At 39.3% G+C, this 72089-nt stretch overlaps 4 protein-coding genes across 4 annotated transcripts; all 4 read right to left on the reverse strand.

The window, feature by feature from the left end:
• Window positions 1-12066: 12066 nt before the first annotated feature.
• Window positions 12067-23565, reverse strand: dera (deoxyribose-phosphate aldolase (putative)). Its single transcript, XM_066669515.1, has 9 exons — window positions 23411-23565; window positions 22211-22308; window positions 21966-22113; window positions 20987-21082; window positions 20739-20873; window positions 18740-18868; window positions 15518-15630; window positions 14116-14265; window positions 12067-12371 (listed from the first exon to the last, which is right to left on the reverse strand). Exons 1-9 carry the CDS (start codon window positions 23439-23441, stop codon window positions 12315-12317), a joined length of 957 nt encoding a protein of 318 aa, XP_066525612.1. The 5' UTR covers window positions 23442-23565; the 3' UTR covers window positions 12067-12314.
• A 650-nt stretch (window positions 23566-24215) lies between these two features.
• On the reverse strand, window positions 24216-36837 carry helb (helicase (DNA) B). The gene is made up of 13 exons (XM_066668647.1): window positions 36550-36837; window positions 35138-35488; window positions 33223-33461; window positions 31689-32510; window positions 31173-31341; window positions 29634-29775; window positions 28465-28601; window positions 27755-27842; window positions 27407-27466; window positions 27140-27326; window positions 26597-26755; window positions 26065-26478; window positions 24216-24966 (listed from the first exon to the last, which is right to left on the reverse strand). The coding sequence occupies exons 1-13, from the start codon at window positions 36755-36757 to the stop codon at window positions 24826-24828; spliced, it is 3117 nt and encodes a 1038-aa protein (XP_066524744.1). The 5' UTR covers window positions 36758-36837; the 3' UTR covers window positions 24216-24825.
• A 1865-nt stretch (window positions 36838-38702) lies between these two features.
• irak3 (interleukin-1 receptor-associated kinase 3) lies at window positions 38703-51796 on the reverse strand. The gene is made up of 13 exons (XM_066668012.1): window positions 51637-51796; window positions 51355-51540; window positions 48056-48093; window positions 47446-47512; window positions 46840-46997; window positions 46219-46283; window positions 45538-45652; window positions 45299-45417; window positions 44691-44889; window positions 43365-43427; window positions 43064-43231; window positions 42167-42596; window positions 38703-39426 (listed from the first exon to the last, which is right to left on the reverse strand). The coding sequence occupies exons 1-13, from the start codon at window positions 51749-51751 to the stop codon at window positions 39299-39301; spliced, it is 1851 nt and encodes a 616-aa protein (XP_066524109.1). The 5' UTR covers window positions 51752-51796; the 3' UTR covers window positions 38703-39298.
• A 990-nt stretch (window positions 51797-52786) lies between these two features.
• b2m (beta-2-microglobulin) lies at window positions 52787-56663 on the reverse strand. The gene is made up of 3 exons (XM_066668578.1): window positions 56528-56663; window positions 54721-54993; window positions 52787-54603 (listed from the first exon to the last, which is right to left on the reverse strand). The coding sequence occupies exons 1-3, from the start codon at window positions 56586-56588 to the stop codon at window positions 54590-54592; spliced, it is 348 nt and encodes a 115-aa protein (XP_066524675.1). The 5' UTR covers window positions 56589-56663; the 3' UTR covers window positions 52787-54589.
• Between the last annotated feature and the right edge of the window lie 15426 nt (window positions 56664-72089).

A 72089-nucleotide genomic window follows, 5' to 3' on the forward strand; every position in this document is an offset into this window, starting at 1 on the left:
TATCCACCATTTCAAGTACTGTCAAACAAACACTGTTCTTTCATCCTGTGGATCTACTGCATCTAATATAGATTAAAGTATGGTGCTTACTCAGTACACAGAGAAATTCTACTGAAACTGCCCACAGCAGTCAACTGGCCTTCACAAACACAGTCCCACAAAGGGAGACTCGAACATCAGGTGTTTGTCAGAAAGGTCAAGGACAGCCAATAACTTCATAGTCTGGTTGTCTGTGTCCTGGTTGACTGTCTGCTAGTTCTCAGCAAAACTTCTCAGGCGTAGAATCGTACTGTGATATCATTCTCATCACCTTAATCTCCTTAGTAAGTTCACCAAAGTTTGTTGTTGTGATCTATGGTATTTAAACTTCCCAGATTGTCCTCATCGCCCCATAGGAGATGGAGGCCAAAGCTATAATTATGCTCACTCTGACTGCAAAAGGAGGATCAATAAGGATCACTGCTGCGTTTTCTGAGCATCTATCATACGTCGTAATCTGGGAGTGTGGCTCTTAGTACTTCACCGCCTCCACCTCCACCCTTACACCCACAGTCCTCTGGCTGCATTTCATTTATTGGAAGCACAGAAGGATATTTCCATATTGATTGCTCTATGATTGTGGCCTTTTGTGCTTGGTAAACCCAATTGTGGCATAAAGCACAACCTTGCAAATGCAAGCCAGATTGGTAATATCAGAAATGCCGGTTTCGCTATTGCAGGAAATTCAAGATAACAGGCTCAAGGTGTTTATTTATTTATTTATTTATTTTTAGCTAGCTTACCCTTCTGATTATCAAATTTAGGAATTGCATTCTGCCTCTATCTTATTGTTTTATACCATGCTATAAATTTTGTGTGCAGCATAAGGTCAAGTGAGAGAAAGTGAGTCCTTGAAATGCTAACAGGTTTCAGGTAGAACCGAAGACTTCAGTTAGGTCAGTAGTTCTCAAACTTTTTAGCCATTAAGTACCAGTCATTATCAAATCAAAATCTTCAAGTACCATCACTACGTCATATCCCAGAGGCACACACACACACACGCACCAAAAAAAACACCTGAGTACGGTAGGTCTACAAATATATTGACCACTTACCAATTTAGTGAAAGGGCTGAGCCTAGCCATGCAGTGAAAGGAACTAGATCAGTGAGCCTTAAACGCAGGTCTAGTTTATCAGCAATTATTGTTGGTACTTGGTCTTTGGCTTGTCATCTCTTTAGCAAGTGGTAGACCACTTTTTCACTAAATTCACCAATTTTGTATGACTTACCTGCTTTTCCAAGCCACAGGCTAGCATTGTAAGATGTTTTTTTGGGATTTGGAAACATTGTTGGTGGTAATATTCTTTATTGTGGATGTGTAGTGCTTTTTTCTTCTTTTTAAAAGAGTTTTATATGTTTTGTGTGTGCCTTCTTTCTTTGCTTTTTTATTTTACTTTTTATATATATGAAATCCTTTGTTTTTGATTGTTTGTCTTTTGTTTTTTATTTTGTACAGCACTTTGTCAGGCTTGACTTTACTAGAGTACAGATCTTTAAAATGATTAGCCCACATGATATATTTTTTAATGCAGAACACAAATTAATTTTGTTTAATCAGATTTATGAAAACTCTGAAAGAAAACTAGATTTTCCGATTTTTAATTATGTCCCTTTTCAGTGAAGGTTGTACATTTTTCAGATGTCATCTGGCATACCACCTTAGGAAGCTTCACTTGCCACCATTAGTACATGTAGCACAGTTTGAGAACCACATTTTCTTGAAAGTAAACGTTTGTTACCACCCCAGAGGAAAAATTCTAATAAAGGCAGCCATTATTTTCACAATAAGTGTTGAATATGCCTTTGGTAAACATCAGTATCTAAATGTGTTTCAGATTCTTTAATACACCCACCGTTCTACTATTAACCATCGAGCCAGGGCCTAATGGATAATAAATACTCCACCGATCTGTCAATGACAAATAATTTATCCACTACAGATTTGAGAGGAACTAAAGCTAATTAGCTTTTATCCTTAATTTGCAGCCATGGAGCTTGACGAGGGCAGCTATATTGCGGGGTGTTGGAAGGAAGAGAGACTTCAGAGCCAGGTGAGCTCCCGAGCAGGGGGTTTGATCTCAAATACATGTATTCCATCTTTACTCTGTCACTGGGGAACTCCGCACCAAGGTCAACACTCAAAGACATGCAAAAGCTGCGGGAGACACACGAGCCATCGTGCGCACCCACTCTGGCCCTATTCTTTAGCTTATCATGCCGGCATCAGAAGGCCAAGACTGACACTAGTGAAGTCCCTAGGTAGCAGCCATCACTACCTGTTTCTCCATCTTGCAGAGAAGCAAGCACTTGTTTTAATTGCATCATTAATACCATTACAGCTGGAGAGCCAATTATATCCTCTACTCTTCAGCTGCTTCCTGGATTGTGTTGGTTAGACAAGGGAAGGCTGTGTGTGACCTTACTGCCAAGGTACAATCCACAAGGACTGAGGCTAAGGTCACGATTCCATTGACAGGCCTTCTACTGATAGGTTTTCTGCTGGGGAAAAAATGGACAAAAGTAAAGATTTCTAGGCAACTGTTACTGCTTGCTTTCCTTCTAAATGTCCAGGATGCCTCAATCCACCTCCCCCATGTTTTTATTGTTGTTGAGCCTAGCAGCTCCACATCTTAGAAGAGTTGGCCACAAGGCCCGTCTGGTTTCCTCAATACTCTTGGCTCCAGTCATGAGCTTAGCTCCTGTGCTTGAGCCAAAATGTCAGCTAGCACAGACCTCAAACAGCTCCCACAAAGCAAAGGCTTTCAGCCGGATTTTTCTAGAAGCCTAAACTCAGTGGGATTTATTATGCCTCATGCATAAGTGAGGTAACTTGTATTGATTTTATGCCAGTTAATAAGAATAAACATTAAGCAAATTGATAAAACCTTCAGCAGTACATTGCAAGGTACTGCTTTCTGGTCCAATGCTTAAACACACGTCTTGCTTTGGCTGTCTTTGCCAGTTCTCTCATGTTTGGTCCAATCAAGGCCACCTGTTTAGTCTGCAAACTAGCATGTGTCAAAACAAATGTGTCAGAGTCTGACAGCTACTGTCAGGATGTACCGTCAAATACGTCATAGAGGCTGTGTCAAACCGTGTAACCGATTATGCATAGTTTCCGAATCTGACATCATTTTGAAGTGCACTCATGACATTTTCAGTTCATTTTGTTTCACGCATTTGTCATTTTGCACTATTTATCAAAGTCTTTTGGTATTTTAATAACTTGGCCCCAACCAAGCTGGCCTGCCAGCAGAGAAGAATGACATCCTCCCAAGAATATGCCAGTACAACTAGTCCTACATTTTTTACACCACTTCCCGAGTCTCAAATATTACTTTATCTTTTTTTAAAGCAGCTCACTGCTTTTGGATTTTCAAACATATGTGTTAAATATAAGATTTGTGTAGCCTATCAGTCAAATAAAGGGCTACAGTAGATCAGTAGGAGAAAGAACAAAGTAGCTCCTGGGCTGGATAATTGATGAACAGTCTACACCTCACATACCACCTCCCACCCACCCACGACTCCTAACCCAACAAATGACAAATCTAGACCCAGGCCTGTAATGAGTGTAGTTGACATGTGACTAGCGTATCATTACAAAGAGCTTCTCGGTGCGCAAACACCTCCCGGACCATGCCATTTTTCACATCCGCTCCCTGGATAAAAAACATTGATGAATAAAACAACAGAAAAGCAATCAGTCTGAGCAAAGGGATGTGTCAGGGAGTGAGTGAGAGCAACTCTGGCCAGTTGACAGATTCAGACGCTCTGTTAAGAGGACCATGACGCTGCCCCATTCTTTGTCATAATGTGCTACAAACCCATGTGTATAGCAGTCTTTTCAGAAAGTGGATAAAAACAGTAATGCTCGACTGTGTCACAGACACTCTTTTGATAGATTTTTTTTGTCTCAAATGATACTCATCCAACATCTTGTCCAACTCTTGTGGAACCATAATCTAAATTCTATACAAAATAGTTGGGTGCAAGTTTTCAGATTTTTCAGATTATGTGTCAAAAGAAATGAGTTATGTCAAATGCAAAATTTGTGCCCCAAGCATCTGAGCTCCATATTCTAATGAATAATTCAACTGTAATTCAGCTATTCCCCATGGCATCTGTTTCCTAGAAGCTTAATTAATTTACATTTCATTTACTGTGTGACCCCATAATCAAATCAGACTTATGTGACAAATGAATATATACATGAAAGTAACAATCTTGTGTCTTTCTGTGGGGGAAAGAAAGTATCATTGGGTTTTAGGCTTTAGATCTCTTCTGGGCCACCAAAGAGCAAAATTATTCCAACCTATAGGCTGATTTGTTTTAATCTTGTATTTGGCTATTAATAATGCTGTACCTTACACGGTGTGATGTGCGAGTTTTACAACCAGCAGTCACTATTTAACTACATCTGCAGGCAGTAAATAAATATGGATGACGGGTATTTGCCCAATAAATCCAAAGCCAGACTCAGAAAAATTAGTAATATAAGGGAAGGCTTTAAAGAGATTTTTGTTATGTTGTTAGTGTAGGTAAACTCATTCAGAGTGTCTCATATTAATTGCTCTTTTCAAGAGAAACTTGTAGAGTCGGAATATTTACAGAGGTAGTGATAGGAAACAAACATCTGAAATCATTAATATCTCTAAAAACGGCCTCACAATGTTATTGCACAATATGGTTACAGATATACTGCCTAATGCCTTGCATGATGCTTTAGAATTTTAAGCTATGGTCTTAACAGAAATGTGTTATTGCTATCTAATGTATGAAATTAAATTTTTTGTATATTCACTTAACACCTTTCCAATAAAAAAATCTTTTTCTCCAGATTTACCACTGATTTATCAGCATTAACATTACATACAAAACAAAACACAAGATATGTTCTTTACCTGGACATTTTGGATCATCAATTAAATGATTTAATTTGGACTCATTGTCATTGTGGAGAACTTTTGAATTGGCAAATTTCTCTACAAATAATTATTTTATTAAAAAAAATTAAATTTATTTTTAAAAAATAAGCATTTCAGTGACTGAAATACATAGTTGTATTTCTTTTTTAAGTCTGAAATTCTCTTTTATGGAGAGGCAGGGGTTGGGGGTAGGCAGAGGGAAAGTGTAGAAAGAAAGAGTACTCTCTGTGGACGGTGGAATCAATCTGGAGGCCAACTCAATCCTTCAGTCTTATCTAGTGCAGTGGTGGAGGCCGGGGGTCCAGATTGCAGATGATCTACATGCCTTTATGTAAGTGGACCTAATCTGTCACAGCCTCAGGGAAGTGCAGAGAGCTGCACAGAGCCTTGATATTTCATCACTCAGCCCTTCCGCTAAAAGCTTATATACTCTACCACAGCTACTCTTAATCAAACACATCCACATAGCTGCCAGAGTAACATGAATCACTAATCAACAATGTGAAATAGAAACATTATTTTTAAAAAAAGTACCCAATTAAGGCCAAGAAACCAAGTTTTAAATCCAAGTGTAGGGTTTTGCTTGAAAACGAGAGATTTTATAGGAATTGTGGGCTGGTGATTATATCTGAAACACATCTCAAACTGACCTAAACATTATCTATGATGGACTGAATCAGTTCATACCGAAGTGGGAGATTTTTAGTACTATCTGTGGCATTATAACTTAAGTATGGTTTATTTTATTCATTTTTGTGGTGTTTAAACAACAGCAGCAAAATTAATTAATTCTGAAGTTTTAGTGCAACATTCCAGCATTGCTGCAATTATCTGCTTCTCCCAGATTGCAATATGTATCAAAATTCTATAATTAAATGTCATTAAATAACGTTTGTCCTATGGTGGTGTTGTGTAATGAAATTACCTGTCAGTACAGCTATGATTCACATATAATCATGTGTCCTTAATAAAACCATCATATATGATTACAGTTAATTTACATATCAACAACGTACGTTTTGCATGATCTGAATTTACAGAAATGTCAAAGTCAAAAAAATAATAAAAATTATTGTTTTTGTGAATATTGAAATATTTAAACAGTGTAAAGATGTAAAGAACAGCTGGCATTTTTAGAAGATGAAAAAAAGACAGTTTTGGATATGATACAAAATGAATACATAGAAAAACAAACAAGAAATTTATGTTAAAAAAAAAACATGCATTTATAAAAATGGCTCTTTAAAGAACCCTCCATGGAAAGGACTTTAAAGGAATCTGAATGGGTTCTTCAAACAACTTTTTAAGTCCAGTGCCCTAAGACTTTTGTAGAGTGTTGTGTGTGCTTATTTCATTGAGTCCACTAGCCCTTCATAATGCCAGTAAATCTAACCTATCAGTCAGGACCCCTCAAAGTAAGTACATACCAGTGAAAGTCTTTTTAAGCTGTCATTTATCCATCTTTAGCATTTAATTACATTAATTTTTGGATGCTCTGTGCTTTCAGAAACCACCTCATGGCCTTTTGAGAGACTAATGCCAGAGTTTGAATAGTGCCTATTAGACAGCGTTTCAGTGGGAATTCAGCCCTTATTATTTCTCTGGTTTCTCGGATCCCGCTGGCCTGAATCTGCTTCCATTTTCCTGAAGATTCGCCTCAGTTCAACCCTTTTCCCAGCTCATTCTCCATTCTACAATTAATTCACTCATTTATCCTCTGTTCCAGTCAAGGGCAAGGCCTGAGATCTCTTAATTAAAGAAAAAAGGAGGAAGAGAAGAAGAAAGTTCCTCTGTCTTCAAATGAAGCTCAAATTGGCGCACGACTCGATCTGATCATTTAAACTCACTTAACCCCCCTTAATTAATCCCCAACACACACTTCACACGTTCAGTGCAGAGTTAATGAAATTAGTGCAGCTGAAGTCAAATTATATATGCCTCTGACAGTGACGCCATGACCCCAAGTGCAGCTTAAAAGATGCTTAAAGAGTTAGCTTTAGCTGGGTTTGGACACGAGAGCAGGGTGATGCCATAAAGTGAAAAAACTGAGAGAAAAGGGATCTGGAGAAAGGAAATTTGAAGAATAAATCAGAATAAAAGCACAAAAAGGTGGGAAATCTTTCTGTGTTTTCCCAGTGTCTGTGGGGGTTTCCTCTGACAGTCCAATGCACACTTCGGTAGGTGGATTGGCTGTGTAAAACTGCCTGTAGGTTTGACTGAATGAGTGACTATGAGAAGCCACTTTCAGACATGCTTGGTAAGACTAACCTGGGAAGAGTTGTATGAGTGAATGAAAATGTCTGAATCTTTTGTACTGGACATTGCCCAGATCTATGCTCCCAGTCCCGTAGTACAAAGTCAGAGTAATGTCTGAGTAAGCCCATGTGGGAATAGAGCATGTAATATTCACAGATGCCATGCTCCTTGCACATGTTTTACAGGTGCTACCACTCACCTAAACCACTATAGTAAGAGTGTTTGAAATGTATTGAGGAAGAAATGTGCAGTCTTTTCTGTACTGTGCTCGAATTTAACACTAATCCAATAACGTAAAAGTTGTAATAATTCTGGCAAATGATTATTAGTGTATTAACGGTCCAGCAACATGTCGACATATTGCTGCTTTTAAAGCCTGTCTCTGTTACAAATGCCTTCATTTTACAACGCTGCCTTCTAAGGCACTGACTTAGACAAGCAAGACAGCAAGGCATTGAGGCTGCTGTCTACTGTTTTAGGCACAGCCACTACGTGTCGAAAAGGAGGCTCCAGAAAATGCACAAACCTGATTCTCCAGACATTTTCCAGAGTTCACATGTGAAAACAGCTAGTGTGTGATGTCTTGTGATGGACTGACAATCATCAGATAAATCTGCTTTAGGAAATGGAACACAGCACAACCCAAGGTTTATGTTCTTCTGCACAGTTTGTGCAATTATATATTTACAGCAAAAATGTGTCCGATTCCCTAAATATGCCAAACTAAAATGGTGAATCTAAAAACTCAGTATCAAAACATTACAGTTGTTTCCTGAGGATGTGTTTATGTATTTAAAAAAAAAAAAAAATCATGTATTGTCAGGAATCACGGAGCGGACTGACTGAGGCGGACGCATTCGCTAAAGCACAGTATATTTAATAAAGAAGAATAATAACAAAACAAAGAGACTTTAACATAACGAAAACAAACAGGGAGCCTAACAGGTTAAACGGGACACGAGGAGCAAATCAGGGCAAACGGGACAGACAGACTAAAGAACGAAACGACAAAGGAAATATAGCGACAACGTGAAAACTAACAACGGAGAGACTAACGAACACGACAGACTTGACTGGATACACGGAACAATAGAACAATGACCAACAAACAGGAAGTGTAGGAAGGGGACTTAAATACAAGACACTGACGAGACGCACCTGAGACAGATAACGAGAAGGACGGGTTAACAGATGACAGACGAGGAGGCGGGACAAAGGCGGAGACAAGAACATAAACAAAACAGAGCCATGTGCAAATAAAGCACATGGCGGGGACAACAGACTGACAGGACGAAGGCGTGACAGATGCCCCCCCCAAGAACGCGCAACTCCCGGGCGCATACTCCTAAACCCCCCAGGAGCTGGCACAGGAGAGGGCACGGAAAACAAGACAGACTAAGACAAGACAAGGAACCAAGTGAGACAGGACTCAGGACAGGACGGGAACAGACACAGGAGCTGGGGACACGACAGGACCGAATATATGAGACGGGACATGGGACATGACAGGAGACTGACAAAGGGGAGCCACAAGAGACGAGAACGGACTGGACAGGACAGGAGTGGACACATGAGACTTGACAGGGTTTTTGACCTTGGACATGACACTGGATGGAAACAGGGACTGGACGGAAGACGGGACAGGTGACAGGACTCGGTGCTGGGACTGGACGGGAGCAGAGACTGGTGACAAGACACTGGACTGGACAGGGGTACGTGACTGGACAGAAGACAGGACAGGTGACATGACACTAGACTGAAACGGAGACGGGACTGGAGACTGGACAGGGGATTGAAAGGGAAACTGGACCGGAGACAAGACAGGTGACTGGACATTGGACCGATACGGGAACTGGACGTGAGACAAGACAGAGGGTTGAAACGGGGACTGGACAGGAGACGGGACAGCGGTTTGAGACAGAGACTGGACTGGAGACAAGACGGGTGACTGGACGTTGGACAAATACGGAGACTGGACATGACTAACAGGGGACTGGACATGAGACAAGACAGAAGGTTGGAACGGGGACTGGACAGGACTAAAAGAGGACTGGACATGTGACGAGACTGAGGGTTGAAACGGGGACTGAACAGGACTAACAGGGGACTGGACTGGACTTGGTAGGGGAACAGGGACCAAGATGTTTACGGGGACTGACACAAACACAGTGACCGGGACAGGGACAGAGACAAAGGCAGACACGGGTACAGGGACAAGGACAGAGACGGGAACCAGGACAGGGACTGACAAGGGAACCAATACAACAGGGGAGTGCCCAGGACTGGCTAATGTCTGTTGGGCAGTCTGAGGAACCAGCCTGGGCAAAGTTCTGGGAATCGGCCCTGAAGTCCTTCGGGCCGACCTACGGACATGGACAGGAGAGGCCGTAGCCACAGTCACGGGGACAGGAGCGGCCGTAGCCACAGTCACGGGGACAGGAGCGGCCGTAGCCACAGTCACGGGGACAGGAGCGGCGGGTGCCGCCATCACGGACACTGGAGCGGCGGGTGCCGCCATCACGGACACTGGAGCGGCGGGTGCCGCCATCACGGACACTGGAGCGGCGGGTGCCGCCATCACCGAGACAGGAGCGGCGGGTGCCGCCATCACGGACACTGGAGCGGCGGGTGCCGCCATCACGGACACTGGAGCGGCGGGTGCCGCCATCACGGACACTGGAGCGGCGGGTGCCGCCATCACGGACACTGGAGCGGCGGGTGCCGCCATCACGGACACTGGAGCGGCGGGTGCCGCCATCACGGACACTGGAGCGGCGGGTGCCGCCATCACGGACACTGGAGCGGCGGGTGCCGCCATCACGGACACTGGAGCGGCGGGTGCCGCCATCACCGAGACAGGAGCGGCGGGTGCCGCCATCACCGAGACAGGAGCGGCGGGTGCCGCCATCACCGAGACAGGAGCGGCGGGTGCCGCCATCACCGAGACAGGAGCGGCGGGTGCCGCCATCACCGAGACAGGAGCGGCGGGTGCCGCCATCACCGAGACAGGAGAACCTGCAACGTCCTCCTCGGAGGCAGGGGAACCTGCAGCGACGTCGTCCTCGGCGGCAGGGGAACCTGCAGCGACGTCGTCCTCGGAGGCAGGGGAGCCTGCAGCGACGTCGTCCTCGGAGGCAGGGGAGCCTGCAGCGACGTCGTCCTCGGAGGCAGGGGAGCCTGCAGCGACGTCGACCTCGGAGGCAGGGGAGCCTGCAGCGACGTCGTCCTCGGAGGCAGGGGAGCCTGCAGCGACGTCGTCCTCGGAGGCAGGGGAACCTGCAGCGACGTCGTCCTCGGAGGCAGGGGAACCTGCAGCGACGTCGTCCTCGGAGGCAGGGGAACCTGCAGCGACGTCGTCCTCGGAGGCAGGGGAACCTGCAGCGACGTCGTCCTCGGAGGCAGGGGAGCCTGCAGCGACGTCGTCCTCGGAGGCAGGGGAGCCTGCAGCGACGTCGTCCTCGGAGGCAGGGGAACCTGCAGCGACGTCGTCCTCGGAGGCAGGGGAACCTGCAGCGACGTCGTCCTCGGAGGCAGGGGAACCTGCGACGTCGTCCACGGAGGCAGGGGAACCTGCGACGTCGTCCACGGAGGCAGGGGAACCTGCGACGTCGTCCACGGAGGCAGGGGAACCTGCGACGTCGTCCACGGAGGCAGGGGAACCTGCGACGTCGTCCACGGAGGCAGGGGAACCTGCGACGTCGTCCACGGAGGCAGGGGAACCTGCGACGACGTCCAAGGAGGCAGGGGGACCTGCGACGACGTCCAAGGAGGCAGGAGAGGCGCGCGTCGCGCTCACGAAGACAGGAGAGCCGCGCGCCGCGCTCTCGAGGACAGGGGTTTGTGCTGCTCGCCGGGCTCGCGCTGGAGCTGTAAAGGGTTTAGGGGGTTTCACAGGCGCACCCATTAGATCACCTCGAGGTGCGCCCCTGTTAGCCTCAGGCCTCAGAGGTACGGAGGTGAGGCTAACAGCCCCTACCCTTAACGCCCCCCCAAAAATTTCCCCGGACCTGGGGGGGTAATCCTCCAGCGAGGGGGGAACTCCAGCACGGTTCTTCCGCCGACTCTTTCGACTCCCGCTGGCGCAACTACTCGATTCCCGAGTCGACTCCTCCGCTATAGGATCCGGAGCAGCGCCAGGCAGGAGCTGGAGCCGGCGACTCCATTCCGAGGCCGCTTTCAAAGCCTCCCCCACAGGATCTTTGGGGCCTGTGCGGAATGGAGTCCGGCGAACGGCACATCCCTTGAGATAATAGTCTGCGCTAGCTGCGTCCTGGGGGTTGGTCATTCTGTCAGGAATCACGGAGCGGACTGACTGAGGCGGACGCATTCGCTAAAGCACAGTATATTTAATAAAGAAGAATAATAACAAAACAAAGAGACTTTAACATAACGAAAACAAACAGGGAGCCTAACAGGTTAAACGGGACACGAGGAGCAAATCAGGGCAAACGGGACAGACAGACTAAAGAACGAAACGACAAAGGAAATACAGCGACAACGTGAAAACTAACAACGGAGAGACTAACGAACACGACAGACTTGACTGGATACACGGAACAATAGAACAATGACCAACAAACAGGAAGTGTAGGAAGGGGACTTAAATACAAGACACTGACGAGACGCACCTGAGACAGATAACGAGAAGGACGGGTTAACAGATGACAGACGAGGAGGCGGGACAAAGGCGGAGACAAGAACATAAACAAAACAGAGCCATGTGCAAATAAAGCACATGGCGGGGACAACAGACTGACAGGACGAAGGCGTGACATGTATCCTAAAATTTATTTTGTCACTCCATGTACATACATCAAGAAGGACATTCGACAGTATTAGGACAATTATTTAAACTTCTTAAAATACCCTTCATTTATAATACTTATTTCTTACATTGAAATAGCTGAACAATGACCGTCATTTACAAAATCAAGGCAAGGTCATCATGAGTTTCAGACCTATGAGCTGCATGTTTGCATTGTATACTTGGAGTAACAGTACAGGTAAAGTTCAGCTTAAGAAAATCATGATCTTTGTTGTGTGATTGTCTGATCTGAGCACATGAAGACACATGAAGAGGTCTTGGACAATTAGGCCATAGGGAGCTCATGATAGGCTGCATAGCGTCCAGTCACATAATGGTAAATCTAAAAAAAAAAACAAAAAAAAAACACATTTTTCGATCAGAGTTTAACAACAACAACAACAAACTGTTCCTTCCTGTGAGTAATCTTTATTAAATAATGCTACTGTCCAAAAAAATAAACATGTACACACATGTAACTCTATACGGAAAAACAAAAAATTCTTATATATTGGCCATTTTTGGATTTCTATTTGTCCATCTGTTGTGAAATGTTTACAATAGGTAAAAAGCAGCTGATGTGTTCAAATAATGTAGTTCTCTTTGCAATAACTCAACTTGACTGTCACTTTTTCCCCATATTAAACAGTACTCCAAAATCAAGTTTTTCTTTTACATTCAAAGTAGTAAATGTAACATATAAAATCCAGTTCCTTACTGTGTTGTTAATGCGCCTAAGCGCTGAGAGAAAACGCATTAAAAGCTCAGCTCTGCTGAGCACTGAAAGCCTGCGTCTAAACCAAATACCTCACTGCGCAGATGAGCCCAGGAGCACTGGAGCCATTCAGACACAGCACAGCTCCTCTGCTTCTATTCTAAGCTGTAATGGCCACTTATTATCAGCCTTGCTATACATAGGTCGTAATGGAGTGGTATGCATTGGTACTAGAGCTGTGTGTGATGGTATTGGAATGGTCTGTGGTAGAATTGTAGTGGTGTGCAGTGGTATTGCGGTTTTGCGCCAAGGTTGTGCAGTGGTACTGGAAAAGTATGCAGTGGTCCCGAATTGATGTGATGTAAAGCGGCATGTGGTTGTAATACAGCAGTGTGTGGTGGTAATGGAGTAGTGTGCAACATGAAGTTGTGTATGGTGATGTTGGGATGGTGTACAGTGTAATATGTGATGGTTCTGGAGCTGAGTTGTACACTTGTCTAGTGTGCGGTGGTACTGGAACAGATTATGGTGATGCTGGAGCAGTTTATTATGATGTAGGAAGTAGTTCAGTGTACAGGAAAGGTTTGCAGTGTATTAGAACACTGTGCAGTGTTAACGGAGCACTCTGCTGTAGTATTGAAACATTGGGATGCAGTAGGACAAATGTGCTGTGTTACAGGACAAGTGTGGTGGTACTACACCAGGCAGTTGTGTAGGAACAGGGCTCCTACAGCACTTCAGAGTGTGCAGAGGTGTAGGAGCAGTATGAATGGCGTAGGAGCAGTGTGAAGAGGTGTAGCAGCCGTAAGAAGTGGTGTAGGTTGTGTAGCAGCAATTTGAAATGGTGTATGTGGTTGTGTAATAGCAGTATGAAGTGGTGTAGATTGTGTAGAAGCAGTGTGAAGTGATGTAGGAGCAGTGAATTGTGGTGTATGAGCAGTGTATTGTGTAGAAGTAGTGTGAAATGCTGTACGAGCAGTATGTGGTTGTGTAGGAACCGTTTAAAGTGATGCAGGAGCAGTATGAAGAGGTGTAGCAGTAGTAAGAAGTGGTGTAGGTTGTGTAACAGCAGTGTGAAGTGGTTTAGGAGCAGTATGTGGTTGTGTAATAGCAGTGTATTGTGGTGTAGAAGTAGTGTGAAATGCTGTATAAGCAGTACATGGTTGTGTAGGAACAGTGTGAAGTGATGTAGGAGCAGTGTGAAATGGTGTCGGAGCAGTATGTGGTTGTGTAGCAGCAGTATGAAATGGTGTACAAGCAGTATGTGGTTGTGTAGCAGCAGTATGAAATGGTGTACAAGCAGTATGTGGTTGTTTACGAGCAGTGTGAAGTATAATGATGCAGTGTACCATGGAAGTGGAGCAGCACTCACCTGCCGTTCAATGTCTGCGAGCAGGCTGCTGGCTCCCAGACGAAATAGTTGAGGACTCAGCCAGTCATTTCCCAGTTCTTCTTTTATCAAAGCCAGCCACACCACAGACTCCTGAGCTGTACGAATCCCCCCAGCTGGCTTAAAACCGACCTGCAAAACACACACAAGTTAACTTTATTCAATAGTCATTTTTAACATTGTTGTTTTGTAGACGAGATAGTAACATTTTACCATTTTTTTCCTTTATATTTCAAGTTGCTAATAAAAACTTAAATATTGTTATAAAATTCACATTCTGAATAACTTCATATAAATTCTCAATATTGTAATTTTCTCAATTATACAATCATCTAGAGCCCATTCTCAACACACTGAAATTACTTTATGCAAATACATTTTTACAGCAGCTTACAAATTATTTGAAACCTAATAAGAATAAAACCCACATATTTCTTCATTCAGGCTACAGAACAGTTACATGGATGTTACATAAAAAAAATACTGTATCTAAGGTTATTCATAGCCATTTAAACTGTTGCAAACTTGACAAAAAGCATCTATAATATTCTAAGTGATCCTGGTAATTTCTAAGGATAAATACATTTAAAAACAGTGATTCAGTAATTCTATAGTCAATAGCAGGTTATGGCTAAAACCAAAGAGTTTAGCGAGGGCTGCTTCTTGTGCATTCTGAACTCCTAATATCAAAGATCCAATGGCAATAACGCAAAGCATAATTAAAAATGTATGAGGAGGTTCACACAAAAAAACCCTTTACTCTTAAAAAAAAAGGTAGGGACCACTACTGTAAAGTGAGTTTTACTGGTGTAAAAGTATGCAATAACATGTTATCTCAGCTTGTACCTACCTTTATTTGGTAGTCTAAAAACTAAAATAATTGAAAACATGTTGTATGGCTTTTCTCAGATATTAACCCATCAAAATGGACTGTTCAACTACATTAATTGCAGCACACATCATCCGAATATGTTCTTATCTGTTAACTTAATGTTACTTTACTCTGTCCTTGGATAACAAAAATGTACATTCATTGCTTTGTCAAAGTATCTCTAAAGGTTTTTGTAGTGTAGCTTTGCAGAAGCAAAGAGCTATAGCTTGTTTCCACCAGTAGTTAGGTGTGTTATAACAGCAGAAATGAACTATTACAAATAAGAAAACTGCATTTAGATTTGTGATTCATTGCAAATTAACTGTTCACTGTGATGTATTTGATAATGACATCTATATTCTGACTTTAGCAACCCCCTGCTGTTCTGTGTGGAGTTACACTGAAAAGGATGAGTTAGAGATTTCTGAAGCCTGCATTGTTTGTGGTGTAAATGTTTTATAGAAGAGTTGAAAGTGCTGGTTTAAGAAGCTCAGGAGCTTTCTCAGTTTCTACCTTGTGGCCTGTTCTCAAGTAGTAGTCGCGAATTGCCCGCACCATCACTATGGCAACAGGATAGGTGGCATTGACAGACTCCTTGCCGGTGGAAGTTTTGATGAAGTCGGATCCTGGTTGTCAATAAAGAGACAGGAGTGATGTAAAAAATATTTAAATAGTGAATCCTTAGTTATGTGTTAGTTTATAACCACTCCCATTGAAAAGTGCATAATCACTTATTATTTGAATACTTATGTATAACTTTAACTTTAAAAACAAAGACGACAAAAATAACAATCACATTGCCAAATATTATAAACCAGACCTCAGAATGACAAGATAATGACAAGCAATTATCTATGGACATAAATGTCTTACAAAAGGCCTTTACCTCAATATGTGAGTACTTCCTCAAATTATTTTATAGACAGAAGTTTATGGACATTTGCTCATCTAATATTTGATCTGATAACAAAAGTATCAACAGGGAGTTTGTAAACATTCAAGTCATGAGAACATGATTTCAGTGAGTTCAGTGGCTGTTTCAAACACGTTACAGTTTGTTAATTTTACAGCAAAAAGCTGCTCATATTTCTTTTTTGCTTTTCTCTAAGTTTTAAACTTTAATAATAATAAAAAAAATAATAATCATCATCATATTTGGGCTTTGGGCAACCGTGGTCAAAATTTTGGGTTAAGTGCTCATCTTCAGAGAATAGTTTTTTATTGGACAAAGAAAAGTCTGCACATAGATGGGTTTTCTTTTTTTTCCAAATAAATATAAGCCACACAGCTAACATTATTTTATCATATTTAACTTCGTTTCCTGTAGCTTTTTCCGTGTATTCTCATTTAGAAAATCATTCATTCGTTCATTGTCTGTAACTGCTTATCCAGGTCAGGGTCGAGGTGGGTCCAGAGCCCATTCGGAATCGCCGGGCGCAAGAAAGGAACACACCCTGGAGGGGGCGCCAGTCCTTAACAGGGTGACACGTACACTCACACACAAACACATACGGACACTTTTGAGTCGTCAATCCACCTAACCAATGTGTGTTTTTGGACCGTAAGCGGAAACCGGAGCACCCAGAGGAAACCCACACAGACACAGGGAGAACACACCGAACTCCTCACAGACAGTCACCCGGAGGAAACCCACACAGACACAGGGAGAACACGCCGAACTCCTCACAGACAGTCACCCGGAGGAAACCCACACAGACACAGGGAGAACACGCCGAACTCCTCACAGACAGTCACCCGGAGGAAACCCACACAGACACAGGGAGAACACGCCGAACTCCTCACAGACAGTCACCCGGAGGAAACCCACACAGACACAGGGAGAACACGCCGAACTCCTCACAGACAGCTTAGAAAATCGACAAAATGATATTTGACCAGTGGCTGTCCAAACTTTTCCACACTATTGAACATGTAGGATCAGTTTGTGTTTAATGGTAACTGGGTGAGACAGATCCAGAAACAACGATTCTATTCCAAGACACCCGGTGAGTCTGAGTGCAGAAATCAAATGAGTTACAGAAATAGAAGATCCTCATCTGAAGATGCACATTTTTAGCACACACTTCCAGTGGGGCGTTTTTTCGCAGGGCCGTCGGGTGTCTGTACCCGGACAGGGCATTAGTCCTGAGAGCACACCAGGCCAGACAAGAACATATGCTCCCGTCGGCGCAGTGCAGAGGGGTGTGAGCGCCTTCATCAATAAGAACGCTCATTTTTCCCCTTCCTCTCTTTCGCAGCCTATTATGGTTTATCAGCGTTCTGATAAAAATAGAAGATAAAATGACATTTTTAATGGATGAACCACAAACTGTGGACCGCTTTCAAATTCCTTGGACCACCCCTCCCTCCCTCAGAGCATCCATCCCCCCACCCTCCTGCCCTGCCTTATGTCTAATGACTGTTCATTACTGAAACAGGACAAGATGAACATTTTCCAGTTCATTAAAGATATGTTCTATGTGTTTTTCCAATTTTTTTTTTCCTTTTTCACCCCCTCCCGTTTCTTCCCCCATTTCCTCTCACTCTAACTCTTCCTCTCTCCACTCTTTCCTTCTCTCGCTTCCCCCTCTCCTTCAAACTGGCATAATCCTTGAGATTCGTTCTGGGGAGTCTTAATTACACCATAATGGATAACGGTTATTAAACGCGGCCGACAGTAATGAAGCTCTATTCATTTGCGGTGGTGCAGGGGTACACTGCCGGCGAGCGAGGGGAGTAAAATAGCCTCGGCGTCGCAGATTAATAGGTGAAATTATCATTCAATTTCAGAAACCTCATACGCAATTCATAGGAACAAGGGGAGATTAAGGAGTGAGCGTAGCGACAAAAGCAATGCATTTTAATAATGATCCCTATCGGCGCCGCTGACAATTGGCTACAGTAATCGGCTTAACATGCGATGGCTATTTAAGCACACAGTTACTGGCTCACTGCATGAATGCTGGCCATTATGGCTGGCCATCTGCTTAAAAGAAGCAACAGTTGAACAACAGCACCATGCAGTGGGCAGTGTAACTCATTGCTCAGACAATTAGAGATGCTCACTAAATATAATGTATTTTGACAATGGCGTACAATATTTATTAGAGCTGAAAGATCCCTTTAAAAATGGATCCTTTTCATATTACAATCACAATTTACAGGAGTGCAGTTTTCAAATCTCAAGAATAACACACATCCATTTGCTATGATCACAATCACCTATATTTAAAGCTGGTTTACACTTTAGCAAAAATCCTATTAAAAGAGTCACTAGATAAGTATGGCATACTCCCAGACAAGCACACCTCTGAAATCACAACTACACGTAATGCAGATCTGTGGAGCTGTGTATCAAGTAAATACGTGTTGGCTTTCTGATAGTTTTGGTAGCTGGTCAAAAGACCCCAAATAAAAAAAATCAAACATGAAGAAAAACGAAATCATGCCGTTGGAGGATCAGTTGTCAGAAGAGATGCACACAGCCTTATAACCTGTCCTCAGACTATTGCAAGAAATATGAAGTTAGCATTAAAGGAACTCTAGGTACGAGTTTTACCTTAAAAATACAGCTTAAAAATCATTGTGATGCTTAACTCGCCTGTTAAAGTATGTTGGCTAGCACCTATTTGAACGCACTTTTACAGATACGCAAATGAAGAAGCATGAACCAGGCTTTAAAGTCAGCAGGTATGAATAAGGCACTATGAAGAATATATGGATCTTTACATTTACCTGCCATCATGGACACCAGACTAGCCTTGTAGACATTAGTAAATGTCCCCAGCTCTCCTACTGCCAGGATGGTCTTCATGTGGGCTTCTCCACATGCCTCTCGAAACTGACGAACCTCATCGTACAAGGCTGAGTGGAAGAGAACAAAAAAGTCCAGTTTGATGCATTTTTCAGCTTAGATTCACTCCAGTAGTGATTCTCTTGACAAAGGATACAAATAAATTAAATTATGCCTAAAATTTGGGAAATTTCATCTTTTGTCTATTCTTTATTTGAACAGCTCCCCACGGATTGTTCTACACATGCTCTAATTATTACCCAGCTGTTTGTGAAAGAAAGTCTATGACTCTGAACAATGTTGAGGTGAAGGTTAGGCTCACAGTAAAGATAGGGTTTAACGCAAGGGTACTCAAACATGAATTTTAGAGGTCTATTTACCAAACTTCCACAGAAAATGGTTCCAATATGTTGAATGAGTGAGCAAAATGAAAGCATAATTTTCAGTCCATTCACCTTAAATGACTGTGGAGCGATTCTGAAGGTGTAACTTTGTTATTTGAACCTACCTTTGTGATTTTACTTTTGAATAGCACAAGTTGACAAACCAACTGCCTGCTGAGTGATATCACCACTGTCAATTTAACAGTTTACAACCTCTGACTGGATGGCAAGATAGAAAAAGAAATATTTAAAAATTTTTTATGGGATTGAGATATTTTTTATTTCTTGTGTCGCATATAAATGTCTGCACACTGATTACCACTGGATTTGTAGTTAGCATTTAAAGGCTAAGCACTAGCTCCATGAAAGTGTCAAACAAATAAATACAGTGGAATTTGAGTTCCTAACTTGTGTTTATTGATAGTCAGAAAACATGTTATTTCTTACTAATTCAAGGAATAAGGTTTAAAAGACCCCCCCCCACAACGGTGTTGGGAAACTCTAATAGGCGTCTTGCCTGTGACGTAGATGGTGGACAACAACTCTAGAAGTTGCATTTAATTTAATGCAAAATGAGCAAAAGGTGTGTTGTTTTTGGCTGCAATCATTCAATGTACAGTGGGACATCGGTGCACAAATGGCCCAAAGATCCCAAAATATCCAGAAAATGGACTAAATTTGTCAACTTTAAACGGGCACTTTGGAAAGGACCATCTGCTCACTCCGTTATCTGTAGCTCATTTCACTGGCGCTTTTCCAACAATATGGGCATGTAAGGAAACCAACGAAAGGTGTTCAAGAGCCTCTGTAACATGGAGGTAAACAGGGTAAGGACACTCACTTCGCCTGTTTTAGTTGGTGTTAGTTAACGTTAGCTTGACTTGCTAAACTCGGTGGCTCAGATTATACTCGGCTACGTAGCTACGGAGGTTTATAGTGTCGGATGAATTCGAGTTTGACTTCGATCACATTTACAAGAATAACGGTACCTCTACATTTGAGTTTAGCTTATTGCTAGGCTATTGTCATGAATAATGTTGGTTATTTAGCTAGATACTGTCATAACAGTGTTTTACCTCGGTGTTGTTCAGCTGTTGTCCACCAGTGACGTCACAGTCGCGTTCAAGAATTTCCGTAGCGAGCTCGGGTTTTTCCGTCAATTTAATAAAATTGTCAGTTTTAAAGCAAATTAAGCTGCTATTTTCATTTTAATTCATACTTATATATGTCAGTAACTACAATAATGTGAAATGTAGTATTATGTGTCTGTGCGCCTTGACAGTTATTATAGTTACAAACTAAAACGATGATAAATAAAATTGTTTTATTAATAAACTTATTTTTATATTTTTTACTTTTTTTTCAATGATTTGCATATAAAATATCCTTTGTGAAATCAAAGCTACATATAGAAAAAGAGCAAAAGATACCCCCCATGTCAGACCATCTCATAGCTTTAAGATGAATGCAAGTTATATACAAGACAAATGTACAGATAATCTGCAGAGGACAAGACAAATAATATAGCAATGTTTAATTATGAAACAGAAGTACACACCTGTCCACTGTCCAGTAAGGGCCAGTGTCCGATTAATAACAATGTCAATTTCCATGGCCCCATCCGCTACAGCCATGTGGACCTCCTCAAGACGCGTCTTCAGTGGAGTCTGACCAGCAGGGAATCCAGTAGCAACTGAAGCCAGATATAGAAAGTGTATCAGGACTGTTATATACCTGGGTAAAAATCTACGAAAGACACTTTATTGAGATATTTTCACTGATAAACACTGTGTGTTAAGATCTCACCTGAGGCTACAGGTAAACTAGAGTTGGCTGCTTTCAAAGATTTCACTGCATCAGCAACTCGAGATGGATAGACACATACTGCAGCATTTGTGATGCCTTTAAACAGGAACATAAAATGTAAGGTATATGCTGCATGAATTCTTTATTGTGTTGATACAATACACAATGCTGTTGAGATATTTAATTATACAGATATTATGGCAGTATGAGACATGTAATTCAAACAATGAACTTTGTCTCCCTCTTGTGGACAACAATATACAGTTGCACAGAAAATATCACTCATTGGTGTCCTACCTGAAATTTGCCACATGGTCACTTTAAATTAGAATAGCTTTTATAAACTTTTAAAATGTGATATATCCAACAGTCTGCCACTAGATGTCATGCTACAGCACCTACATCTTAAACCATAACAAATGCCTTGTATTCAGCCGTGCTTTTCCTTTCGTATTCACTCTGTACTCTACACCTCCCTCCTGCTGCTGCTCTTGGTCAGAGGTGGGTTTTTTCAGCAGAGGAATATTTGGACATTCTCTTTCACCTTTATGTTTTGTACTGAACTCTACCAACTTGCATTTTAAGTTTGTGGCCACTCTCGTCTGTTGGGGCAGGCAAAACAAAACAGTTGGGGAAAAAACGTCCACAAGATGGGACTAACATGCACTCATGACCAGCCTGACTATGAAAACAGAGGGTGTTTGATTGCATTCTCTGCTCATGACACTTCTACTCCACTTCTTGTTGTTTGCTGCTTTAATAATATTTAAAATGTCAGATCAATCACCTTTAACTAATTTGGACTACATCCCTCGCTACTTCGCGGTTCATCTTTCGCAGAATGCCTGCCTGTGTGTGTATATTTAATACAAGCCAGCCATTTTTACACACCTTATTCTTTGTGCTACCATGTGATTACCAAATGCAGATCCACTGTTGAACTGTCTGGTTTTTTTTAAGGTTGCTGTGATTTACTTACCTTTACCGTGCATGTCCATGCTCTTCAGCAGGTCGTGCCGGACGGGCTGAATGGCCTTCATGCAGAGCCGGTGGACGTTAGATGGTGTATCGTCACCAGAGAGGGTGGTGAGGTCAATGCATGTCACGGCCTTCAAGAGCCAGGCTGCCTTTAACGTGGATTGTTACAATTTATGAGCATTTTGAGACAAAAATAACTGATTAAACATAACCACTGCTTAGTATTAACATTAGCCTTTAACTTACCTGCCACTGCTTTTTAGCCACCTTGCATCCCTGAACTTGCTGTGCTCTTTTCAATACAGCCTGGGTGTTCACTCTGACCTTTGACACCCACTCCAGGTCTGTTGAAGAGGAAAACATTCATTGGCTTAACAGGACTGTATCGGGCTGCATAACATACACCGTAAATAAACAGAGGTATGTGACCATCTCATCATTCACCATTTGTTGTTAATTAAAATTCTTAGGAATAGTTGGTCTTTCATTTCTGCAGTAGAGAGCTTCTACTTTTCTGAGAAGGTTTTAGACTAAATATTGAAACCTTTCTGTGAGGATTTTATGATAGTCAGCCATTAGTTGTGGTTCCCAGGGATTGTGGCTGGATAACATTAATTACAGACAAGAAATTATGTACCGTAAAAAATACTGTGTGAAGGTTTAAGGAAGCTTTTTAACATTCATTCATGATCTGTAACCCTTATCCAATTCAGGGTCACGGTGGGTCCAGAGCCTACCTGGAATCACTGGGCGCAAGGCGGGAATACACCCTGGAGGGGGCGCCAGTCCTTCACAGGGCAACACAGACACACACACACACTTACTCACTCACTCACACCTACGGACACTTTTGAGTCGCCAATCCACCTGCATCGTGTGTTTTTGGACCATGGGAGGAAACCGGAGCACCCGGAGGAAACCCACGCAGACACAGGAAGAACACACCAACTCCTCACAGACAGTCACCCGGAGCGGGAATCGAACCCACAACCTCCAGGTCCCTGGAGCTGTGTGACTGCAACAGCTTTTTAACTGACAGTCTTAATTTTCTTAAAAAGTAAATACTGTGTTAATACAGATTATGAATTTGTAACTGCATTAAAACCACTACTCAGTGAAGCCAAGTATTAACCCTTTAATGAAGGCTTGGTTCAGGGTTGCAGTGGGTCCAGAACCCACGCTGAATCAATGGGCTTAATGCAGGAACACAGTTTGGACAGGGTGCCAGTCCATCCCAGACATCACACACTCACAGCTACACTGTAAGAAATACTGCTATATAAATAAATATAAAGCGTAAGTCTCGTAAAAATGCTGCAGTGATTATGAACGGTAATGAGAAGCTCGTGCTGTGCTGAGTGGCACGTGCCGAACGTGTGTACCTCATTGACAGTGATACTGTAAGAAGAGCTTAGCGACTACTGTGGGAGAATATACAGCTCTTACCTAGATCCACACCTGGATTTCTGACACCCATTATGATTTTCCGATAACAATTTGACGTGTCTGATCAGTGTGTCCGAGACACCGTACCATTTCCTGTTGGACACTCGTCACTCATGCCGCTCGGTCTCCAACCAATCACAAGACAGCATTGCAGTTGCGTAGTACGTCACGTGTTTCGAGAATAGCCTAATAACGGGCAATTTCTTTTTTTTATAATTTGAGATGAAAACTATGTATAATAGATAAAAGCTGCCTCTTTCAAAACCAAATGATCTCATAAGCTCTAACATTAATTAGTGCATTCTGTAATTGTAGAACTATAAATCAAATCAAACTTTATTTGTCAGTTATACACGGTACAACTTGCAGTGACCGCTTTGACGGCTGTCCACACACGTTAACAAAAATAGTAGTTAAGGAAATAGAAGATAGAATAAAATATATAGACATTAAATAATACCAAACTAAAAAGAATTAAAACTAAAACTGTCCAACTATAAAAATGTATAAAAAGTATATTAAAAAAGTGAGCCGCTCTTATGGCGTAGAGATGACGATTAAAATGCAACTTAATGCAGTGCAAAAAATGCGGTAAGAGCAGTATAACGCTATAACATTTATAAGTAGAGCTGGTAAACACAATGGGTGTAAAAACCAGGTTACAATGTATTGGCTGAGTAGTGTATGTACTACACGTTAAAAATATGCATATTGAAAATCCTTAACCAGAAAACTGATGTTTTTTATTTGTAAAACACAATGAAACAATATTTTTTATTCAATAAAATTTAAGTGACAACATTATGAAGATCCAGTAGCGATGCTGTGTACATCGCTAAATAAAAAGTTAATACTAGGCTCTGTAAAGAGTGGATTGTCTGAAGAAGTTGTGGCCAAATTTGGTAAATAATTAATTCGCAGTTTTTAAAAAATAACCTCATTGTTCGTTAATGTGTACATTTAGACAGAACTAGTCTACCGTATATACATATTGACATTACAAGGGTCTGTGTGGGAGTACAGTATAGATGTTTAATGCCAGTATGCCATCGGTTACGCAAAATGCTTAAATGTATATAAGCATAATAAGATAAAACAGATCAGAAATGTCAGTAAGAATCAAATATTACACGATTCGTAAAGGAAAGCTGGGCAAACATCAATAGTTCCAATATTTGCTCAACAGCAATATCCTGGGTGCAAAGAAAAGTAGAAAGTCCAGTGTTGTAAAAACTGGTAGAAACAATTGTCATACATTACTTGATCTTAGAATCAAATGAAGTGAATGAAATTGAGAATTTTCTTTGGAAGAAACAGGGCATATGTCTAAGGTAAGCATGATACATTCAGTAAAGGAAAGATCACTTGTATTGATAGACTGAAACACTGAGCATATCTCAGTTCTGAGGCCAGTCTTAATGCTGGGAAGGTTTGTGGAGCTGAGGATCCTGAGGTGGTGGGTCTGTTGGGAAAAGATTTCTGCCATGAGGTTTGGGAGCATCCAGACAGAGCGAGTCCAACCGAGTACAGCCCAGCGGTGATTCCATTGCTTCAGTCTGCAACAACACCTTAAAGGTTAATGTGGCAAAAGCAGTACTAGAAGTAGACCTCAATATCATGTTTTACTGAGCACAAAAAAGTAGGACAAAAAAAATAATTAATATGAAATTATTTTCAGTTAGCACTGTAGATACAACTATAGATACAAGGATGGCTGATATCTGTTCTTGTAATATAGCTTTTAAAAGAGCAATCATTAATTTCCTCCAATGATTCCAAGCAGTGATTGGTCTGCGTAGCTCCAGGTTGAGTCGAACCAGTATTATGCTTCAAGTTATTAACAGCCATTATTCACATCACTATAACATCTAGTGGCCTGACTGTATCAAGAGATACTACACTAAATATTCTGGGAACTTGTTTTTCCTCTAATTTTCCTCTCATTTCACTTGCACTTATAAAAATGTAAAATAATAAAAATGTTAATAATTACTCCGGGTAATTTTTTTATTTATATAGCACTTTTTGCATAGCATTCTAAAGTACTAACAGTACACAGCACAGCACAAATTGAGCACGATAAAAACACGAGTTAAAATAAATAATTAAAGCAACACTGAAGTAAATGTTTAAAAAAAGAGAAAGCTGTACTTCCCATGATAAGACACGGGTTAAAAGTTGGCTGATGCTCTCTGTGCAGTTGGTTTCGAAAACAATTCAGTGGCTGAGTTATATATCTGAGTTGAATATATTTAAGAATATTTAAAGATAAATATAGAGAAACCTGGCAATATTCAGTATTAAAATTAACTATTGTTTACATAATAATAACAATAAAAATGGTAATTGTATAGTAAGACATTTTCAACTGATAAATAAAGCTGATTAAGGCAAAACCTAAACTAATGAAGAACACATGGTGTCACTGAAGCAAAGAACTTTACAGTGACCCTTGCGCAGCATATCGTTGTGTCTGTTCCTGAAAGCCTTGGCAGCTTAGAAGACTGCATTGATGACGGATCCTACAGAGGAGTCCTCAAAGTACTGTCTTACTGACAACCAGTCATTCTGAAACTTCATTGATAAATACCACCAAGGATATACCCTACCCAACAGATATTAACTTTAGCTGTGAATGCATTAAGCATCCTTACCTTTAGCTGTTTGTTTGGTGTAGCACATTTGTCATCGCTGTTCTGACGCTTATACAGACCTGGATGACCTGAAAGAGACCCGTTCTTTCCACCAAAGTCCGGAGAAGCACTGCCGGGACTCTGGGACACAAAGGCCTGAAAGTTACCTCGCCTCGGAGTTCCAAACTGAAACTGGCTGGGCTGCGTCTGCATATCATCGCGTTCTTCCCGTAACTTGCTGACCATATCTGTTACAAGGCCAGCTAGTCGCGTATTACGATTGATAACACGCCTTTGAATAGCATTTTGTAACCCATTCTGCTTGGCAATGACATAAACACGCTGCTGACCCCTTGTGACTGCAGTGTAGACATGTTTCCAGTTTTGAAACTTTCCATCTCCAACAACATAGACTATTGTCTTTGTCTCTGAGCCCTGAAAAGAAATGGCTCAAATTAGTGATTTATTGTTGGTGGTGTGGGATTGCAATATGCATGTTGGTCCTATCATTGATAAATATATATATATCCTATGTAGTATGTAGGACATGTACTTGGAAGGTGTGGATGGTTCGTGCCCAGGCATGACGCAATTTGCACTCCCTCTGCAGCTCCCTATATTCAGCGGTTATTACCACATTGCCAGATTCGTCAATGAGCTGCAGTTCCCGCTTCTTACTGCCTCTCTTACCAACTTCTACTGTCGTCCGATCCTGCCATGAACAAAACACAATTTCTAACTCAAGTCAGTGAGTCACATTCACATTTATGACATTTGTCAGACTCTATTTTCTAGTGCTACTTAAAATTTTAATCAGTGGTTGGCAAATGTAGCACTAGGAACAGTTCCCCAAAGTCTTCTCGGTGTAGTGTGGTTGGATAGATAGCATATGTCGGGAATCAAACCCAGCTGTCACATTCAGAGCATCGATATTACTCACTACGCTACAACAACAGAAGTTTCAAACATGTTAATTGATTCTACAATGCTAATCATATACAGTTTATTATAGAAATACAAATAATGAACCAAATAAAAGGCACTGAAGCAAAGTTTAATGGCACTATATATGAAAGAAAAACTTTGTTTTCCCTACCTCTTTAATAAAGAAAATTTCTCCATTACACAGTCGGTTCTTTGGCAGCTTCTTTTGTGTGCCATCAATATTGTCCTCCGTATGACTGGCATTGCACAACTCTTTTTTGTCTTGGTCACACACATAGCCATTCTTTGTGCAACAAACTTTATCTCCAATTTGAAAGTTAAGTTTTTTGTTATGAGTTCTGAGAGGGCAAAGTCTGCAATTAGGCAAAGTTTCACTCTTTGGACAATAAAAATAGAGTATGGCCAAAAATTAACTTACTTTGTTGTGTGGCGTGAGTAATGCTGACAGCAAAGTTCATTGATCAAGGCACAATCCCTTCTGTTGAAAAAAATGAACATGGGGTTTTATGTCTGAGCATAAAACACTGTATATTTTACTAATGCACTGAAATACATATTGATAAATTTTGTGCGTTTTATCTGTAATAAGTAGTAAATAACCCATATGACAAAGCACTTCCATGATATTATAGGCACAGATGCAAACCAATTCTAGACTTAAAATGAACTGTTCTTTTAGAATCATGACTGATTTTATCCTATGAGTAGAAAAACATTCATAAATTTGTACTAATTTCTCAGCAGTATTTCTTTTTTTTTTTTTTACCTCATGAAGGCAATAAATTGTGAAGCTCGATCGTCTTTTAACCCAGGGGCACAGCCTTCCAGCAACATTTTGATGGACCACTGGAGATCTACAATGGTAATGAATAATTTGAATAGCACAGTGGTAGCGCAAATTATTTATTACATGTACTTACTAGTTGTGAACCATCAGTTTTGGCATGATTGACATGTAAATATTAGGATACATTACAGTTAAATTGACACTTATGATAAAAGTATCAGCATATCTGGACGAGAAAAATGTGATCACAATCAATAAAAACATTATATTATATTTTTTTATAGCTACACAAATGTAGGCAAAAATGCGATGACATAAATTATAGAAAGACTTAGTCTTTTTTTAATTTTCTGAAGGTTTTATATTCATGATTATACAACATTCAGGTTTTGTGTAAATAACAGAAATGGTTTTTCTCTAAACAATTTTGGCAGAAAGTTTTAATGTTTGAGTGTCCACATATCAATAAACCTATACAATGTGTGGGTTTTGGCATAATTCCAAGAATTTTTTAAGATGTTCTTCCAAAAAAAGTTAGTTTTTATACAGCTCTCTATTTAATATGTAAGCTAACTGCATCCATTCAAGCACATTTTTTTATTTGTTTTTATTAAACCATCTTTGGAAACTTGCTGTCCCCCAAAAAATTGTGCTTTTGTCTTTTAAAATGTTTCTTATTTTATACATACCATCATCTCGTTCCTCTGTTGGAAGAAGGATGAGAATGAACTTTTTTTCAGGAGGTGGCATTGTGAATGGTTCACTTAAGTTAACAACCGCATCAAATTCTAGAGGATGAAACTTTTTCTTATCCATTTCTGCGATTCTGAGACAACAAAAAAGTTACTCTATGATTTGGACAATGAAGATAATATGCTTGGGCTGATGAAGAACATTATTGAACATCACAATCATTTCAATCAGTGACAATATTAAATAAATTATTGTGTACCGCTGTTGCATGATGTGTTTATTTTTCCTAAAGCTGAAAAAGTTTGTGTACCCCTGACAAAAACGAAATAACTGTTCACCTCCAGCTGACATCCCCAGATCAAGTCCCCAAAATTTAAGTAGGGGGTTTCTTTCCTGCCATGGAACATGTAGGGCATCTTTGCCCAAAACATTGGAGGGAATATAGGACGTAAAATCGGATATATATAAATGGATGCTCATATTTTATAAAATGCTGGAATACACAATTAAATACAAACATTAATTAATTAATTGAAGAGAAGGCATTTATATGAAATAACTCCTAATGTCCTTTGGGATGGCTGTAGATAAACGAATGAGCTAGATTTTACATTCAGCAGGAGTACTGAATTCTGCACTGCTTCTGCATAGAAATTGGTAGAATGCAGCATGATGATTAACACACAAGCCTCCTGTTTGAGGCATGTGCCACTGTGACCTTGTCTTGTGTGCAGATCATTTACGCTGCAATAAAATGCTCAATTGACAGAAAGAGATAAAAGCCCCGGTGAAGTACTTTGTGAGTTACTTCGTAAATTAATTATTAACACAATAATTGTTTATTGCGATAATTCTGGAGACAATAATCATTTGTTTATATTTACGTTATCGCCCAAGCCTGTACAATAACAATAACAAAGATCCCAATATATAAAATCCAGGTTAAGGCATGATAATGTAACATAAGTGAAATCTCTTGGACAGTCTAACAATATATAACTTGTTTCATTCATTCATTCATTCATTCATTATCTGTAACCGCTTATCCAATTCAGGGTCGCGGTGGGTCCAGAGCCTACCTGGAATCATTAGGCGCAAGGCTATATAACTTGCTTAATTAATTTAATGTTTGAATTTAAAAAGAATAAAAGAGTATAAAGCTTACAATCCAGCATTGTGGACAATGAGCTGGGATTCAGCACGGTGATTGTTTTGCATTTCAATGGCCCAGCTCACCCTGTAGAGACTATTGAAGAGGTCATTCAGAATGTTCCCTGGTTCAATGCTGGGCAACTGCCTTATATCTCCTTTAGGGGGAAAAAAATTGTTATTCCATGAGTGATCGAAGATAAATTTCCACATTGTGGACAATACATTTATTCTATTCTATAGTGCATTTTTTCTCCACATAAGATAATTAATACAGGTCTATATGTCACTACTGCACTAGAAGTGAATGACTGAAAAGACAGGGGGAAAAAAAAAGGAGTATCAAACATGCTCTCTCCTGATGGAAGTCAATGTTGTGCAAGCACCATGGCAAATTGGTACATTGACTGCAGAAGTATTTAAAGGCATAACATTTATTTTGATTATAAAAACACTCAGGTATGAGGCAAATAAGAGGTTGCTGAATAACAGTGATTGCAGATTCCCCGCAAATGGCCAACAAACATCTTGCAAGTTTAATATTTGGACTTTTCAATGATTTCGGTAGTATTGAGACTGGCATTGAGTGCTGTGACAAGCCAATGAGAACTGCTGAGCTGCTGAAATCTTGTATCCAACAATAGCTGGCAAGAATCCACATGCAAAACTTCAATAATTTGTATCCTCTGTTCCCAAATAATTAAAAAGGGTAATTCAAAGGGAAGGTGAAGTAACATAGTGGACAACATGCCTCTGTCAACTTTTCTGTGTGTTGTAGGCATCAATTTCTAGATTTATTTATATTTACAATAAATTAATAAACCAGTTGAACAGTGACTTTTTTATTTATCAAATAAGCAAAGTATTAAGAAAATAATTTGAATTGTGTGTTACAAAATCCTAACTTATCAAAAATGGGGTTTGTAGTATAAGACAATGTTATTACATAGACATTTCACATACATAGTTTTATCCTTACATGTGCATTCCCTGCTAGTCTTTGCACAAACAACTTTTATTTCGGAAAAACAAACACCTCACACTGCATCAATTCTGGCATATTTTCATGACAAAACATATTTTTTTAGACCCAGCCTGGATAACTATTGTGTTTGTCAGCACTATAGTGATCTGTCTAGGTTTAGCGCACAAGCTAATTTAGCGGTTAGAACTATTTTTAAAAAATGACATCTGAAAATATGCAAAGCATTAACTATTCAGGAAACATCACATTATTTTTATGGAAAGGGAATTATATTACAAATTTCTGAGTGTCCATTTTTCATTGTATGCTAAGGATAATAAAAATTTAAATTTACATATATACTGGAATAATTTTTACTTTTGTTCTGTAAAATATTCGACTGTTTTATATTAATATATATAATATAACATCTGGTGTATTAACGCTACAATATTTACATTTCCTTTTAAAATATATTTATTCATTTATATCATGATAATTATCCATATTAATCTAACAGGAAAAAAAGTATTATGATCACATATTTTATCCATATTGCCCAGGCCTACTGTGCAGATAGTGTAGCCTTACCCAGAAGGATGAATTTCTGAAGCTTTGCATGTTTGGTGAGTATTGTGAGGAGAGAGTGTAGGATCTGCACACACACCAGACTGCCTTCATCCACAACCAGCACACGTACATTGGCAAACATCCAGTTTGCTAGCTGCTCTTTCTTTACTTTCATAAAATTCAACAATACCTAAAAATAATATAAAAAGGAAAGAAATAATTTCAATGTAAGCACTTCGTCTTTGATAAGGCATGGTATTTATTTGACGAATTCAATTTAAGGCTTTTTAATATCAGGTTTAATGCAATTTAATACTGCCAGTGCCAGAGCAATGATGGAACAGCTACTGAGAACACTACCTAACCTTTGGACTATGGGAGGCATAGACTATGGGGGGCTTTGACCCACAACCCCAGGACCCTGGTACAACATGCTTCGCAGCTATGCCACCCTCATTCATGTTATGAAACACAAAATGTTCAAGGGTTGTATAAAATTACTCCTGCTTTTTAAATAGCAACTTGGGCTTTACCAACCTGATGCATGGTGTAAGCAGTGAAACTGGTTCTCTTGGTCAGCAGGGATGCAGTAGGAGCGGTGAGAAGAACCTCTATGGAAGATTTTTGGTTGTTCTCTTTAATCTCCTTACCCTCCTCTTGACTGCTCTTAGCCTCTAAGTGTTTATCCTGTTGCTTCATGGCAGCTTTAAAGACCAAACTCACCACAGTGGTTTTCCCACAGCCTCCTTTTCCACTGATTATTGTCACTGGGTTGGCGCACATCATCTCAGCTGCTCGCACCTGATATGGATCCAGTTCCATAGGGGTGGGGTCAGGTTCCAAGTCAACAGGATCATTCAAATTTGGAGAGGAACCAAATAAAGGCTCATGGCTTAAAGTTGTCTCATGCTCTTCTCCATTTTGTGCTAAGTTAGAAAACTCTTCATCTTCAGTCGAATCAGCTTTGGCTCTCTGTGCAGAGCTAAGCACCTCCCTCACGTCTAGGTGGATTTTCCAGGGTTCCCCTGTTGCAACTTTCTCCAGGCACTCCATAATTTCTGTCTCATAATTGTAAAGGTTCCTCAGGGAAATCTTTTGTTTCTCAACCTTCAGCACACCTTCTTGCCGAAGGAACCCCACTGCACTCCATATTCTAATTTCGTTCATGTTAGACATTGTCTCCTGCAGATACTGACGCATGATGTAGGTATGCCCATTCTTCATGCAATATGACTTAAGGTAATCATATACAAGCAGGGCATCCTGCTGCAGAGGAGGAATATCCGAAAACAACCCACTGTCTTTAAATGCTCCCAATTTAGCCTCACACCTGACCAAGTTAAACTCCTTCCACATGACCTGTACAGAATAATGTTATAAAAAATTACACACACACACACTTCAAATGAAATGTATGCACAACCTCACATAACTTAGATGCTTTGTTGATTTTCTATAAAGGATGTACAGTTAAATGTAAATTTAACGATCAAAACCACTTTATATAAAATTCAGAGGATGTTTCCTCACCATGTGCTAGCTTTCCTGTTTGTGTTTACCAAGCCTTAGTGTCATTAAATAACTTAAAAAAAAAATATAGAAAATAATTTCTCTCTCTGCTCACGGCAGAGAACCAGCATCTGGAAGTGTTTTGACTTGACGGAGAGCCCTCCAAATTTTGAAAATCATGAAAAAAACATGAGGATATCGCTTTATTCCTGTCCAACAGATGGGTAATATTGACATATTATTGTTGGTTCAGATTATTTAATGTGGGACTGGCTCTAAATTCTGGAGACTGTTTCTTGCGTGAAAGTAAACACAGACCATACAAATAGTATGTCTTTACTCAAACATACCGTTACACCTTTAAAGATGCAGAGATTCTAAATGTGAACAAACCTGAGAGAACAGCAGGTCTCCAGATATATCAACTATGCCTTTATTCACACATAGAAAGCCAACAAAGCATTGTATTTGAGCACTTGTGCCTAAATTATTTTGAAGAAAGTATGCTCTAAAAAGCTTCTTTACATCTTATCATAAAACAAGTTGCTAAAGACTTTCTCACATAGTTGAAGCCTAATTTCCACACGTCTGTCTTGATTAGCTCCTCCAGTTCGGCTAATATGGATGTGCTCTCCTGTTGCTCTTGATGACTCTCATCATTTTCTGTGTCTTCTGGGGTCTCCTGGTTCTCCTTGTGTGTTCTGTTCTTTAAGAGCTCCAAAAATTGCCCTGGCAGCAATGTTGGCATGTACCTCATAAAATCAGGATACATTCTGGCAGCTCTCACATAAAAACCGGCATCTAATCAATGACACAAGACCATTAAGAATGAATATCATGTATGCACTGTGATACTAGAATCAAATTATATTTTACTGATATCTATGTGTGTGTTAATATTTGTCAGTTTTGGTTCTATTTAAACTAACCCTGGTTCGAGACTTCTTTTATTGTTGTATGTTACAGTAAGTGTGAACGCTCGCTTTCAAACTCTGGTGCCAACTAAACAAGCGGATTAAGACTGCCTAAGCAGGTAGGTGTTTTGGTCTGTTTCTAAACAAACTCTGGTGCCATTCGTTTCAAGTGTGACAACATACAAACCAAAAGCATCTAAATGAACCAAACACAAGACATGATGTCCCAAGATGTAACAACAATCGCGCCATGAGGAACAGAGTATGTATATGCAAAACAATGTACTGAGGGCACCCCTCTCTGTAGTGGACTTTCTCTGGCCCCTGGTCTCTGTTTTGACCCCTTTATCCATTTTATCACCTCTTGCTGTGTTCCCAGGTGGTAACACTACCTCTAGGTAAACGTTCCCCCAGTATGTGCATTAAGCCCAGCTGAAAACTCAGATGATTTACTTGCTTTGGTTCAATTTTAAATATATCAGTGTGAACTCAAACCAAACCAGGACTAAAACATAATGCATTATATTTTATTTTTGGTCCGGACCAACCCTTAAACTGATACAATAGATAACTAAAGTGTTTTCTAGAAGAGGTTTGCAAACAAACAATAAAACCCTAATTAAAAATATTTATTACAGTAACTAGTGTTATTCTCTGTGTGAATGTCTTTGTTTAGCTCTTTCCATATCTCTCCTTGTGGCCGTCCACTATTACTTTAGGTGTTATCTCCAATAATAAACTGACTCCATAAGAAAGTGGACTGGTGCTGCCGTAACCTTTTGATGCATTGAGGGACCAAAAAGCAGATTAGACTTGTTCTTCTGATGTTTCTCATCTTCACCTTCTCTGCTAACGTAAGAGTAGCTATGAACTCTTCAGCCAGCATGTTTTAAGTTAAAACAAAGTCTGACAACTTTGCCAACTGTCTAGCGTGGGGTGTGAATTTGATTATCTTTCAAACACATTGTCACTGAGTGCAAATGCATATTAGGTGGCAATTTTTAATCTTTTTGACACATAAAGCATTCGAATCTTTATAAATTAAATGTCAATAGATATCTACCTAATTGCAAATGTAAATGAAATCACTGAAGCTCCAGGGGCCTGGAGGTTGTGGGTTCGATTCCCGCTCCGGGTGACTGTCTGTGAGGAGTTGGTGTGTTCTCCCCGTGTCCGCGTGGGTTTCCTTCGGGTGCTCCGGTTTCCTCCCACAGTCCAAAAACACACGTTGGTAGGTGGATTGGCGACTCAGAAGTGTCTGTAGGTGTGAGTAAATGTGTGTCTGTGTTGTCCTGTGAAGGACTGGCGCCCCCTCCAGGGTGTATTCCTGCCTGGTATAGAAATGAACTTGGTGTATTCCATCTACATTTTTAGAAGGTGTCCTTTGTCACAGTCACAAAATGTAAATATTGTGATAAATATCAAGGTCGATCAATATAGAAAACTTATTGTGATAACATGTTTGACCATATCACCCAGCTCTACTCCCTCCACACTGTGTAGTGCATGCTGTTGGTCATAAGATAATGGTTTTTGCACCAATATAGTGTATTGTAAACCTACCTGATCTGGTGACTGAAGCTATGATTTGATCTGCAGCCACTTTATTCACATTGCTCTCTTTCCCAAAGTCATTCAGAGCATTTTTCACATTACCTGGTTCCACATGCCTGTTCTTTGACCATTCCGTGAACAGGGTGACAAAATTAGAGTCAGCCCCACAGGCATTTAATAACAAAGGCACAAGACAACGGTCATCTTCTGTTTGAACAGCCCGGAGGCTGTAGGAAGGGTAGCCTTTTATCACAAATTTTTGACCCTGTCGAGTGGCTTTACAAGAGATCTCCCACCACGGATCTCTGAGAGCAAAACGGCCTTCAACTCTGCACTTCCGCCCGGAGTTCATGAAGCCCACTGCAGAAAAATCAGTGAATAATTTATTAACATTACAAAACATTAGGAATGCTGGAATAGTATTTATAGTGTGTAAATCTGTACAAAACCTATAGAGATGCTCAAGGAAGACAAATATATCTTTGCAGTTTAAATGAATATCAAGTTTACCACATTCCCAACAGCGTGTCACATGACAATGACCTTATTGTCTACATTAGAGCAGTAAATTTTGCTGTGACAGAGTTCTCTAATTGCAGCTGAAAGTATGCAATGATGTTAAATTTCAGCTGTCAAATAATAATGAAGGGCGGGACGGTGGTACAGCAGGTAGGTGTCGCAGTCACACAGCTCCAGGGACCTGGAGGTTGTGGGTTTGATTCCCGCTCCGGGTGACTGTCTGTGTGGAGTTGGTGTGTTCTCTCTGTGTCTGCGTGGGTTTCCTCCGGGTGTTCAGGTTTCCTCCCACAGTCCAAAAACACGCGTTGGTAGGTGGATTGGCGACTCAAAAGTGTCCGTAGGTGTGAATGTGTGAGTGAATGTGTGTGTGTGTTTGTGTTGCCCTGTGAAGGACCGGTGCACCCTCCAGGGTGTATTCCCGCCTTGCGTCCAATGATTCCAGGTAGGCTCTGGACCCACCGCAACCCTGAATTGGATAAGGGTTACGGATAATGAATGAAAATAATAATGAGTAATAATAATAATAATAACACCAATAATCATAATAAAAAACAATTAACAAAAACAACAATAAAATTGAAGGGTGGATGAAAACACTAACATGAAAAATTAACACTGTTTAGTAATCTTCAGAATACAGTAAACACCTCACAAACCGTCACCCGGATCTGTGTTACAGCAACACTACATGTGTGTTCTAATGGAAGGACAGGGATAGTTGTATGGAGTAGGCCTATTTTTTGGCACACTGCCTACTGTTTCTAGGCACAATCCCTATGCAATTAATGTGTAATATACAAAGTTGAATACACCCAAAATCAAACACACATAACCGTTACCGTTATAATAACCGGACGTCGCCCCTTTTTACGTTAAATAAACGGACTGTTGGCTAGCGATACCTTCTGTCGATGAAGGGACTGAGGAAGGAAACATGGATCCTCCGGACGAGACCGAGTTCATCTCCTTCATGTCCAAAAACTCCGGCTGTTTCTCCTCTTCGTCTTCGTATTCAGTGTCTGACTCGCCCTCCGCGTCCCTCCCTCTGTCAACCTCTTTCTCCGGTAATATATATCCCACTAGAGTCACCAGGGTGGAACTTCTTGCCATGTTTTATCCGTTAGCAGTTCCTTATGTGTGCTTCTGTTGATCGATTTCCTTCTTCTTTTATCCCAGTTGAATTTACCGCGAAGATCACCTGATAGACTCGTCATAGAGAGAGACTCGTCATAGAGAGAGACTCGTCACAGAGAGAGACTCGTCTCTGCCTCCTAACGGCCGCACGGTATACTGCACTGTATAGTGAATAGGTCTCTCTCTCTCTCTCTCTCTCTCTCTCTCTCTCTCTCTCTCTCTCTCTCTCTCTCTCTCTCTCTCTGTCCGTCAGTTACACTTATTTTTCTTAACCTATACCTCTATTTTCTTTCTCTTCTACTATTTATTCCAAACAGTTGTCTGTCGGTCTCGCTCCCTCTCTCTCTGTCAAAATGCACAGACATTAAAAAATGTTTTCCCAACAGCCAGGTAATGTTCAAGTACCACATATCATTAAGCAAGGCAGCTTTATAGAGAGAGAACCTTTTGTACACAATGGCAGTTCAGAATGCTTTACAGAACAGTGCAGAAAAATTACACCAGAATGTAGAAGATAATACAAATAAATATATAAAAGACAAATAAAACAGTGCAATAAAAAAAAGACATTTAATAAAATATTAAAATGACCCAGGACACCACAAGCTGACCAGTCCCGAGTGATCTGAGGGGCCTATGGGGCTCCTATACTTCTAGCAGATTTTAAATATATATTTTTGTCCGAGGCAGTTTATTGATTTATATACAAGTAATACCACTTTTAAATCAATCATGTCTTTGATCAAGCCTGTGCAGTGATCTGAGAACAGGAGTGATATGTTCAGGTCTCTCTGAGAATTCTAGCTACCGGGCGCTATATAAATGTAACTAATTATTATGATTATTATTGTAGATATAATGGATAATGCTGTCAAAATTGCTCTTTTTTTACGTGAGGCTTAATTACTGCAATTTTTGCTTAAGAAAAGATCTCTGAAAGGAGAGACTGATTTACCATTTGCAGTATGTCCTCAGGCAACAGAAGATGTCCTTCATAAAGTGTGTAGACAATACGTCTAATATGCATGTGGATGGTTTTAGCTGCTGGACAGTTTCCTCTAGGGTTTTCTGATCAATAGCAGTGAATTCATGCAGGGTACACTTCTGATTTTGAGGACAGCTCTGCTGTCAAGAGCTGTATCGATGATAGTTTGCAGAATGTTTAGAATATTATTGCTGAAGAAAGCTGCATTTCTTAGCCTATCATTATTATTGTAAATAACAAGCAGGTGTTGTTAGAGCTTTTCTAACTTTCTGGTTGTACTTATTGAGTTTCTCTTTATAAATTTCAAAGTGAATAAGATGTTTAGTGTGCCTCCATATACACTCAGCCTTGCTGCACTCATTTTACAACCATGCTGTATCGCCATGGTGCTTTCTGCTTACCAGATACTATTTTAGTTTCCAGAGTTTTCAGATGTTTTTCCAAACATCAATAAAATTCTCAACTTTTGAGTTAAAGTTCACAAGAGCACTTTTGGGAAAATTATATATTTTCATAGCCTCAATAAAAATCAGTCTAAAGACTTTGGAAATACCACTGTTTCTGTTCAGTTAAACCTAATAGGAATTAATTATTAAAAAAATGTATTTATATTAATTGATCATCTTCCAGTCTTAAAACAGAAAACTTATCCCTCAACCATTGATTGATTTAAAAAAAAATTCCACATGATTTGCAGTGGATTCCAGTGTTGCCCTCTCTCAATAAACATACAGTTTACATGTTAATGCCAGCCGTAGGCATAACCAAATAAACTAGTATTTACATATCAATCATTAATGCTATTAGGTGTCAGTCCCTTTACAGTCATGAGAGCTGCCGTTTATATTCAATGTATTGAGAAGTGTTTGTCAGCTTTAACTTAAATGATGATTAGAGGCTGGGAACTTTACGTAAGGTATTTATAGATTTGTGACAGAATAAGTACATAATATACAATAGTGTACAATAATTTTAAGAAACCGATAAATTGGGAATAATGAGCAATAAATAAAGATATTTAATTATTTAAACTTTGAGTGTTACATAGTTTTGTTATTTTAAAAAATATATTAATGACCTTTGTACTAACCTTGAGTAAGTTTATTAATGAATATCATCGCTGTCCAAAAAGAAAACATGCATCTCCAAAGTAGTAACATTACAGGAGAAGGAAAAAAACCTTCTTAACTGAAAGACAATGTAAAAAAAAAAGATTTCCTTCTCAGCAACTCTGGAGGATGTCTTTTGGTCCATTCATCAATTAATCTTCACACAATGTGAAGGACAGCTGCTGTGTTCAAATGATGTAGTAAATTAAAAATCAATACGCGTTTTCTATTGGACAGACGCTACATATATTTCATTTGGCAAAACACACATATTTACCAACATCCATATAAAACCAGAGACAATCTTGAAATGACACAAACAGCAGAGGTTGTCTTCCTCTAAATAAAAAAGAATAGAAAAATAATATCCAATGTAAGGAAGTGTTCTTGAAATCCTCAGAATGCCAGTCTTGAGTTAATGAATCACTCTGATGTCATTGAGAGAAGTTCCTCTGTCTTGATTTTGCCTTGGTTATACATCCGGATTTTGTCCTTGAGCCTCTTCTTAGCTGGATTATCAAAGGTGCTCTGACACCATTCGCTTTCCTCACCTACAAAATCAAGAAAGACAAAAATAATGAGCACTGCATGATCATGTACATACACTAAAAATATGTAAAACCGAGACAAATGAACAAAAAAACATACTGTAACATATAATGTGCTTAGATTTGTGTGTGTGGTATTAACAGCTTTGGGGTGAAATCTTAAAATGTAATATAACATATCATAGTTTCAGTTTTTGTATTAACATTTCACTATAATGACCTAGGAAGATTTTTTTTATTATTGTTTTATTCATGTCTAGGGAAACAATCTTCATTATATATGATGCCTTTAAATGATTATTCATTCATTCATTCATTATCTGTAACCGCTTATCCAGTTCAGGGTCGCGGTGGGTCCAGAGCCTACCTGGAATCATTGGGCGCAAGGCGGGAATACACCCTGGAGGGGGCGCCAGTCCTTCACAGGGCAACACAGACACACACATTCACTCACACCCACGGACACTTTTGAGTCGCCAATCCACCTACCAACGTGTGTTTTTGGACTGTGGGAGGAAACCCACGCGGACACGGGGAGAACACACCAACTCCTCACAGACAGTCACCCGGAGCAGGAATCGAACCCACAACCTCCAGGCCCCTGGAGCTGTGTGACACTACCTGCTGCGCCACCATGCCGCCCCCTTTAAATGATTAATAAACCCCATATAGATTATCTGTGCATGCCCTTTTATGTTAGTTATGGGAGCATGTGCTACCTGGGACAGTTGACTGAGTGGGACAAACACAGAAAGCAATCTGTTAAAACATCTAATCATACTAATTTGAATCTAATGAAAAAAGATCCATGTGCTGAAGGAAGAGCTCCAAACTCTGCCTGAATGATTTGTCGCTTTGAAACAACTATTATATTTCTTTGATGAAGATTTTATTCAGAGGCATTTTGGCCAGCCCATTTCTAGTGGCTAGGGCTTCAAAGAGCATTAGTCAATTATAATTTGAATCAAGCATATATTTTTTTACTGTGATTGACAATTTCGGTTAAAAATAATGAAAAGAACTACAGCTGGTATGGAATAATGTATACATACACAAATAAGTGCTTTAATCCCATGACACTAATATACAGTACCTTGGTATGTATTTCTTTTTGTATTCAGAGTCTATGAGTAATTTAAGGCATTAAACATTAGCATAAAATCATCTATTTATAAGTATTAGTATAAGTATATAAGTAATATTATAACTAATATTATGTCCATACTAGATATAAGTTCATAAGTTCAGGTGCCTAACTCATATTGCTCAGACACCAGGCTCAGCTGGAAAAGAATTTTAAATGTCAATATTTTAAAACAGGGAAACAACACACACACACTCACACCCACGGACACTTTAGAGTCACCAATCCACCTGACAGAGTCGCAGTCACACAGCTCCAGGGACCTGGAGGATGTGGGTTCGATTCCCGCTCCGGGTGACTGTCTGTGAGGAGTTAGGTGTGTGGTTTCCTCCGGGTGCTCTGGTTTCCTCCCACAGTCCAAAAGCATACATTGATTTGGTGGATTGGTGAATCAAAAGTGTCCGTAGGAGTGAATGACTGAGTGTGTGTGTGTTGCCCTGTGAAGGACTGGCGCCCCCTCCAGGGAGTATTCCCGCCTTGCGCCCAATGATTCCAGGTAGGCTCTGGACCCACTGTGACCCTGAACTGGATAAGCGGTTACAGATAATGAATGAATATATGTAGGGAGAGAGTGAGATAACATATTCGAATCACAGCATTCAAAGCAGTAAAAATATCAAGTTATGATATTCCTAAAATAAATTAGTTGTTTTGTTTTTACGTGAGAGTCATGAGGCATTATTCATATCAAGTTTTGACCGGTCAAATGGACCAATCAGAATGCGGCATCAACATCATCAGATCCCGCCCTCTTTAAAAACCTTTTTGTACCCCACCCCTTGACAAATCATATGCGTTCTATTTACCGGAAGTCCCGCCCCTCAACCAGTCATAAACGTAAGTTAGCCAGAAATTCCACCCCCTGAATGTCCCAACTTTTTACCATCAGCATTTTTAAACACATGTTTTCAGTAGATAACGTATTACCGGTTTGCCACATATAACTCAGCTAATTCTCTTTAGAGAATCTAGAAACCACAGCATCAACAGTTTTATATAAGCTCCAACTGAACCACAGCTCATTTTCAATAACAACATGGATTGTCTTTCAGCATATAAAGGAACAATAAGCAGTATTCCTACCTTAACATTACAGCTTCTAAATTATTGTCATGGAACTAAATAGTCCGTGGAATTGTAATAGGGTGAGTACAGCGTTTGTTGTGGCTATGCCAGGTCCTCTCCTGGTTTGCTGCACTAAGCATCTTCTGAATCACGTTTTATGTGTTAAACATCGGTTTTGGTAATAAGTGCTTTTCGCTGGTTGCTATGTGGATTAAATGCCTAAAGTTACACTTTGTGTCGGTTGAACCCAAGCTTTGCTGAGGACAGTGTTATAATCCCGTTTGGAGGTTTACAGATGAACAAGGGCGAGTGCTAGCGCCTGCTTACTCCAGGGATCTGGAGTAACAGCCAAATGTTAAGGGGCATATTTTTCCCATTATGTTAAAATAAACAAATAAATAGAAGCTGCACTAAATCACACAGTGGTGTATTTAAGGTTGTTTCCTGCATAGGGTGAAAACTGACAAAATGTCATTTTAACAGTGGTATTCAAACTGCATACAACTGTGCAATCTTTTAAATGTTGCTACATGCCTTGAAGGATGAATGATGTGTGGCTAAAGCCATTGGCGCAGCAGTCCTCACAGCCCTGTGTCTCAGCTCCGGCCGCACAACTGCACTCCACTGGAAAACTGCAATATAGATCCAGCTCAGGCTTGCAGTCTATGTGCAGGCATTGCGCACCCACTGCAGTTGCATCTCTTTTGCTCTCAATCAGTGAGATGTTATGCACCTCATTGCCCAGGAAAGTGACCTCTGACTGGCTGCACTCACAGGGACCTGACTGCAGAGGCAACTTAGGTTCGTTCAGAAATCTGGATATCTCATCATCTTCCATGGGCAGACTGGAGCTTGACCCTTGGTCACAGAGTGGTAGTGGAGGCTGGGCCATGTCGTTCAGTGTCTGTGGCTGGTCTTCAGGAGGGAAAGGCAGAGGAAGAAGATCACTCAGTTTTTGAAGCACCTACAAGAGGCATATAAATGTGTGTTAGGAAACAGGCAAATAAAGTTTCTGGTGTTTTTGGGGAAAATTAACTAACTGAGTCCAGACCTCAAAATCATTCAGAGTGATTTTCTGCAGAATTCACTGCAGAATCATGGATAAAATATTAATCAAAAACATCTGTTTAATTAAAAAATAAAGTTATCATGATGGTGATATGTATATTTTTTAATATCTATATTAATGCATATATTTATCAAAAATAATATGCAACACAGTACTGGAATCCTGGAAAATGTATTCATCAGTTTCTCTGCATAGTGTATAACTATGTTGTTTGTACCTGAAATACCCTCATTCAGTTCAGTTTATGATATCTGCCTTAAAATGCAGCCTTCATCTTTCAGAGTGCAGTCTTCCTGATTCTGAACCATTAAATGACCACATTTTCTCTTTACTCTGATTGTGAGAATGTGTGTGGTACTCACATTCTCCATGCTGGGTCTGGCTCGAACTCGGCTACTTGTACACTCCAGACCCAGACGTAGCAAACACTGCGCCGTTGCAGTGGACCACTGTCCTGCTCTGGAGTCCAGAAAACACAGACAAGCATCCACATTACCCTTCTCTTCTGCTTCTAAACTCAGCTTCTCCCTCTTAGAGAAAGTGAAGAAAACCAGCATTAAAATGTATCATGCATGAGCAGACTTCTTAAGTATGCACTGTTTCTTAAATGTAAACCTCAGCATCTGCACTCACGGTCTGTGGAGTTTAGAGTTAGGTCCTTACCAGTAAAGTGCGCTTTGGTGTCTCTTGGATCGCTTTCTGTCCAGTGCATGTCTCCAGAATGACCTACATGTATGGCAATATAAACAGGGAATGACATCATGTATTTTAATGTAAGTTATAATGGAGTGCTACATATAGTACATTTTGTAGCCCTGGCTAAATAATATAATTTGCTGATTTTCTGCGTGTGGAATGGAACAAATTAGATATAGTTTCTGCCAATTTTAGTAAAGATTTTTGATTTTCTTTTGCTACTTTTTTCTGAAACATAAATTGGGCCATAAATTTTGAATAGGCAATATTTGTATTTATTTTTTACATTTTTTTGCAGTATGTTAAATTCAGTAAAAAATAAATTCAATATATTATGCACAATGTAGTTTTGTTCTGAAATGTAGCTTTGTAATTGTAATGAAAATTGTTATATGTCTCTGTTGAAAGACCCTGTCTGTTTGTCTTGTCTGTATATTCCTTTCTAATTTTCAACAGAACTCAGGAACTAAGTGTATGTCAGGTCAGTTTAATATCAGTGCTTTATCAGAACAAAACATTCAGTCCCTCATCTCTATATCAAACTTGGATGTCTCTAAGGAAACTAAGCTTGCATAAATTTAGAGTGATTATCTTATGCTTATGACATATAAACTACCTTTATAAACTCTCTGGGAAAACATCTTCTTTGTCCACAATCACATAGTACTCTGTGCTATTGTGTGTTGACCACATTAAGGTTAAATAAACTACATTCTGAAAGCAAATGCTCTGTTAGATTTCAATTCTTAAACTTGTACTTATTTTCTCCACCACAGTAATTAATATTATCAGTTTTTTTTATCAGACAATTATCGAATATGCCTATTAAAGTCTAGTAATATATGTGAAGGTGATCTATAACATTGACCTTCTAGTTTAAAATACCACACTGCTGTTGGAGTACTTTTTGATTCTTGCAGTCTATAGACATGTTGTCTACTCACTGTATATATATATATGAGAGAGAGAGAGAGACGGAGTAAGGAATTGCAGCATGTACCGCAAATGTGACTGGTTTACTTTGCTGCACTCAACAGCATTATTGTCATGACAAATGGTCCAAACCTGCATTGGTCTGATATTAATCACCTCCTTCTACACGTCATGCCAATATAACAGACTTTTGATTGGTCTTTTTGTTTGTCGTTTCTTTCATGCAGTAGTAAGCGGTTCTTGGCCATGTTAAATGGCAAAAGGCAGCAGGCTCTGCCTAGAGAGTCTGGCACTGCAATTCTAACTGTGTAATAACACTGCTATACAGTACTTATTTAAACAAAGGAATGGTAGACTCACAATACCAAAGCTGTAAATGTCTAGTTTGACAGACAGTTTTCCATCCCGTATGTACTCCTCTGGTAAATAACCCAGGTTGCTGTGGCAGGTTGTATCCATGGTGATGGTGTAGCTCTGGTTAACAGAGTGGGGTCTTAAACGAGCCATTCCAAAGTCAGACAGCTTTGGCTGCAATTGCTCATCCAGCAAAATGTTTGAACTGTCAATAGAACATAGAGGTGGTGTGGATTGTTTTTAAGTTCAGCAAGACTTAATATCTGAGATTACCCTGGCTTGTCAAAAGATATATATATATATATATATATATATATATATATATATATATATATATATATATATATATATATATATATATATATATATATATATATATATATATTATACATTATTTAAACATTATTTTAGAGTGTTCATAATAAACCAATAATGCAATGAAATTTGAATTAACACGAGGAACTTTTTAGAAGTATATGTTCTATATATTTATAAATATATAATCATAATTTATCACAGATTTATAATAATGATATATTGTAAATGATTTAAAGCCATTGTTCTTTTAATAAAGCAGTGTAACAATCTCTGAGATAACCTGTTATTGCTGATACCTTTTGATGTTGCCACAGATAACCATGCATGGCTGTGAAGTGTGTAGATAATGTATGGCCTTTGCTGTGCCCTTGATAATATCAAGCCTCTCTTTCCACAACAGAGGTGTTTCAATTTCCTGAGTGCAAGAACATATTTACTCTGATTACAGCCCAGACCAATGTCACCTCCCATATTCATACTATTAATATTGTTGAGTTGCTACACAGCTGGACAACTTGATGAGTGAATGTTTCACCTCACTGTGCAGTCTGTGAAAGAGTGATCCATTAGGAAGGAAAGGATAAACCAGGCAATAGTGCTGCTCTTCAGAAAAGCTGCCCCAAAGCTCCAAGACGTTGGGATGCTGGTAACTAAGAAAAGAGAACCCAAGAGACTTTCAGTATTAATGCTTATTTCATTAAGTTAATTCGTTCATTCAGTACTATTAAATGAGAAAACAAACATACCTGAATTATAAGATTAAAATGTGCTATAATAACTAGAAAAGTGCATTTCCTAAACTAAATGCAAAGAGAGTGTGTAGAGTAAAGACATTCAAAAATTGGTAGCTACTGAGTTGCAATATGGATCCTAGGGTTGCTAAGCAGTTGTCGTTGTATCCCAGTTGATTGCTAGGGTCCTGTTAAAGTGCTGATAGATAGATAGAAGTTGTTATAATATCCAAGGTGTTTAGAACTCTGTTGGTCCTAAGAGTTTTGCTAGCCAATTGCTAATGGAGTACCATGTAGTTGATAAGGTGTTGCTAGTTGGCTGCTATGGTATAGCCAACAAACACTGTACACATGCACACCGTTTTCAGTCAGACTGAAAACTCCAGCTTTGTCAGTACCTTGAAAACTGAAGAATATATGTACAATTGCTCATAATACTACATACAGTAGACAATATTACATTAAAAAATTAAATCTAAGCTTACAGATGAAGAACTTCAATCTCTGTTTTGAACTTCTCCCACAATGTTTTCCAAGATCCTCTATTCCCCTGTGTAAATATTAGAAAACGTGCTGGAGGCTTAAATTGTAATAACTTACAGTATACTTCACCCTCACAGTTTTGGTTCTGTCTTTCGGTATTACAGTGTTGTGGTGTATTTCATTCATAAGAAAACTAAGAACACATGCAGATAGGAACACATGTTTTCACTTGGTATGGCATTTTCTTCAGTCATAGGAAAACTTTAAGGGTTTAAAGAAATCAAGTGCTTTATATTTATAGCATAAGGAAGTGCATCCGGCATAAAAACAGTGCCAGACCGATGGTGGGAATCGCAGCTGATCTGCTGTGGTGACCTCTGACTGAAACAGCCAAAAGAAGAAGAAGTGCTTTACATTTATAATACACTACCTGCTCAAATTCAGTTTAACTCAGTACCTTGCCTCATTTGTTTATAGGTCCTTTGCATTTTTTGTTCATACAAAGTTTACACAAAAAAAAAACAAATATTACAGAGGAAGTGTGAGCATTTTTTTGTGGAAATGCTTGGACACAGAATTGTCCTACATGACATCAGAACTATGCTTGACAAGCCACACGTTACCTGTTTGAAAACTTTAACAGCAAAGCTTTCATTTCCTCGTCTTCCCCTGTAAAGCTCAGAAAAATTGCTTGCTCCAATTTTCAAATCCTGATGGAAGTTCCTAGTTCCCTCTTTGACTTCTGCATATGTGATGAAGGTCCTTTGATTTCTGGCTATGACTGAAGGGTATAACAAGCATTGCTTTAACAAACAAGATTCCTTTTTAAGGAATTAGTCAATGTAAACCCTGAAGTTACAAAATTTAAGGAAGTATTCACAGAAAAATCACAAAGAACTGGAGATAAAAGGCCAAAATTATAGAAGTCTATTGGTTTCAACACCCTTAAACTGAATGGGTCCCAAAAAGCAAACAATGAATATAACTACTTAATGTCACTATGCAACCACAAACCACCAATATGGTGTCAATTAGAAATGTTGTTTTGCTTTGAAAAACTGAAGTCAGTTTTTGAAATAGCTTGATAGCTGCATTAGTTTCATAAGGCCTATATAAGCAAATACCAGACAGTAAGCTTTGAACAATATCCAAATTTGGCATAAGGAGAAAACTGTTTGTTAAACATATGTGGTTCTAGAGTTCTTAATCAGTTCAGTGCAGTAGAGTACCTTGAGCAAACTTGCCATCAGTGTGAAGATGTGAAGTTGGACTGAATTCTTCATTGCTGGGACTAGGCTGAATAAAAAACACACTCTCTTGAAAACACATGACATTTTCCATAAAATGAAAACATTGTTTCTAGAAAGTTGGGATAGTTTCTAGTTTCTTATTTTAGTGACAAATGTACAAAGCAAATAGTTTCAATGCTTTTACCGAGCAGATTAATTGCATTTTGTAAATATGAACATATTTAAAATGTTATGCCTACAACACATCACTCTTACTTTGCCCCATGCCGTTTTTACAGGCATTTTACAAAATAAAAATAAATGATTTAAAATTATAACATTTTTTAGCAATATTTAACTAGGGCAGAAAGTCCCAGGATTATTTCCAATTTAAATACACTGTTAAACTGCTAATTGTTCAATTGTTCGATTCAACCATTTTAATTTGAAACATTAATCATACCTTTCAGTGAAATAGGTAACACAACTGTAAATGCAAAATTTAATAACAATTTCAACTTTGTATTTAAATTTGAAAAATGTCCAGAATATGTGGCCATAACACTAGAATAAATGTTTCTGAAATGCAAGTAATCTGCAAATTATTTACCTTAGGAAGTTCAAGGGATGAAGAGGGATTTGGTGAATCTAGAAAAATATCACAAAGATCAAAAAGCTGAAAATATGACAATTTAGCAAAATATTTCTTCAAACTATTTTGGTGAATGTGAGACAACATGATAATAAATATATTTTTATCATTTTCAATACCAAAGTAAAATAAAAATAAAGGAAACACGTATGGAAAAACAACAATAAAAAAATAAACGCAATAATAAACAGTTTATGTCTTTAGAGGGAAGGGTTGAGTAATATTTGTATATAATTATACAATTTTGGACACTTCGGCTAGAACAGATGAGGAATTGAGGTTGGAAAAAATGTTTAGCTGTTAACTGTAATTATGTATATGGCAATTAAAAATTAATATTAAAATGTAATTATTTAAAGCTAAATGATTAAGGTCTAGTTATAGATATTTGTTTATTTTACAGATTAAAACTGATTCTTTGTTGTGATCAGAATTTTTTTACTTTCTGTACCTGATTTAAATAATACCTGATTCACCTGCCTCTGAATGATAAATAAACTAATAAATCTGATACAGCTGATTATATTTCATTTACTGTAGAATAAAAATAAAATAGGCTTCTGGAGGAGAAGCCCACGTGCTAAAGAAATCGGACTCCTTGCTTACTGATATCTAAAGGGTGTGTAAGTGAAAAAGAGGAAGGACATGTGCAGATGCAGAGTGCATGGAGTGGAAGTGAAAGACAAACAAAAAAATATATAATTAAACAGAGGAACAAACACATGCTTCAAAGATTCATGGTTTGAAAACACAGATGTCAAATAAACATAAATGTGTATTGTTCTAACTTGGGTATGAGGATGACGTAGTTATGAAAAGCCGAGCACAATATTAATAGATGCATATCGACTTTCTAAATTTAAAAAGTTCCCCCATTGACACCCCCCCTCCCCCTCCCCTTACTAAATAGTTCACAGTGGTGACTAAGTAATCCCACCTTTTTCAATAAATCTGTATAATTTAGTAATTTATTTTATTTTTCATGAAATGGTGCAGATATTTTAACAGAACTTACCAATAGAAAATGGTGTTAAAAAGAAACAGGGTACACAAATGTACGCATTATATTTACTTTCTAAAATCGCTAGTAAAATGTCCTCAGGTTTGTTTTATGTAAGGCAACATAGACAATGTTAGAATAGTGGTAAATTAAAAATGTATTCTTTGGGGATATTTTTGTCAACAAAATGCTTCAAACTATAGTTTATCAACAGAAATAAAGCTGTTTTAGACCAAAAGCATTTTTTTAATTGTTTTGGGAATGAAGTTGGTTCAAGCCCCGCTCCTGGTGACTGTCTGTGAGGAATGTGATGTGTTTGCCCCGTGTACTCGTAGGTTTCCTCTGGATGCTCTGGTTTCCTCTCACAGTCCAGAAAAAACACCTTGTTATATGGATTGGCTACTCAAGTGTCACCCCGCTAAGGACTGCCACTCACTCTAGGGTGTGTTCCTGCCTCACGCTCTGTGATTCTGGGTAGGCTCTGGACTCACTGCGACCCTGAGCTATATAAGCAGTTACAGTGAATAAATGAATAAATAAATGTATGAATTACTTGAATTAAGTAAATTATTTAGTTTGAACTGTTGGTTGTAGGATGAAAAACATAGTTGACAGTGTAGAATAGACTGTATGAGGCTGTCATTATTTAATTAGTTTTGATTTGCATATGGGTGGTGCAGCAGGTAGTGTCGCAGTCACACAGCTCCAGGGACCTGGAGGTTGTGGGTTCGATTCCCGCTCCGGGTGACTGTCTGTGAGGAGTTGGTGTGTTCTCCCAGTGTCCATGTGGGTTTCCTCCGGGTGACTGTCTGTGAGGAGTTGGTGTGTTCTCCCCGTGTCCACGTGGGTTTCCTCCGGGTGACTGTCTGTGAGGAGTTGGTGTGTTCTCCCCGTGTCCACGTGGGTTTCCTCCGGGTGACTGTCTGTGAGGAGTTGGTGTGTTCTACCCGTGTCCACGTGGGTTTCCTCCCACAGTCCAAAAACACATGTTGGTAGGTGGATTGGTGACTCAAAAAGTGTCCATAGGTGTGAGTGAATGTGTGTGTGTCTGTGTTGCCCTGTGAAGGACTGGCGCCCCCTCCAGGGTGTATTCCCACCTTGCACCCAATGATTCCAGATAGGCTCTGGACCCACCGTGGCGGTTACAGATAATGAATGAATGATTTGCATATGAGTTTTGCCTTGATGCAGTATATGTGTATCTATGAATATGCAATTAGTCCCTGCCTCTATCACACTCCACCCTCCACTACTCATCTGCAGCTCAAAAGCCCTGCCCTGCAGGATGATGGGATTGTTCTTTAATTTTATGATGTAAGACATCTGGGCTAATTGGACTTGCCTGTTTGTCTTTAGAACACTTCATTTTTAAAGAGGAAACACTCAGCCATAGCGCTGACGTTTCATTTAGGGAATATTACATATTCTCGCATACAAAAGACAAAACAGGTGCATGTTAACGAGGTTAAGAAATTGATTTTCACCAGAGGGATCTATTAATTTATTTAGTATTTGGATGTCTAGCTCTTATCCCCATGATTGTGTATTAGTTTTTTCTCTAGAAGAGATCATTTCACATTTCCACATCAAACCAACCTGTACAAGTGTGTGTGTATGGGTGTGTGTGTCTGTGTGTTTATATATGTATGCATGTATATGACCACTTCCTTGTTTCAACACTTTCCATTCTCTCAGCGCCACTGACCAGACAGGAGTACTTTTTAGTTCCACAATTGCAGACCGTAGTTCATCTGCTGCCCCCTTTTGATTGTTCCTCAATTTTCAGAACCCTCACATTACACCACACAAAGTGCACTAAAACATGACACTTTGAATTTACTTATTTTATTTTAGGTTTGCATTCAATTAAACCACCTACATCCACACAGCCATATACAATTTGAGTAACATGTACTCAATCTGAAATTATATATAAATGATTTAATCTCATGCAACCATTTGACATAAAAAAATAAATAAAAAAATAAATTCAAAGCGTTTGTTTAGCTTTCAGCAAAAATAAATAAAAAATTAATGAATTAATTAAAATAAAATAATAATAGGCTATACTGTCTCAACAACAACTCCAGCATCACTGCTGTGTCTGATTCACTTCAGCGCAACACACACTATCCAGGTTAGTGAAGCTGAGATTTTGCTTTAGGGTGGATTCTCCCTCTAAAAGGACAACAGACTTTGAAGCCTATAGAAGCGAAGGGTTAATAAGATCGTCACCGCCGACAGACTTCAACGTTACCTTGTTGTGAGCGGAATATGTTGAGCCCTCGGTAATGTCCCATATCTTCCAGAACCCGAATTAAATCTCCCACAGTTTTGTTCTGCTGAGCCCAAGACCACACGAGTTCATGAGTGGGGCTTTTTCCAGCGGCGGCGTGCATCTCTGAATGCCTCACATCCAGCCAGCTTGGCAAAATACGAGCAGCTGTGGAGAATGGAGTAAAGAATCAACACAAAACAAGAGCCTTAGACACAACATCACCAGAGCAGTAGTGTCGTTATTTGAGAGAATCTCTCTTACCCAAACCTCTCCATCCTAGACTGTCAGGACAGCTGTCCATTACTTTACAAAACGTCTCCATTACTAGCGGCGGAACGTCGAAGAGAAACATGGACGGGTCTGTTTTGCCAGACATGTTTCACATTCACGAGGACTGTGTTTCGTGAATAAGCTCCGTTAGTTATTCGTTACTACACTGGATCATGAGTGTTGCACAAGTTGGAAATACCCAGGCCCCGCCCTCTTCCTAATAGCCACAGTGTGTGAGGCGCATGCGCTTTAATCTGAAAACACGAAGTACAGTTGTAGACACCTGCTAATACTCTGCTGAGGTGAGGGATTTTAACTGGGACTTCGTTCCCCTTTTGCTGCAACAACAGTCTCCACTTTTCTGGAAAGGCTTTATATTATGAGTTTTTTTTTCCAGACACAGGTCAATATATATATATATATATATATATATATATATATATATATATATATATATATAGAGAGAGAGAGAGAGAGAGAGAGATATTTTCTCTTCAAAATATTAGAAGAAATATTTAAATATATATTATATATTATATATATATATGTTTCCCAAAAAGGTCCATAATGTTTAAAACCTGTTTGGCAGTGTTTTGATGACACACCAAGCAATGCATATTTACTGTAGTTCAGGCTTGCCCTTTTCATGCTTAAGCTTTAAGAACTGTTTCAGACCTTTTTCACAATGCGGGCTTTGACTTCTCTCCCACTTTTACTGAACAATGTTGTCAAAAGAAGCAGTAATTGTGTTTTACGCAGGATAATGACAAGTGAAAACCCATTTTCTCATCATTGGAAAGCATTGTGAATGATCATTACCAGCACATTAAACCTGAAGCTAATTGTGTATAGTTTCAAATCCTGTCCTGTCAAATGCCAGGCAATACTATAGTGTAATATTAACGGAATTTGTGATCCCATGCTAAAATCATAGCATACTAAATTTAAAAATTGAGACATCTGTATTCCTTTAGTACCAGCTTGCACACATAATTCTTTGTAAGACAAGAAGAGTGTATTATTTGCTTGTTTAATCAACATTGTATAATTATTTGCCACAATACTACATTATGGCTTTAAAAGTCAGGTGAATATGGAAAATATGTATGTGAAAATATGAATATAAAATATGAAAAATAAACATAAAGCCATAAACATATCATATTTATTACCAAGACACTCAGCTTTCACCATTTTATTCAATAATATGTCACGCACAGCAAAGTACATGCAACATATTTATCACAATCTTGGAAACACATTGACAGTGTATACAGTAGTAAAACAAAGATCTGTTTGTTGTGGTTTTCCAAATGCAGTTTAGGAGTAGTGTAAATGATAATTAACATATGTGAGCTAAATGCGTCCATTGAGTTAGTAGAGTTAGTAGAGTTACTCATTTGCATACTGAAACTATTTTTTAAAACGTAAGCAAATAAATTGATAAAGATTAAGATCATGAATCTCATCAGAAATAAATATGCTATTTGCCAAAGCTAGCCAACATAGGTACATTCTTTTTTGACTGAAATGCCAGTAAGGAAGGAGCATATTAGTCATGAATTAACAAGAATTAACATGAAGTCAAAGAAATATATCCAGCATAAGTGTTATTTAAAATTTCAACATCAAACTACTCAGGATAAGGTTAATCATGTCATCCATTCCTTACTGATAACAAAAGACCCTCACCCAAAATGACACTGTATTTTAGATTAAGGGTCATGTGATTAGAAACAATGTACCCTACTGTAATTCTAGTGTATTCACCAGTGTTGTGTCGAAATGATCAGTGTTATGCACAATATTTTGTAAAAAGTGACCGACAATGGGTAATTACTTGCTTTTAAACATGGAGAAGTATTTTTATATATTAAATATTTTCAATTGCAAGGGTCTACAATAATTTTCAGATCTGAAGGATGTTATTTTTATCTCTCATGTATCTGGTACTCCTAAAAATGTATCTACATCTAATCATAATAGATGTATGGGGCCAAGTTTTTCCACATTTTGGAATTATAATATAGTTAATATATCTGTTAAAACCTATAAATAAAATGTTGAGACTGGGACTAGATGTACTTTGATTAGTGTTATGAAGAATGGTAGGTTTGACATCTAGACATCATCAATCTTTTATACCATTACCTATATTAGTTTCGATAGTGGTGATTCCAATAATCTTGCATCCCTATCCAACACACTCACTGTAAAACCTAATGTTCAAAATAATTAATTAGATTGAGTGATTCTAACTTTGTTGCCCTCAATTAACCAATATTTTCAACAATTTCTTCTTTTTGAGTTTGTGAAACTAAAATATTGATTTAGCAGAGTCCTGTTCGTGGTTTTAAGTAAAAATAGCTGGATATGAGAGATTTAACTGAACTTAAATGTTCTGAGTTTATGCAGCATGATGTCTGATGTCACAGACATAGGACCAGTACAGAAATTTTCAGCCGAGATGGTTGATGGTCTGGGGTTCACTGCTTTTAGAGAATTTGGACAGGTTAATGTGTAGAACCACTCTCGTATAGCTCCAGAGTCCTGGGTCGTGGGTTCAAGACCCATGTCTGGTCACTAACTATCTTGAGGATTTTTGCTGTGCTCCCCAACTGCGCAGTGTGGAAGCGTGTCTAGTTTGGTGCCCAGTGATGGATCGGCACCTTGGTTACAGTTGAGTGCTGCTAACGTATTCAGGTTTACAGTGCTGTTTAGTACAGATTAAAGTCACATGTTTGTCAAGGTCAGCTTGCTACAGAGTATTGAAAGACTACTTGGACTCAAATATGGTTGAAACTAGTGTACTCCTGTGCTAGTGTTTGTTTTACTTCCTACATGTTTCTTTTCCAAGTGGCTCAAGGCTCCAAAAGGAGGAAGCAGCATATGGTGTTCTATATTGTTAACATGTTGTCATTAGAATGGCATACACCCAGGCTTCCTACATATCTGCCTCTGTAAAAAGAGTATACAAAATCATGTTAGACATGCATGAGCAATAATATCAGAAGAATCATATGTAAAGTGAGAGCGAAAGTAAAATTCTTAGAACATGCTGCATGCAGACGTTACCCCATGTAAAATGCTTGATGGTGCTCATGTGTCTGACTCTGCAGGTATAATGCTCATTTTTTTGGGGTGTGAAGTCTACGCTCTTGGTGAGCTGGAACATCCAACCCTTCTCAAAGGCCAGGTCAGTCTGCTTGCTGCCAGGAATTTCCACTTCATTCCTCATAAGATCGATGCTGATGTCTGGAGGATGGAAGCCACTCACATGGCAGATAAGTACATTCTTTTTTCCAAACTCTCCAGGGTTGTGACTGTACACCTGGACCTTAGGGACAGCTGAATACGAAAATAAAGACAATGTTGCATGTCACAGACAGATTGCACTTAAAATCCAGAAGAAGACACCTGAGCATAATTAATATGTGTAAATGTAATACAGAAATTCAAACTAATCAGTTTAATTAATTAATTAATTAATTACTTATTTATAAATATTTATGGATTATGTATTTCAACACTAGCCACTAATATGAGACCCAAATATTTCACACACAATGACCTATCCTGAATGAAGCACTACACATTTGTATATTATGCATACCCGACACACTGCCCTGATCCTCAAAACTGTGCAGAAGTATTTTGTGAACTGCTACATTGAAAGAGCAGGCAGACATTTTTTTGTATTGTATTGTTTTGTTTTGTTTTTGCAAACTAAATGTAAACAAATATTTTGGAAAACAGGAAAACCATTGTTAGAATATGAGTGAGTGCTTTCTGGTCAGAAAAAAGAAACTGTCAAATTCCATTAGCTTGGCTCTCACTGATCGCATTTCACACCAAAGAATCAGAGTCCACCCCAAACTAGGATACTGTGGATACACAGGATTTTGGGTCATAAATATTGAACATCTTTCAGGTTTTGATTTGGGGAAGGACCGACTGCACTGGGAGAAATCAGGGAGGATTCTTTATGGTCACCCTGAAATAAATAGAGATCATTTGTGATTGTCAGAAGGAGCAAATCAGCCTTAAGGTTAGTCTGATTATCCTGTTGTGTGGCCCAGGCATAAATGCCCCCCCCCCCCCCCCCCATTATTTTGTGTTGTTTTTTAATAGAACATGCAACTGTTATTGTGATTATTGTTAAACCTCTTTTGAGTTTTAATATCTTTTTGAGTGTAATATTTGACTTTAGGTCCAGAGTGTATCAGAAATACAAGAAATCTGTTCAGTTCTGTATTTTAATCCTGCTCAATTTGTATTTTGTAAAGGTACTTTCCAAGTGGTAAGAAAATGTAAGGTAATTTCATTTCTGTCATCATATTAGAATGCACTTATATGAGTCATTTCAAAATGACTCATGTGAATACTTCTACTAAGGGGTTGGAGGAGAATCTTAATGTAAATATATGTTGTCATATGGCACCGTGTACTGAGACTACAGTAGTGAGAGCATAAATAGTTCAATTAACTGGATGTAGTTTTGTTTTTAGAAATGAAGCAGAGCTTCACGTTTAGGAATTGCTCCACATTGGGTAATTTTAAGTGCTTCCCATCAAAACACTGTCCAAAGCATTTTATCCGTGTCTTTAATTTTTGAGTAAAGGGAAAGTAACTCTTTAACATCCAAGAACATCTGGGCGTAGCTACTCAGAGCAAAATGAAACCAACGAGACCAGAATTACCTTAATATATAATTGATAATATTTTATACATTTTTTGGTTTCACTTTAGGGTGCTAAGTAGTTAGTTTACCTATTCTGCTTGATTTTATAAAATGTAAAAACAAAACAAAACAAAACAAAAGTCATCCTAGCTTTAAGTGTCTGAAAGGTACCAAAACACAAGAGACTGACAAGTTACTTACATGTTTTTGCCAGTGAGCTTGAGCCCAGCACAAAAAGAACGACAGCAGTAAAAAGCTTCATATTATATGGTTAATTCAAAGAAAACGAGCGCCAAAACGTCGAACTGTGTCTCAACAAGCGTCTACGTCTCACAAAACCGAAAGCAACATTTGCTTGAATTCAAGGACCTTAAGTTCCGCCCACACGTTTTCAGCCAATGAAAAAAAAACCTCTCTCTTTGTTACTATGTAAACTTAGGGATTTATGGTTTCACATCTGTTTCATTATTTAGCAACGGTTTTATAATTTTTTCATTGATATCCCTTGACTTATATTAGGTTACATTACGTTTAAACATTATGTGATTACAAAGGAACCCACTCCTATAAAGAGAAAATTAAATTTTCAGAACCCTGAAGTAGTCACTTGAATACAATTAATATATTATGATAAATTACCCTTGAAAAATCTGTTCTCTTAATTGCAGATTAGAAACTGAAGTAAACAAGTAAACAAACTGGCATAAACATAACCACTGCAAATAATGGAAACTCTCTCCTGAAACATGTTTTCACTAATGAAGGTACCAACAACATTCTTACAAGCAGTCTTTCTACACCAATTGTACACAACGGCTTCAAGTCCATCAAAACCTTATTCTGCTTGAGACCAAGTTCAAATTCAATCACAGTCCTTTCATGGCAGACCAGGATGTTCTCTTTACCATATTTACCAGGGCTGTAAATATACACTTGGAGCTAAGGAGGAACTGGAGCATTAAAAGACTCAAAGTCTATGTGCAAATATTTTTGATGTTTTGATTTTGTCCATTTAGCAAGCCATGGAATAATACCTGACATGCATCATGTTGGAAGGCTTTCTGGAAGGCTTCTTTTCTAGATATGAACTCTATGCCATATTCATACACTTGAGAACAATTAAATCAGTAATGTCCTACTCTTAAATTATTGATTTATCATATAAAAGTAATGACTTAATGAATTAAAGCTGACTTGAAATTGAACTTGAAAAGTATCAGTTACGTTTAGAAGAGCTATAGAAATTCTTACTGTGATGGCAATGGAATGTTCCATACACGTTACTTGACCTTGATAACAGTTCTCCTAATGTTAGTCTTAAACCTTCCAAGGGCATCCATTTTTACATCAGTGTTTGAGATAAGGTACACCACTGAAAGATGTGGATCCACTGATTGAGTTCAACCACATGAACTTTTTTTGTCTTATTATATTTAATTCAATAATATTCATTCATTCATTCATTCATTATCTGTAAGCGCTTATCCAATTCAAGGTCGCGGTGGGTCTAGAGCCTACCTGGAATCATTGGGCGCAAGGCGGGGAATACACCCTGGAGGGGTCTAATTCAATAATATATTTAAGATAATTTATTTCTTGTTATGTTTTACTTTCTTTTAAATCTCAATCTTTAAATCTAGATTAAAAACCTACCTTTTCAAACAAGCTTATGGTTAATCACTCACTTTCAGGTTACTCCTTCTCTACTGGTGTTAGAGCTGGTTTTCATATAATCACTACTTTGTATTAACCCTGTCATACTACCATAGCTACAGCTGTTTTAGTTAGCTTTCTGGTAACCGGCAACACGCTGTCTGTTGCTGGGTTCTCTTGCCTGACCCGTGGAAGCTTTTTTTTTTCGCAGGACAATTTTGCCCGTTCTTTACCATTAACATTCTAACCACTTTATTTTTATTTTTTCCCTTTGTCTGGTTTTCTTTCTCTTGTCTCTCTCATGCTCTGAGATGTCCTGCTGCTCTCCAGGTGTTGTCCTGATCCAGCCCCTGTGTGTCCTGTACAAGATCCTGGAATTGTCTCATCTACAATATCATGCTTGGCCGTGCTGTATTATCTCAAATTAACCCTGCATCTACTTTTAACTCACACAGAATCACTGATCACCTCCTACTTCCTCAGACTCATATATCACTAATATTCTATGTGCACATTACTATAACCCATTCATCTGTCATCAGTTCACTTTTACTTCTGTTCTGTTTCCTGTTGTGCTCTCCAGTGTTGACCCGAGGAGGATGGGTTCCCCGTACCCAAGGTTTCTTCCCCATGTGCTGAGGGAGTTTTTCCTTGCCACTGTTATTATTATTATTATTATTATCGTTACACTTATATAGCGCCTTTCTAGATACCCAAGGACGCTTTACAATCCACACTGCTCAGAACGCTCAATTCACACACACACACACACACACTGGCGAGAAGCGGCAGCCAAACGCGCACAGCGTACTCTCGACCAGCAATGACCGTCCACCTGGAGGACTGCATCGGGCACTAGGATTTCACCCAGGACAGAGCGCCAATCCATATCTGGGCACACACACATTCACTCACACATACACACTCATTAACTCACAAACCAGGACATTTATTACAGAAGCCAATTCAACTACCCTCCATGTTTTTGGACTGTTGCCCCTGGCTTGCTCATACGAGGCGTGGACCCTGATCTCTGTAAAGCTGCTTTGTGATGACTTTTTATTGTGAAAAGCACTATATAAATAAAATTTGATTGTTTGTTTGATTGATTTTTTTACTTTTTCCTAACTTTTCCAAACTGAACTTTCATAACTACTGCATGAAAAACTGCTGTTAGGAGAAATAACGTGTTTTCCACAGTACAGCCCATTTTGCATACTGTTACCAAGGTTAGATGATTTGTACGAAGTTTGTAGACCACTATATAAATACATCCCACGAATTTAGTGCCTTTAAGTTAGCTAACTGATTTTAGTTACAAGAGCAAACATTAGTTAATAGCTATTTAATGTTAGCTAAGATTAGCTAATTTAGCTATCTCACTAGCTAACTCTGCATTAACTGATCTCGCTAACGTTAATGAAAAAGTTATTCATTTTCAAGCAGTTTTCTGCAACGTGGCACTGTTTCTCCAGGAAGGTTATGAAAAAACATTAGTGACAGTATACAACCCAAAATCCAATGAAGTTTGGACGTTGTGTAAAACAGAATTAAAAACAGAATTCAATGATTTGCAAATCCTTTTCAACTTATTTTCAATTGAATACACTACAACGACAAAATAGTTGATGTTCAAATGGATAATCTTTTTAGTTTTTTTACAAATATTCACTCATTTTAAATTTGAGTTTCATGAATTTGAGCAACATGTTCAAGTTGTTGAGTTGGGGCATGTTTACCACTGTGTTACATCACCTTTCCTTTTAACAACACTTTAACAAGTGTTTGGGAACTGAGGACACTAATTGTTGAAGCTTTGTAGTTGGAATTCTTTCCCATTCTTGCTTGATGTACAACTACAATTGCTCAATTGCTCGACAACCCGATCAGTCCTTTTCCTCTTTTACCTGGAGGACACGATGTCCATGATTTCCAAAACCAATTTGAAATGTGGACTCGTCAGACCATAGGAAACTTTTTCTACTTTGCGGCAGTCCATTTCAGATTAACTCGAGCTCAGAGAGGCTGGGGCCTTTTTTTTAAGGTTGTGATTGATATATGGCTTTCGCTTTGCAAAATCACTGGTATCTGCTCGTTAAGTGTGATGCCACACGTGATGTTTTGCCATTTCTGGGTCCAGTTACACCATCGGTGGTGTCATACATTCATAAGCTGAATGCCTCAATCAATTGTGGGATCTCAGTTTCTTCTGAAAAAGGAATAAACTCAACATAAAAGGAAGTAAACGTGTTTTTGGCACTCTTATGTGTGAGCTGCCGTGCGGACCAACTGTGCTGCTCAATTATTATTGAGGGAAAATTCCAAAGAAATGTCACCAACAACCAAATACACACATTGGTAGGTGGATTGACTCAATAGTGTTGATAGGTGTGAGTGTGGCCTCCAGGGTGTGTTCCTGCCTTGCGCCCAGTGATTCCGGTTAGGCTCTGGACCTTCTTTGCAGGCAGAGTGTCAGGTCCTCAACAGAGTATGCTCCGTTGCAGTCATCCACGGTTTCTGGTTGGAGCTTTTGATAATGGTCTTGAAGACAGTGACATCTATGCACTTGCCAATTTAGCTGGTCACTGATGACATGTAATCCTTCAAGTTTGTTCTGTCACTGTTGGATGCAGCTTCTCTAAATTGTCACCTGAGGTGAGAACCGTTCTGAAACAAAAACAAAAGGGACATATAGCTCCTGTTAGGATTTCACCTGCTTCAGAACTGATTTGTGATGTCTGATGAGTAGTAATGTGTGGATCAATACGGCACTTTTGATACTTCAGTCATTTGAGGCAATGTATATCATTTACAAGAACACAGAGGAAATTAACAAAACTATTGAGATCTTATCTAAATGATACGTGATTTGTGGGAACTACTTTTTCTTCCGCCTGGGTCAGTCACTCAGTGTGTAGACAGACACAATGGCAGAGCATAAACAGAGACATGTTTCACAAACCGCAAAGACGCGGTTTGTGATGTTGTGGCAACACAGCAAACCTTGTGAAACACTTCAGTTTAAACCACATCACAGAATATGAGACAGACAGAAGCACAGTGTCAGGTGCTGCTGCTGCTAGGGCAAGAAACATGTCTCTGGCAGAGTCCTTTGGGGCTGCAGGCAGGGACTATCCATGTACAGAGGGAGAAAATGTGGAGCTTAAAACTTTGCTAAGCACTGTTGCTGTTGGAGTTGTTCATATTAATAAATATGGTTACAAAATAGTTAACAAAATTAACACATGCTTCAACAAATACCAAAAACAAGTTCAGCTTTGTGTAATAATATGTGTGTATATATATATATATATATATATATATATATATATACAGCAAATTAGACTGTAAATAATATATATATATATATATATATATATATATATATATATATATATATATATATATATATATATATATATATATATATATATATATATTATTTACAGTCTAATTTGCTGTTAAATTCATATTTTAAAATGTAGGTATTGATGAACATGTGCAATTATTGTGGCATTTATGTACTTAAATAAATATTTTACTAGCAATTTCAATTGGAGTCACCCAGTATTATAAAACAGCAAGTGTGTGTATCCCCTTATTGTAGTCTATTCGGAGAGACTACATACAGAGTTGAATCTAAATAAGATTAAGCCTTCAGTGCAGAATAGCCCCATCATTTGTTTTGCCCTGTGATTTTATATTGTTTGAAGATGATTCCCCAAGAGCAGCAACACTCAATATAATGAGCCGCTACCTCAATAAACTTCAGAGTTTAAAATAAATAAATAAATGTCTTGTATTCTTTATTCTGTACTTTTTTGTAGATTTACTAGACACATTATATGTCTATATATGTGTATATTTGCACAAAGTATCGGTACTGGATAAGTATCACCCAACACCAGCCTGAGTTTCACTCAGTATCGGAAATCTGTGGTATCGAACATCACTAGTGATGAACGGTCTGTATGCTGGAATTAACATAACACAGAGATCTTCAATCTGTGCGGCGCCATAGAATTGCAGGGGGGGGGGGGGCGCAAATGATAGGAGAAATTAAAAAATAAAATATTATGTAACAGAGTCATTATAATAATAATAAAAAAAATTGCCATTTCAGGAGAGTTGTTCATAAGTTGACTGCTGATGCTTTGTCAGGGACAGACTGGCCATCTGTCATACCGGGCATTTTCCCAGTGGGCCACACACATCTGACCAGGCCATGGGCAACACGGTGGTGCAGCAGGTAGTGTCAGTCACCCAGCTCCAGGGATCTGGAGGTTGTGGGTTTTTCTCCTGATTATTATCTGTGTGTTCTCCCTGTGTCCACTTAGGTTTCCTCTGGGTGCTCCAGTTTCCTCCCATGATCCAAAAACACAGGTTGATAGGTGGATTGGCGACTCAAAAGTGTGAACGTAACGTCATCTGTAAGGATCTAACTAGATGGAGAGAAAAAACAAAAGGAGGTGCAGAGCAACTTCGAGAAAAAAAGAAACTTGCTCTTCAAGCAAACGCTGCCAAATGTGTCCAAATTACATACATGCCACAGCAGGGCCTTCATCGGCTCCCGAGGCTGATGACGGCGGTGGTGGCGACGGCGGTTGTGGCAGTGGCACTCGCTGTGAGCAGGAACATGTAGCAGAACCTGCGGTAAACTGGACTGCTTTCAGAACACTTAGGGTATGTAATGAGTTGGCTAAAGCAACCAAAACCCTTGGTAAATCCAATAAAATTATTAAACAATAAAATAATTAACTATTTAGTTCCATCCTGAACCAAATAGTCTTAAATCTTAGAAAACTCTTTAAAACAACCATTCACCAACAATAACAGTAGTGATGGTAAAACGAGGCTTCATGAACCAATGGGGGTTTCCAGCCCAAAGGTTCGCCGAAAGGTTCATTACCCGAAGCCTCTCACTAGTGACACCTGCTGTGCAAAGGGATAAATGCCAGACTAACTTAATCCTGAGCCAGAGTATCCTGGAATGTCTATGTATAAAATAAACTATTTTTGCCACTCTTTTCCAATAAATATTAAAGTTGTGTGTTTGCATGGTAATATTATTAGTTGGGTGTTGTGATGTTGAATATTCAAAATAAATAAATAAATAAATTATGTACACTGACAAAGAATGCAAAAGTCTTTATGAATCTGAGAGTTCAAAAGTGTGTATGGAACTGGGAGTTCAAAAGTGTGTATGGAACTGGGAGTTCAAAAAAGTTTATGGAACTTGGAGTTCAAAAGTGTTTATGAAACTGGGAGTTCAAAAGTGTGTATGGAACTGGGAGTTCAAAGGTGTTTATTGAACTGGGAGTTCAAATGTGTTTATGGAACTGGGAGTTCAAAGGTGTTTATGGAACTGGGAGTTCAAAAGTGTGTATGGAACTGGGAGTTCAAAGTGTGTATGGAACTGGGAGTTCAAAAGAGTTTATGGAACTGGGAGTTCAAGAGTGTTTATGGAACTGGGAGTTCAAAGGTGTTTATGGAACTGGGAGTTCAAATGTGTGTATGGAACTGGGAGTTCAAAAGGGTTTATGGAACTTGGAGTTCAAGAGTGTGTATGGAACTGGGAGTTCAAAAGTGTGTACGGAACTGGGAGTTCAAAAAAGTTTATGGAACTTGGAGTTCAAAAGTGTTTATGAAACTGGGAGTTCAAAAGTGTGTATGGAACTGGGAGTTCAAAGGTGTTTATTGAACTGGGAGTTCAAATGTGTTTATGGAACTGGGAGTTCAAAGGTGTTTATGGAACTGGGAGTTCAAAAGTGTGTATGGAACTGGGAGTTCAAAGTGTGTATGGAACTGGGAGTTCAAAAGAGTTTATGGAACTGGGAGTTCAAGAGTGTTTATGGAACTGGGAGTTCAAAGGTGTTTATGGAACTGGGAGTTCAAATGTGTGTATGGAACTGGGAGTTCAAAAGGGTTTATGGAACTTGGAGTTCAAGAGTGTGTATGGAACTGGGAGTTCAAAAGTGTGTACGGAACTGGGAGTTCAAAAGAGTTTATGGAACTTGGAGTTCAAAAGTGTGTATGGAACTGGGAGTTCAAGAGTGTGTATGGAACTGGGAGTTCAAGAGTGTGTATGGAACTGGGAGTTCAAGAGTGTTTATGGAACTGGGAGTTCAAAAGTGTTTATGAAACTGGGAGTTCAAAAGTGTGTACGGAACTGGGAGTTCAAGAGTGTTTATGGAACTGGGAGTTCAAATGTGTGTATGGAACTGGGAGTTCAAGAGTGTTTATGGAACTGGGAGTTCAAAAGTGTTTATGGAACTGGGAGTTCAAAAGTGTGCATGGAACTGGGAGTTCAAAAGTGTGTATGGAACTGGGAGTTCAAAAGTGTGTATGGAACTGGGAGTTCAAAAGTATGTATGGAACTGGGCATTCAAAAGTGTGTATGGAACTGGGAGTTCAAGAGTGTTTATGGAACTGGGAGTTCAAAAGTGTTTATGAAACTGGGAGTTCAAAAGTATGTATGGAACTGGGAGTTCAAAAGTGTTTATGGAACTGGGAGCTCAAAGGTGTTTATGGAACTGGGAGTTCAAATGTGTGTATGGAACTGGGAGTTCAAAGGTGTTTATGGAACTGGGAGTTCAAATGTGTGTATGGAACTGGGAGTTCAAAAGTGTGTATGGAACTGGGAGTTCAAAAGTATGTATGGAACTGGGAGTTCAAAAGTGTGTATGGAACTGGGAGTTCAAGAGTGTGTATGGAACTGGGAGCTCAAAGGTGTTTATGGAACTGGGAGTTCAAATGTGTTTATGGAACTGGGAGTTCAAATGTGTGTATGGAACTGGGAGTTCAAAAGTGTGTATGGAACTGGGAGTTCAAATTTTTTTGTGGAACTGGGAGTTCAAAAGTGTGTGGAACTGGGAGTGAAGGTCAGTAAACTGCAACAGAGCAGTATGGAGAAAGGGAAACAACTTGTTGATTCTTATTTTTTAAAAAAGGACAATGGATAGACGATTGTGATAGGTGTCTGAACTGAGCAATGATCATACATAATCATACATCTAATGTCTTTGATGTTCTAAAGCCTTTTTCTGGTCCTTTATCACCGGCAGTTTGTCTGGATCTGGAGTGATGATTTGAATGCTAATCATATACAAGAGGAAGAGCAGAGAGTTTTTGGTGAAGGCAAATAATTTAGTTTCAGCTCCAACTCGCTAACTGTACTGAACTACATAACGTAGTAGAAGATGTTTGAGATTCAGCCCTAGTGTTTTGGCAGTCTAATTGCACAGCGGTGCAGATACGCCAACGCTTAAGTATAAACACTCACTACTGCATAGGACACTTGTGCAGGCTGCGGTGTAGTGTCTGAGCTGAGAGGCAGATAAAGCAAAAATCTGCCTTTACTGGTGTGATCACCTGCAGAGCATACTGGGAGACATTTTGCATGACTCCATCTTCTTAACTCCCTAACTGTGTGTGCAGATTAAGGTGAACACCACAATAATTTAATGTGGAATCTGCCAGAGATGGTTATTTTCCTGTACACTGTCAGTAAAATAAAAATACAGTAAAATAAAATTAAAACCTGAAAACATTTGCATTTTCACCCTGCTCACATTACACCTCGGGGCTCTTTGTTTCTCAGGCTTTAGAACTGTGAGCTGTGAGAACCGCCTCTGTAGTGAAATTTTAAATGCGGCTTGGCTCCGAGGCTTGCTCCTCTTGCCGCAAACATTCCACCTTTCCCCCAGTCACCATGGAAACCCAGAACAATATTATGGCCCCATACTACGGGGAGATCTTGTAATGTTTTATAGTGTTTGTAAGGATCTATAAAAAGTCTACATATAGACTGCAGGCATGTTTGCTCTTCAAATCCTTTGGAGTTCATGCACTCATTCTTTATGTTATATGAACTGTAAAGGTAAAGGCCTGAGATACTTTGTATTTGTTTTGAAACAGTTCCTAACAGAGGAACTGCATGTACCTGACAGGACACGTTTTACTGCAGATGGAAGGGCTCCAACCACAATAAGACAAAAAAGTAATAAGATATAGATGATACTCTGATGGTAGTGCTAATATATTATAAACGCCAGAAAAGCCACAGCATCCGCTTTTTATGAAACAAGGATGTGAGAATGTTTGGGAAGGGTATATGATAAAATCATAGCATATACATCTAGAAAACCGGTGAATTCCACTGACGTCAGTCCCACAAAAATGCGCTGTTACCTTCTCTGTCCACATGATGGCAGCATTTCGCCAGCCTCTCTGTCTCTCTCTCTCTCTCTCTCTCTCTCTCTCTCTCTCTCTCTCTCTTTCTCTCTCTCTCTCTCTCTCTCTCTCTCTTTCTCTTTCTCTCTCTCTCTCTCTCTCTCTCGCTTTCTCTCTCTCTCTCTCTCTCTCTCAGTATAATTTTATCTGTTGCTACAGTTTATTTCTTAATTTACAAATTTATATTAAAAGGTGCCATATATATTTAAAAAAAAGTATTTTATTCCATGCATGTGCAAATTAATTTGGGATTCTGGAGCCTACCAACCCTCAAACCGTCAAACTAAGCAACCCAGTCCATTTTCTTGTGGGCTGCCAAACTCAGAAATATGGGATAAAACAAGCTGTTCTGATTCAGCCCTGCAATTTATGTGATGTTCAGAAACTTTAGAAATGCCCTGCCTACTCATCTGAGCCGCTCCAAACACAACGCTGGACCGGCATTTATGTGAGAACACAACATGTGCAGAGAAATAAGTATACTTAAATGTTGTGAAAATGAGAACAGAAAGGATAGATTCTGCTCTTTGCTCTTGGGCTCTCATTCTGAACAGAGCTGTGGCTAATTCTCATTTATAACAAAAGGCGCTAAAACCAGTCATTGTGAACAGGGCTGTTTCAACAGGGGGAGTAGGGTGCTGTTTTGTTTGATCCTTGTGGTAAATGGTGAAAGCATGTTAAATATATTTTATTAAGACCCCAAGGAACTGTGTTAACTTGTCTCCTTATAGGGGAATACAGATAACTGTTTTTTGCCTAGTTTGCTCAACAAGACCTAAACAAATTCATTCAAAGAGATTAGACGTAAAATGCTCAGAAAAGTGTTTCGATAAACTTTTCTTCTAAAACATTTCTCTTAATTTTTTAAACAATATGTATATTTAATATTTAAATGTGCTTTTATAGAATGTACAAACATGTACAATGATATTTCACCTCTGCATTTAACCCATTCATGGCAGTGAACACACTCTTACACACACACACACTAGTGCAATAGGGGAAGTGAGCACACTCACACACAAGCATGAGTTGGGGATTAAGTGGCTTGCTCAAGTGCAGTTCAGCCATAGATTTAGGGAGGAGACACTGCTGTTCCTACAACACCTTTGCCCACAAATATTTCCTGCCAGTAACAGGGATCAAACCAGCAAAATCTCAAGCCCCTTTCTCTAACCATTAGGCCACAGCTATAAAAAGACATGTAGGTTTAGGATAATTAATGAAATGGCTATTTTTGTGTCAATATATTATCAAAGTATATTGACCTTTGGTTTCTAGGTTAAACCTAAAGAGGTATAAACGAGGCTCTCTATGATGAACATGTTTCTCATCACACATAACATTTTTCTTAAACGAACACAACATAGTTTAATGTCACTGTACATTTTAATTTCAAATGTTGTAATGTAAGAATACAGCAGCACTGGTTTTATTCTACACATCTGTATTTCTATTAAGCCATGAGAAAAAGCTCTTGGCACAGGCTGGTGAGGTGAGAGAGAGAGAGAGAAAGAGAGAGAGAGAGAGAGTGAGAGAAAGAGAGAGAATTACCTATTGTCATAAAAAGAGATAGAAATATAAACTGGCCAAAAAATGAAAAAGAGAAATATAAAGAGTGAGGCATAGAGAAATATAGAGGGAGGGAGAAAGAGAAACAGAAGACAAATAAAGTGAAAAATTGAGTGAGAGTGTGAATGACCCATTGTCTTGCACCTGTTTCACTTTTCATGTCTATATCTACAGTAGGCCACAAATCTCTGGGGGGAGGTTTAGTCCACAGGGGCAGAGCATGTGGTAACATTCACCTCTACATAAAGGCTTCAGCATAGACCACAACAAAGGCTTCAAAGTGTGGGGAAGGCTTGTTTCTTCAGACTCCGCAGGACACCGGTCAGCACCATGTCTGACCTCATGCACAAGAACAGCCATGTACAGAGTATTAACCACTTAACCAAGAGAACTGGACATTTACACAACAGATGGTCTACGCTGGAAGCAGGTCAGGAATTATCCAGTCAAAAGTTCAATGTCAGAAATTTAAGCCACCATTTTTAAAATGCACAAGTAGGCAATGTAAATTATGGTAAAGCGTTATGAAATATGAAGGTCACTATTAGCACATGTATTTCATTTACATTTGCACTGCCGTTTCCCTTGAACACTGGTTCTCAACAATTTCATTGTCTTTACTGATGGCTTTCAGTCATGTTGAGTTAAGTGGGACTTTAGGTCATAACAAAAGTATTGAATAAGTCTCCATCACTGCAGGGAACAGAGTTCCACTGTTTTATTGTTCGATTTTGGCCTGTGTCACATTAGGAGCTGTTGTTATTTGAAGCTCTCCTCAGAAATTTCTCACAAAAGAGGAACAACTTGCACTTAATTACCATTTTTACTAGAAACTGAATAAAAGGTGTGATGTGGGATCTTGTATGACTTGTATGCCCAGTACTGTATACATTTTGTCAGTGAGTTCACCTCTGGGATAAGATGTACAGACAGTACAAATATAGATGTATAACACTCTTACTGATTCAACATTGTTGTTGCATATTGTTCTGAAGAAAAGCATGTGTAACACTTTGAGAAAAAATAATCTGAGATGGGTGTAATTTGTAAAAAAAAGTCAAGGCATGTCAGACTACACCAGAGTGTCTGAAAACCCCTCAGACTCCAGGGGGTTAATTCACATGTATCATCAAGGTAATGCAGTGGGAAATTATCTTATATTTAACAAGGCTACAAAAGCACCCCCTGTGCAACACTTCCTAAATGTGAGTTAGAATAAGGTAAAAGACATCACTTGTGGCACAGCCCATAACTATGAGTGAGTATCTGAATGTGTGAAGAACCTCATGATATTTACTTCCATATCACTCACTCCTCTGTGCAAGTAACTTTTATGAGGTTCTTCACGTCTAAAAAATTAACATTAAAAATGAAAACCAAGAACTGGACAATGATTTTCTGTATTCAGAAATAAGACGTTGCCAGGCTATTTTCTCCTGCAATATTCTTGATTCAGGAGCTTTATGTCAATATGTAGACATTCTTTTTACTAGGGGTCAGCTAGTAGAGAAACAGGCCTGATAAAGCAGATCAGGCACACGTATGATAAAGACTCTACTATTTATGTGGTAACATTACAGGATTAATGGATTAATTACAGGATTACAGTGATATTAAACGCAATGAACATATAGATGAGATGAGAAAAACTATGCTTAAAAAGCTTTAAATAACTGAGAGTAATTGCTAATTCACGTTTAAATAAGTGCATATGGTGCTCACTTCTTAAGTCCGCCCCAATCACACAGTGCTCCCAACCTGAGTGGATGTGGCAAGCACATGCTTCCTCTAATATATATGAACTGCTAACACAAGGCCACGGAACAGGTGAACACACCTGTAGATAGACACTAATGGTGGTTTTCTAATGCTTGGTTCCTCTCAGCTCAGCATGGCTTTGTTGCTTTTCAACTAGGCAAATATAGTACCTGGAACTGGTCCCTGGAAGTGAGCTGTGTAGGGACTAAACATGTGGTGCATACCGAGCCGAGTCAAGGTACCATGGAAAAGCACCATAACTGGTCAGTTTGTTACTCTTAAAGAGCTAAGCCAGTTATTTTTCTCTTGGACTCCTGGCCTCAGATAGGTGAGAAATCACAAGAGATAGAGCCAACAATTTGCTGATTATATTTTGGTCAAAGCTTAGACAACTATAACCCAGGAAGCCCCTTCGTTTGTTTTGTGTTCATCAGTTAATGAAACCCTGTAATGTTACCACATAAATAGTAGAGTCTTTCTCATACGTGTGTATGTCCTGTTGCAGTTAGGTACAGAGCTCCTCATATGCAGGATGGAGGCTTCAGCCTTGTGGTCTGATGTGGCAGCCTAGTCTGTGTTTCGTTAAAATGAGGTCATTTACAAAAGCAAGGAGGAAAAGGGTGGGTGTAGCGGGGGTGGAAGAGGGTGGCAAAATGAAACCAAAATGAACCACAGAGAGTGTGATCCAGAGCAGGGAGAGACAGGAAGAGGAGGACAAGGAGGAAATGGTTCCTCTGTGACTGTACGAGTGTGAGGCGGCACACGAGCCCGCTGCCGCTAACGGCAGAATGAGTCAGGACCACCAGAGTGACTCAGGAGTAGCGTGGCTGAGAGCAAACAAACCAGGCATACACATCCTCCAAAGGGAACACACACATACTCATAGTCAATGCAAAAATATGCACCCAAATATGACTCATACACATTTCATAAATAGTCCAATTCATAAGCATTTCATTGACATGCAGCCACCACAGAGAAGCGTCAGTATGCTCTGGTTTGGAAACACAAGTTCATTCTAATTTGATGCTCTTCTGTCAGATAGAAATGCACTGTACAGTCATGTTTTGGTTTACCAAAACTATGAAGAGTGCAAAGTCCTTAGTTATTAAAATTGTGATAAAGTTACAGTACTTGAAATATGCTGCTGTATTTTATTCATTCATTCATTCATTGTCTGTAACCTCTTATCCAGTTCAGGTTTGCTGTGGGTCAAGAGCCTACCTGGATTCACTGGGTGCAAGGTGAGGACACACCCCGGAGGGGGCACCAGTTCTTTGCAGGGTGACACACACTCACACCTAGGGACACGTTTGAGTAGCCAATCCACCTACTAATTAGTGTTTTTGGGATTGTTGGAGGAAACTGGAGGACCCGAAGGGTATGGGGAAAACTCCTTACAGAAAGTCACAGAGCAGGGTTCGAACCCACAACATTGTCTTCACTGAGTCTGGATGAAGCTGCTGTGAATCACTGCATGCCTTGTTTTCACTTCCATTACTGTCAGCTGTGTACAGTCCACAGACCATACACAAACACTCAATCTCCATCTGATTCAGCTGTTAGCGCTGCACACCCACTGTAACAGTGATATAAACACACCCTGCCCACTCCCACATTCATCCAACCCCATTCATACCAAACTGCAGCCTTGTGTACCTGCAGCTGTCTGCAATGGTGTACGCTCTTCCCTGTGTCCAGGGCCCTGTGACACAGCAGAAGGAGAAACCCGACACACTCTGTGGTCACTCGCCTGAGGCTGTGACTCACCTACTTGGTCGGACCCTGAAACCAAGCCCCAGCATTAGGTTATTGAGCAGCATTTGGTTCCTAAAAGCCAGCATAGCCATGCTATCATTTCTAATGAACACCTAGATCAGTGACTCACCCCATCCTTATCAAGTCTGACCATTCATCTCAGGCTTAGTTTACATGATGATTCACTCTACTCCTTGATACGGATACCGAGAACTCAACAATAAGACATTGCTTTGTTTCTTTGACTCTCTTTTTCACAAGCTGTCAAATGATCTTGTAGCAACAAACTAATTCCCATATCACTGTCCAATAAGCAACATGTATCTCCAAAAATAATATATTTATAGAATGAAGAGCCTTCTTAATTTCCAGTGGAACTCAATATAAAGAGATTTTATTATTGTTATTATTTTTTTTTGTTAGTATATAATTATTAAGTCATTTTGGAGCATGTTTTTGGTCCATTAATCATTTTTACACAATCTGAAGGACAGCTGATGGGTTTAAATCATGTAGTAGAGTATAAATACAGAAAAATGGAGATACATGTTTTTCACTGGGCACCAATGATATACACTGCTCGACAAAATAAAGGGAACACTAAAATAACTAGTACCTAATGGCAGTCACACCATTACAGACCCACTGCCAAAGTGGTCATGCTGGAGGATGTTGCAGGCAGCAGAACGTTCGAGACGGCATCTCAGACTCTGTCACGTCTGTCACATGTGTTCAGTGTGAACCTGCTCTCATCTGTGAAGAGCACAGGGAACCTGTGGTGAGTCTGCCA

This window comes from Hoplias malabaricus, chromosome 4 (genome assembly GCF_029633855.1).
Source record: "Hoplias malabaricus isolate fHopMal1 chromosome 4, fHopMal1.hap1, whole genome shotgun sequence".
Lineage (NCBI taxonomy): Eukaryota > Metazoa > Chordata > Actinopteri > Characiformes > Erythrinidae > Hoplias > Hoplias malabaricus.

Excerpts from the sequence above, each read along its gene's own strand:
- b2m (XM_066668578.1), bottom strand. The coding sequence starts at position 56,588 with ATGAAGCTTTTTACTGCTGTCGTTCTTTTTGTGCTGGGCTCAAGCTCA. Across the intron at positions 54,994-56,527 it reads AAGCTCACTGGCAAAAACAT|CTGTCCCTAAGGTCCAGGTG; the intron begins GTAAGTAACTTG and ends TTTCGTATTCAG.
- helb (XM_066668647.1), bottom strand. The coding sequence starts at position 36,757 with ATGGCAAGAAGTTCCACCCTGGTGACTCTAGTGGGATATATATTACCG. Across the intron at positions 29,776-31,172 it reads TCAGAAATTCATCCTTCTGG|GAGATATAAGGCAGTTGCCC; the intron begins GTAAGGCTACAC and ends TTCCCCCTAAAG. Across the intron at positions 26,756-27,139 it reads AAATTTTCTTTATTAAAGAG|GATCGGACGACAGTAGAAGT; the intron begins GTAGGGAAAACA and ends TGTTCATGGCAG.
- dera (XM_066669515.1), bottom strand. The coding sequence starts at position 23,441 with ATGGGTGTCAGAAATCCAGGTGTGGATCTAG. Across the intron at positions 21,083-21,965 it reads CATGGACATGCACGGTAAAG|GCATCACAAATGCTGCAGTA; the intron begins GTAAGTAAATCA and ends TCCTGTTTAAAG. Across the intron at positions 18,869-20,738 it reads CCTTACTGGACAGTGGACAG|CCTTGTACGATGAGGTTCGT; the intron begins GTGTGTACTTCT and ends TCTTCCACTCAG.
- irak3 (XM_066668012.1), bottom strand. The coding sequence starts at position 51,751 with ATGTCTGGCAAAACAGACCCGTCCATGTTTCTCTTCGACGTTCCGCCG. Across the intron at positions 47,513-48,055 it reads CATCCCTTGAACTTCCTAAG|CCTAGTCCCAGCAATGAAGA; the intron begins GTAAATAATTTG and ends TTTTTTATTCAG. Across the intron at positions 46,998-47,445 it reads TGATGGCAAGTTTGCTCAAG|TCATAGCCAGAAATCAAAGG; the intron begins GTACTCTACTGC and ends TATACCCTTCAG.